Below are 70518 nucleotides of genomic sequence, written 5' to 3' on the forward strand. Positions count from 1 at the left end.
CCCCCCACCCCCCCCCCCCCCCACCCCCCCCCCCCCCCACCCCCCCCCCCCCCCACCCCCCCCCCCCCCCACCCCCCCCCCCCCCCACCCCCCCCCCCCCCCACCCCCCCCCCCCCCCACCCCCCCCCCCCCCCACCCCCCCCCCCCCCCACCCCCCCCCCCCCCCACCCCCCCCCCCCCCCACCCCCCCCCCCCCCCACCCCCCCCCCCCCCCACCCCCCCCCCCCCCCACCCCCCCCCCCCCCCACCCCCCCCCCCCCCCACCCCCCCCCCCCCCCACCCCCCCCCCCCCCCACCCCCCCCCCCCCCCACCCCCCCCCCCCCCCACCCCCCCCCCCCCCCACCCCCCCCCCCCCCCACCCCCCCCCCCCCCCACCCCCCCCCCCCCCCACCCCCCCCCCCCCCCACCCCCCCCCCCCCCCACCCCCCCCCCCCCCCACCCCCCCCCCCCCCCACCCCCCCCCCCCCCCACCCCCCCCCCCCCCCACCCCCCCCCCCCCCCACCCCCCCCCCCCCCCACCCCCCCCCCCCCCCACCCCCCCCCCCCCCCACCCCCCCCCCCCCCCACCCCCCCCCCCCCCCACCCCCCCCCCCCCCCACCCCCCCCCCCCCCCACCCCCCCCCCCCCCCACCCCCCCCCCCCCCCACCCCCCCCCCCCCCCACCCCCCCCCCCCCCCACCCCCCCCCCCCCCCACCCCCCCCCCCCCCCACCCCCCCCCCCCCCCACCCCCCCCCCCCCCCACCCCCCCCCCCCCCCACCCCCCCCCCCCCCCACCCCCCCCCCCCCCCACCCCCCCCCCCCCCCACCCCCCCCCCCCCCCACCCCCCCCCCCCCCCACCCCCCCCCCCCCCCACCCCCCCCCCCCCCCACCCCCCCCCCCCCCCACCCCCCCCCCCCCCCACCCCCCCCCCCCCCCACCCCCCCCCCCCCCCACCCCCCCCCCCCCCCACCCCCCCCCCCCCCCACCCCCCCCCCCCCCCACCCCCCCCCCCCCCCACCCCCCCCCCCCCCCACCCCCCCCCCCCCCCACCCCCCCCCCCCCCCACCCCCCCCCCCCCCCACCCCCCCCCCCCCCCACCCCCCCCCCCCCCCACCCCCCCCCCCCCCCACCCCCCCCCCCCCCCACCCCCCCCCCCCCCCACCCCCCCCCCCCCCCACCCCCCCCCCCCCCCACCCCCCCCCCCCCCCACCCCCCCCCCCCCCCACCCCCCCCCCCCCCCACCCCCCCCCCCCCCCACCCCCCCCCCCCCCCACCCCCCCCCCCCCCCACCCCCCCCCCCCCCCACCCCCCCCCCCCCCCACCCCCCCCCCCCCCCACCCCCCCCCCCCCCCACCCCCCCCCCCCCCCACCCCCCCCCCCCCCCACCCCCCCCCCCCCCCACCCCCCCCCCCCCCCACCCCCCCCCCCCCCCACCCCCCCCCCCCCCCACCCCCCCCCCCCCCCACCCCCCCCCCCCCCCACCCCCCCCCCCCCCCACCCCCCCCCCCCCCCACCCCCCCCCCCCCCCACCCCCCCCCCCCCCCACCCCCCCCCCCCCCCACCCCCCCCCCCCCCCACCCCCCCCCCCCCCCACCCCCCCCCCCCCCCACCCCCCCCCCCCCCCACCCCCCCCCCCCCCCACCCCCCCCCCCCCCCACCCCCCCCCCCCCCCACCCCCCCCCCCCCCCACCCCCCCCCCCCCCCACCCCCCCCCCCCCCCACCCCCCCCCCCCCCCACCCCCCCCCCCCCCCACCCCCCCCCCCCCCCACCCCCCCCCCCCCCCACCCCCCCCCCCCCCCACCCCCCCCCCCCCCCACCCCCCCCCCCCCCCACCCCCCCCCCCCCCCACCCCCCCCCCCCCCCACCCCCCCCCCCCCCCACCCCCCCCCCCCCCCACCCCCCCCCCCCCCCACCCCCCCCCCCCCCCACCCCCCCCCCCCCCCACCCCCCCCCCCCCCCACCCCCCCCCCCCCCCACCCCCCCCCCCCCCCACCCCCCCCCCCCCCCACCCCCCCCCCCCCCCACCCCCCCCCCCCCCCACCCCCCCCCCCCCCCACCCCCCCCCCCCCCCACCCCCCCCCCCCCCCACCCCCCCCCCCCCCCACCCCCCCCCCCCCCCACCCCCCCCCCCCCCCACCCCCCCCCCCCCCCACCCCCCCCCCCCCCCACCCCCCCCCCCCCCCACCCCCCCCCCCCCCCACCCCCCCCCCCCCCCACCCCCCCCCCCCCCCACCCCCCCCCCCCCCCACCCCCCCCCCCCCCCACCCCCCCCCCCCCCCACCCCCCCCCCCCCCCACCCCCCCCCCCCCCCACCCCCCCCCCCCCCCACCCCCCCCCCCCCCCACCCCCCCCCCCCCCCACCCCCCCCCCCCCCCACCCCCCCCCCCCCCCACCCCCCCCCCCCCCCACCCCCCCCCCCCCCCACCCCCCCCCCCCCCCACCCCCCCCCCCCCCCACCCCCCCCCCCCCCCACCCCCCCCCCCCCCCACCCCCCCCCCCCCCCACCCCCCCCCCCCCCCACCCCCCCCCCCCCCCACCCCCCCCCCCCCCCACCCCCCCCCCCCCCCACCCCCCCCCCCCCCCACCCCCCCCCCCCCCCACCCCCCCCCCCCCCCACCCCCCCCCCCCCCCACCCCCCCCCCCCCCCACCCCCCCCCCCCCCCACCCCCCCCCCCCCCCACCCCCCCCCCCCCCCACCCCCCCCCCCCCCCACCCCCCCCCCCCCCCACCCCCCCCCCCCCCCACCCCCCCCCCCCCCCACCCCCCCCCCCCCCCACCCCCCCCCCCCCCCACCCCCCCCCCCCCCCACCCCCCCCCCCCCCCACCCCCCCCCCCCCCCACCCCCCCCCCCCCCCACCCCCCCCCCCCCCCACCCCCCCCCCCCCCCACCCCCCCCCCCCCCCACCCCCCCCCCCCCCCACCCCCCCCCCCCCCCACCCCCCCCCCCCCCCACCCCCCCCCCCCCCCACCCCCCCCCCCCCCCACCCCCCCCCCCCCCCACCCCCCCCCCCCCCCACCCCCCCCCCCCCCCACCCCCCCCCCCCCCCACCCCCCCCCCCCCCCACCCCCCCCCCCCCCCACCCCCCCCCCCCCCCACCCCCCCCCCCCCCCACCCCCCCCCCCCCCCACCCCCCCCCCCCCCCACCCCCCCCCCCCCCCACCCCCCCCCCCCCCCACCCCCCCCCCCCCCCACCCCCCCCCCCCCCCACCCCCCCCCCCCCCCACCCCCCCCCCCCCCCACCCCCCCCCCCCCCCACCCCCCCCCCCCCCCACCCCCCCCCCCCCCCACCCCCCCCCCCCCCCACCCCCCCCCCCCCCCACCCCCCCCCCCCCCCACCCCCCCCCCCCCCCACCCCCCCCCCCCCCCACCCCCCCCCCCCCCCACCCCCCCCCCCCCCCACCCCCCCCCCCCCCCACCCCCCCCCCCCCCCACCCCCCCCCCCCCCCACCCCCCCCCCCCCCCACCCCCCCCCCCCCCCACCCCCCCCCCCCCCCACCCCCCCCCCCCCCCACCCCCCCCCCCCCCCACCCCCCCCCCCCCCCACCCCCCCCCCCCCCCACCCCCCCCCCCCCCCACCCCCCCCCCCCCCCACCCCCCCCCCCCCCCACCCCCCCCCCCCCCCACCCCCCCCCCCCCCCACCCCCCCCCCCCCCCACCCCCCCCCCCCCCCACCCCCCCCCCCCCCCACCCCCCCCCCCCCCCACCCCCCCCCCCCCCCACCCCCCCCCCCCCCCACCCCCCCCCCCCCCCACCCCCCCCCCCCCCCACCCCCCCCCCCCCCCACCCCCCCCCCCCCCCACCCCCCCCCCCCCCCACCCCCCCCCCCCCCCACCCCCCCCCCCCCCCACCCCCCCCCCCCCCCACCCCCCCCCCCCCCCACCCCCCCCCCCCCCCACCCCCCCCCCCCCCCACCCCCCCCCCCCCCCACCCCCCCCCCCCCCCACCCCCCCCCCCCACAAGGGTGAGTTGGCACCTAGTCCTTCCGCTGTGCACTAGGCCAACACACTAGTCAGTGTTTCAAATGTTATAAGATTCCAGTTTTTTTTAAATGTTGTGAACCAACATGGCTGCTTTGCTGGAACTGAACACTAGACTCTCATAGCAGCCAATATGGGTGGGTGTCCGATCCCCAAAAACTGAAACAAACTCTGAACACGGCCATGCAGCCCGGAAACCACACAGCACCCCACTGAAACAAACTCCATGAAGAGAACAGAGATTTATTCATGATCTTGGCTTGGAAAAGCCAAGAATGGCTTTTCCCGTGCAGTAGACAGTAATATGTTTCCACAATTCTCTCCCCCCCCCATGAGAACAGCACTGGGGAAATATGCAGACAATGAGACAGCACAACTGAAACCACTGTGCCTGACCTTAGCCAGCACCTGGCCAGACAGAGCTGAGAGAAAGAGATCCCATCCCCCACGCACCGAAAGCAAGCAGCAGCCCCAAAAGCAATCCAACCACTAGGCATCCTGACAGTGGGTAGCCAGTTGGGCAATCCATCACTGGCTCAAAGGGAAGAGACTTTTGTGAGGATTCCTCCACAGGCCTTTGCTGGGTTGAAGAAAACCCAAAGGAAAAGATGTTCCAATGATGACAGAGCCACATGAACACTGCTATTCTAAACCCATTGAAGTTAATGGTCTTAGAAGGGTGTAACTCAGCTTAAAGCCACATGGTTATGCCACAAAAAAACCCAGATGTCACACACACACACACACACACACACACACACACACACACACACACACACACACACACACTCATGCTCTGTAAAAATGCAAACCATTTCTGTGCATGGTGCAGTTTGGATCAGGGCCATGCAGAGAGGGAGGAGGATTTAACCCTTCACCCCCTCACTTAGTAATGCTAACTGAAACCAAGCTTCTGACGCTAGTGTTACAGTGCCATCCTAAAGACAGTTGCAGTAGTCACCCCTTCATAGATCCGTTGAAGCGAATGGGTTTACAAGGGTGCAACAAGGGTGCAACTCTGCTTAGGAAAGCACCTTAGAGACGAACGATTTTCAGGTTATGAAAGTTTATACCCTGAAAATCTCACTTGCTCTAAGGCATAGGTGTCAAACTCGTGGCCCTCCAGATGTTATGGACTACAGTTCCCATCATCCCCTGCCAGCATGATGGGAACTGTAGTCCATAACATCTGGAGGGCCTCAAGTTTGACACCTGTGCTCTAAGGACACAAATCAGGCTGTTCTATGGCAGACCAGCAGGGCTACCCTCTGAGATAATCCACTTAGGAAAGCAGTGCACATGTTTCATAGGAAAAAAATGTATCCCAAACCTCACAGGAGGTGAAGAGATGGGATCAACTGTCCCTGTTCTGCATGACCCCTCTTTCAGTCAGGACCGCTGACAGGTGTTATTTGCTTCTTACAGACATCTGTGATGCTCGATGTTCATGCCCTAAGATTTCCCCTTCCATCTCCCTGTTGGCTTCTGTAGTGAAAAACTCAAGATTCCAACCCAGATTAGTATCCAGGTAGTTTTGATCTGACAGTTTGTGATAATCTTATGCAGAGGACTCACGAAAAAGACTTTGTTTTTAAAACATTCCTTTTGATGTTTTCAAAGCGAATGTTCTGCAGGTTCAAATAAAGGAGAATCTTCAGAAACAAAACAGAATTTGAAAATCTTACCAGATGTCCTGGAAAAAAAAATGATGGGGAAAATGTATTGCTGAAATGTAAGAGACAAAGACTTTGATTATTTTAACAAGTCAGAAGAATTTGCAACCTGCAATTGGAACAGATCCACAAGAATTTCAGATTTCTGTAAATCCTGGGTCTTGTACCTTGCTCAGAAATGGAACAGAATTCTGGATTGGAGTCTTGAGTCTTTTCACTACGGAAGCTAATGTCAGACTCTCGAACGTGGAAATAACAGAGACCGTAGGAAATACGGTGATATGAAAAGTAACAATGTAAAGCAGGATCTGAGCTAGAGAGCTCAGATCCAGGACTTATATCCTTTAATCCCCCACATTTCGCCCCACACCAAATGTCCACTACAGTTTCTACTACAAAGACATCAAGATACTGACAGGCATGGTCCTGACAGCTAAAGGAGAGGTGGAAAGGAAAATGTGGATGGTCTCCGCACATTTTTTATACATTTAAATAAAAAAGAATGAATTGTCCATGACTTTCGGTTTTGTTATTTACAGATATTTTGGTAGCAATTATGTGCTTAAGAAGATCCAGTTAATGAACTTAAACACATTTAAACAAAAAAAGATCATTTTCTCTAGTGCTTGCATTTATATTTGTATCAAGCTTTTATATTGATAAATAGATTCAGAAAAACATTTGGAATACAATGAGCTGATTGAAAACAGATTGAACGAATCGTAGCCACTTCAGACTAAATGCCTACCAAGAAACTCCTGCTCACCAGCAGAAGCCCCAAACGAGCCACTTAGTTATTATAGCCACAACCTGTCTTAACTTACATAGTTCTTTCTTCCTAAGACAAATCCCCATGAAAGCCCTAAAGTTAACTCTGTTTTTTGGCATGCTGGCCAGCGATGACCAGAGATTGCTCTGGCAGAAGATCATTGCTCTTGAGCCTTTGATGGCAGAAAGTTGCTTTTTGAATGAGCTTGCAAGCACTGCCCATTCATCTGCTGTACAGCCGCATCAGCAGAAAAAAACAAATGATCTGATCTTGGCAGCAGGCTTGAATGAGGCGGCCACAGATACCTGTGGGTGCTTCTGGATCAGGGGTGGGACAGGAGGAGAGGAGAGACAGAGATGGCCAGGTTGCTCTACCTGCCCCACACTGTCTGGGAACACCGTCTTCTTCACGCTCATCCAACAGATTTGTCTATTAAAACCTGTCACCTGTTGGGCTCCCACTCAGAGGAGAACGATATCATCACGGCCCAGGGAAGCAGGGTGAAATCACCCTCCTTACACCTGTTCCCATCTGGAAGGAACCCTGCTGGGTTTCAATAAGCAGGTTCTGGCTATGGGGAGGGGAACACATCCGGGACCCTCCGGGACAAGGAAAGACAGGCCTCTCTTCCCCTTCTCCGTTACTCACCATGCCCAAATGCTTCCTCTGCTTGCCTTGGTCTCATCCAGTGGTCTTCTGGCCAGACTGGGAAAAGGCAAAAGTTACACACCCTTGAGGCTCTTAGCTGTGGATCATTGGAAGAAAGGGAGGACTCCCGGCTACGCGTTCTGGCGCTCCCTTCAGCTGAATTTCAGCTGCCAGGACATTTCTTGAAGCTTCCCGGCAAACAACAATTAAAAAAACATTTTTTTAAAAAAAATGACAGGAAAAGCTCAGCTTCCGAGACCCGTTGCCCCAGAGGGGAGTGAGTCACTGTGAAGGGGGAAAGAGAAGGCCCCAATTTTAGGAAGACACCAGCCAGCCTTGGAACACTTTGTGTGTGAAAAATCTCCCCAGTCCCAGTTAAGACATTCCTGCCAGATGCCTGCAGATCTGGGGCGTGGATCCTGAATGCAGAAGCACCCATTGAAGAGACAGTGATTCTTACCCTTGGGTGTGAAGGACGAGGTGTAACCCCGGGTGGCAGAGTTTGCAAACACAAAGGAACGTTGTAGAAACTCAGGCGCACACGGCAGCTGAGCTTCACAGAAGCGGTCCCACGTTTATTGTTCACAATGTGTTGTTTGCACAGACAAGTGCTCCGCCAGACAGTGCGGAGACATAAGTCACACGGAGGCAAGTACAGTTCAGTCTTATATACATTTCTCTGTCCAATCACAGTGCAGCTTCCATTAAGCCCAGAACGAGGCTGGATCATATGACAACTGTCAACTAGATTTTGCTGATCAGACACCAGTTTGACAGTGCTCTGACATTGGGCATCTCAGAAAATGAGTCCTCCTGAAAGTTCAGGTGAGCACCCTAGAACCAGCATGGCCACTTGGCTATTGGCTGCAATGCCAGCAGGGCCAGGCAGTGGGGAGGGAGGGGGCCGGGGGCCTGATTCTCAGGTTCAGACAGGCTGCAGCCTGCAAGTCCTACTGAGCACGGGCGGGACTTGCTTTTAAGTACACATGAACTGAACCAGAGGGTGGGATGGGATGGAACAAGATGGCTGGATTTTCTGCGCTCGGCAGTTGAAGGATTGCAGCATTGTTGCCAACCTCCTGGTGGGACCTGGAGACCTCCTGGAATGACAACCAAACTCAAGACTACACAGATCAGTTCCCCTGAGCCAGGGGTCTGCAACCTGTGGCTCTCCAGATGTTCATGGACTGAAATTCCCATCAGCCCCTGCCAGCATGGCCAATGGAATGGCTGCTTGGGAGGGTAGACCCTAAGACAGTGTTTCCCAACCTTTTCGAGGTCAAGGTACCCTTAACCTCACTCTTCATATCTCACGGTACCCCTGCCGCCACCCTCCACCTTCCCCTCCCATTGCCCCTGCTTGCCACACACCCCACCTTCCCCTCCCAGGGTGAAGGGAAGCACTGGGGGTGGTGGTGGCTGCTGACCTTGTGGCAGGCCCTGCCCCATGGGCCAGCTCCATATCCTTGCTGGCGCCGGTGGGAGACACCACAAAAATGAAGGGGGGCGGTAGTGTTGCCGTGGTACCCCTGGGACATGCTCACGACACCCCAGGGTACCACAGAACCCTGGTTGAGAATGGCTGCCCTAAGACATTATCATACCCCACCGAGGCTCTCTGCAAGCTTTCCCCGAACTCCATCCCACAAGTCTCCAAGAATTTCCCATTCCAGAGTTGGCAGCCATATTTAATACCCCCCCCCCCCCACTTCAAATTGTCTAACTGCCCTCATCGGCTTGAGATTGTGACCAAAGCTTTAAAGAAATTGATGCCTTCAGTAATTTGAATCTTTCCCCCTAAATATATTTCCTTTACCCCCACTGATAGATCCCAAAGGTTTCATTTCGCTTTGTATTTATACCCCGCCCCCTATCCCCGAAGGGCTCAGGGCGGCCAACAACATAACTGCCCTTCCCCAACCCTAGTCTTGCAAGGCCAGACATTCCAAAGTCTGCCTCGAAGTCTGAGCTTCCTTTGGATAAGATAAAGGAAAAGTAGAATGGCCTGGAGACCTCCCAAAATTACAACTGATCTTTAGACCACAGAGATCCGTTCCCTTGGAGAAAATGGCTGCTGTGTGTGTGTGTGTGTATTCTGTACTGTAGCCTCATACCCTGCTGATGTCCACCTCCAAGCCCCAACCGATGAAGTCCCATCCCCAAATCTCCAGGAATTTCCCAACCTGGAGTTGGCATGCTGGAGACTTCTGGTGTTTTCCTTTGTGAGATTGGTTTTATTTGCAAAAGTTTATAAGAATAATGTGTAAATGTTGCCTCTCTCAGTTATAAGTTCAGAATGAATGACTTTTAATAAAGGGAAAATTTATGGTAAGTATAATTCTCACCAGTTAAAAAGTTTAGTTAGTTATATAGTTATAGAGAAGATGGTTACCGTTTGATTCCTTTGATGGTAGAATAATTGATGACTCTTTCCCTTTCCATTTTCGAATGGAAGAAAAGGTTTGAAAGTGCATTATTCTGCATGTGCGGAATGAGCCTTAGATTCAGAGGATACTACTACTGCAGTGATGGCAAACCTTTTCGAGACCGAGTGCCCAAATTGCAACCCAAAACCCACTTATTTATTGCAAAGTGCCAACATGGCAATTTAACCTGAATATTGAGGTTTTAGTTTAGAAAAAACGGTTGGCTCAAAGTCGTGCGCTACTCGGGAGTAAGTTTGGTGAAGCAACCATGCAACGCTTTGAACAGGTCATGCCCAGTGGCCCAGGCCAGCCTATGTGTGTGTGTGTGTGTGGGGGGGGTGTTTTCCCCCTACATGATGAACTCTGTGCGCGCGTGCCCATAAAGAGGGCTCTGAGTGCCACCTCTGGCACGCGTGCCATAGGTTTGCCACCACTGTACTACTGAGTGTGGAGGTTCTATTTGGGCATCTTCGCTGGTAGCCATTCCTCCACCATCACTGCCTCACGAACCCGTGAGGTTCCTTTTTAGAGCCATAATTTATTGCAAAGTAACAAGCCTGGCAGACATTCTCCCTCGTCCACCCTGTTACTCTTTCTTACCTTGGAAATACTTGACATGGCTGTTAAACAGGTTGTTTCCAGACCGCTCTTCTTAGGGAGAAAAAGACATCGATGCTGGGCGCGCTCTCTTGGCTCCAGGTGGGGGGGCGCTGCTTATAGACGTTCAGGTGCGAGATTTCTCAAGAGACCCAGTCTCTCCGGCCCCCCTCCCCAAGTTTCCTGAACTGAACAAGATTTAACCATAAATAATGTTTCATTTTTTTCTTTGAAACCACTTCCCTTCTCTGAGTGCTCACATTTTGTCTGCTGGCCACAGCGACAAGGTAGGAAAGCCGAGCTAACAGCTTGAACAGCAACAAGAATCACGTAGCACAAAATCTTTCTCCAGAAGAGGAAACGCTCCACCTCCAAACACAGAGATGCCTGACACTGCAGGCCAGGAGCATTCGTGAGACGGAGAAGAAGAAAACACGTGTTTTGTGCAGAGCCCACTCCAATTCAGAGGGGAGCAACTCCATCCAGGCACACAGGGCTGCCAATCTTCCAGTAGGGCTTGGAGATCTTCCTTTATTACAAATGCTGTCCAGACTACATGGGTCAGTCCCCTCCAAAGTCTCTCTTTTCCCGAAACCCCACCCTGCCAAGGATCCACCCCCAATATCCTGGAATTTCCCAGACTGGATTTGGCAACGCTACGTGGCAACCATCTCAGGAAGCAGATTTTGGAAGCCCCGAAGATTGGGATGTGGACAGACTCGTGGATGCAACCCACCAAGATCTTGAGCAGCGCCCAATCATTTCAAATTTGACATTTGGGGGTGTGAAGGGAAAAGGGGCAATCCTTGTGATCTGAGTCATATGGCCTTTGCCTCCTTTTGGGGGTCAGATCCATCTTCCTGGTCCTGATAGGCTGGTTTTTAGAAGGTGGTCTTGGAAAATCTAATTCCCTCTGAGGAAGCATAAACACAGTTTTATAACTTTTCCCAGGGGCAAGGGGTCTCGTTGTTTATGACCTAGCCAGGCCACCATGTCAAAAGACCAAATGGGATGTCCTCCTTCACAGGGAGGTCTTGCTAGTGGACTGAAAACTATTGGCAAGGACACAGCAGAGATTCCACTGAAGGGCCAAAAATCACTCTAGTGAACCTAGACGAGAGACTTGGGGAACGCCAGAAACTGATTCCTGACTGGAGCCCAAAGCTCCATTCCCATCTCCATTTAGTATTTTTTTGTGGTGGGGGGGGGGGCAGACCAGCTGTGAGACTGGCCAAGCTAACTTGTGCATGGCCAAATCTGTATAAAAGAGAACGACAGCGACTAGCAAAGGACACAGTCCTGGGAACCGTCGGCTTGGATTTATTTATTATTCCAGTGATCTCTGAGCTGCTTTAAAGGATTCTAAACTGTCACGTAATTAACTCCAGGCAGAAACAGTACAATAAAAAGGGGAGACAGCAGAGTCAATCGAAACTGGATTTAATTGATTAACAAAACGGAGGAAATTAATCAACTACATGCAGAGAACAATTTATCAAAGGACGTTGTGGAGTGATCTGCCCTGGTTTGGAAGCAAAAAGGATAGAGCCGTTGAGGACCTCGTGACTTGGCTTCCAAAGGGCATCCCGCAATAAGGCCACCAGCCCGGAAGTAGCCCACTCTTCATTTCACACGTGCCAAACGCCGGTCAAAAGCAGGATGTGGTAGAGAGCTTGTGAAGCAGCTATGAAGGAGCAGCAAGGCAGATTCATATGGAGAAAGGGCTATGAACATGATGTCATTGATGCGAATGGTGATGTCAGATCTCTGCCCCAAGGAATTTACAATCTAAATTGTGTCTTAAGGGAGAAAGAGGCAATGGACGAATTTGCAGTCTGTCTCATAAGGCCCAATTCATGCACGAGAAGACAGTGAAGGGGCACAGACCTGAGGTGGAGAGCTGGCGTGGTCTAGTGCAGGGGTCTGCAACCTGCGGCTCCGGAGCCGCATGCGGCTCTTTCAGCCTTATACTGTGGCTCCACATGGCCTGGACGTTGGAGGGTAGCATGGGTGTGTCCCTCCAGAACAGCCGCCATCCCCCCTCTGCCATTCCTGCAGCTGCAATCCCCCCTTTGCCCCACAGAGCAGGCGGCTGCCTGCTCCATCGGGCAGAGGGGGTTTCCCTGCCTGGTGCCACTGCCTCCCGCAAAGCGAGGGGTGGTGGCACCGGGCAGGCCACGGCCACCATCCCCCTCTACCCCACGGAGCAGGCAGCTTCCTGCTCCGTCGGGCATGGGGGTTTCTCTACCCGGCACCTCCGCCTCCCAGCACTGGAAGGAAAGGTGAGTGGAGGGCCCGAACCAGAGGTGGCTTCATGCGGAGCCGCCTCTCCAGCTCGGTAGACCTTCGGGGCCATGGAAAACCGGTCCAAATAGCTCTTTGGGTGGAAAAGGTTGCCGCCCCCTGGTCGAGTGGATAAAGTGTTGGCCTAGGATGTGAGAGACCCGGGTTCAAAGCCCACCTTTGCCATGGATGTTTGCTGGCAACTCTGGGCCAGTTCACTCTCAGCCTCAGGGGCGCAACGAGGCAGCCCTGGGCATACTGTAGCCCTGGGCAAAACCTGAGTTGGATGCCCCCCCCCCCCCCATGGGCGGCCACTCCACCATGACCAAATTTCTTTTTGCACCAGGACATTGGTGCCTGCAGGGGGTGCATTTTTAGACATATCAGCACCATAATTTCAGCATATCATCAGGAGACTGTCCTTATGCTACTCCCCAGGTTTGGTGAAGTTTGGTTCAAGGAGTCCAAAGTTATGGACTCCCAAAGGGGGTGCCCCATCCCCATTGTTTCCAATGGGAGCTAATAGGAGATGGGGGCTACAGTTTTGAGGGTCCATAACTTTAGCCTCCCTGAACCAAACTGCACCAAACTTGGGGGATGCCATCATCTCCAGATGATACCCTGAAATTTTAGTGCCTATACATCCAAAAATGCACCCCCTGCAGGAACATCCTAGAAATTTGCCCAAGAATCTTTGTTCTGCATGGAGTTTTCTGCATTGCTGTCAATTAGGGGTTTGCACCAGGCTGCTGGGGGGGCACATTTCTGAAGGCACAGTCCCAAAACCTTCAGGGTCTCATCAGGAGACTGCCCTAATGATACCCCCCAGGTTTGGTGCAGTTTGGTTCAGGAGGACCAAAGTTATGGACCCTCAAAACTGTAGCCCCCATCTCCTATTAGCTCCCCATTGAAAACAATGGGGGATAGGGGCACCCCCTTTGGGAGTCCATAACTTTGGACTCCATGAACCAAACCTCACCAAACTTGAGGGGTAGCATAAGGACAGTCTCCTGATGGGACCCTGAAATATTGGTACCGCTAGCCTAAAAACTGCGCCCCCTGCAGGCCAAAAATGGAAAACCACTAAAATACCCCAAAACGAACCCAGCATTTTGATGCCCCCCCCCCCAAGGTGATGCCCTGGGCAGCTGCCCACCTTGCCCAATGGACATTACGCCAGTGCTCAGCCTCATCTAATTGTTGTGAAGATAAAATGGAGGCAAGGTGAATGGTGTTGCCCGCTTTGGGTGCACTCTGGGGTGAAAGACAGGGAATAAATGAACTAAATATGTGACATAAGACCTGAGACAGTCCAATTTAACTATTTAAAATAGAACTTACCCCCAATTCTGTCCACTTTCTGCCAGTCGCTGGCCACTGAATTTACTGCTTCAGGCTTAAATGATACGTTAAGAATTTCCCGTGAATTAAAAGAAAGTGCACCAGGCACAGAAGGGGGGTAGCATTCTGGTGTGTTAGATTTCGACTTGCGTTGACAGGTTTTAAAAAATGTATTTACATACAGGAACAGCCGGAGTTTGCTACCTGTAGGCTGCAATGGTTTCGTGTGTGTCCCCAGTGCTGTGTGTCTGAACCAAGCTATGCTCTGTCCCACCTAAAGATAAAAGGAGATATTTGTATATTCCTCCACCACTAACTGGGCCGTCTTTGCTGCAGAATGCTCCACCGGAGTCCAAGTGCCTACGTAATTCAGTGGAACAGAGTACAGGCCTCAAATGGAGCTTTCTACAGCTAAGAAGATCCACTTTAGTGGTGGATGAATACACAAATCTCCCTTTATGTTTTGGTAGGACAGAGTAAAGTAAGGATGGTTTGGGGGTTAAGATTTGAAGGAAGCAAGAGGGGGTGAAAAACAGAAGCTGGGTGGCGATGGTGGGTAAAGTTCCATCCCTCATACATGACCCCCAGACACACAGAGAACATCTCACCCAAAGCCAGGATTGCCTGGAGATCGGCCAGAATTACGGTTCCCCCATTTGGATTTCGGCAATAAATAAATCATTTAATTTATTACATTCCAAATTCCTTTGGAAACTAATGGGGCTCCCTAGATGTGTGCCTTATTGTGCATTGTGCATAGAGATGGGCCAAACAACTCTAGAAACCTTGGCATGGATAAGGGCCATAAAATATTAGCTGCATATACATTTTCTAGTTGGATCCAATAGCTATATTCCCTCTCTGTTATCAGATCACTTTATTTCAGAATGGTATACTTTGATCTTTAGAAAGGTTGAAGCTATTGGTTTCCCCTTTGAATCACTCCTTATGCTCACAAAGGTGGAAGCCTTCAGACTAAAGAATAGGCTCTTGGATCTTGATTTTCATAATTTGACTCGTGCTGCCAAGACAACCTGTTCTCCGACTACATTATTAATCCCACAGCTGAAGCTACGTGCAGAATTTATGGGGCAGCTTATATTCAGTTCGTCTGCTGATTAATCCCTCCCAGAGGAAGAGCCTTGGCTACTGCAAGATGTAATGTGCTGCCATCAGCTCTGCTGGAGGGAAGATTTAAGAATATGGAACGTGCTAAAAGAGTTTGTTCATGTGATATGACTATGGTTGAAACACTTGACCATTCTCTGTTTCTATGCCCTAAATACAATAAGATACGCATGAAATACATGAATTCCATTTTCTTGCAATGTTCTCAGTGGCATGAGTGTTATAAGATACCCAATCTCCTGAACAGCTCTGATGTGCTCTTTTGTGAAACTGTTGCAAATTTTATACTGGAAATTAGTAGTTTTAACAGCATTTCTTAACCTTGTTTTGTTTTAAAATTTTGTCCTGTTTTGTATGCCAATAAAGGCTTGTGTTGTGTTGTGGGATACAGCCAATTTCCAGACTACAGAGATTAGTTTCCTTGGAGAAGGTGACTGCTATGGAGGATGGACTCTATAGTATCAGAGCCCACCAAAGTCCCGCCCCCAACCCCACCCAGCCTAATCTCCACCACCAAAGCTCCAGGAATTTCTCAACCCAGAGTTGACAACCCTACATGAAGCTCCTGAATCTAGCTCCCCCTGGATCAGACTATCCAGATGTTCATGGACTACAATTCCCATCAGTCCCAATTGGCCATGCTGTCAGGGGCTGATGGGAATTGTAGTCCATGAACTTCTGGAGAGCTGCAGGTTGCAGACCCCTGCTAGAGGTTCGGCAACAGACCAATGAGGCTTTCCCCTGATATTGCTTCCTGGAACTGGGATTCAGCAGCTGATAGCCTCTGAATGTGGTCACCATGAGTGGTAGCCAGCGTGGGATAGTGGTTAAGAGCAGGTGCACTTTAATTTGGAGAATTGGAGCTGATTCCCCGCCCTGCCACTTGAGCTATGGTGAACCAGATTAGCTTGTGCACTCCAACACATGCCAGCTGGGTGACCTGGGGCTAGTCACAGTTATTTGGAGCTCTCTCAGCGCCACCTATTTAACAAGGTGTTTGTTGTGGGGTGGGGTGGGGGGAAGGGAAATGAGATTGTAAGTCCCTTTGAGTCTCCTTACAGAACAGAAAAGGGGGGATATAAATCCAAACTCATAATAATAATAATAATAATAATAATAATAATAATAATAATAATAATAATAATAATAATAATAATAATAATAATAATAGACCTCTCCTCCTCTATGAATCTGAGATGTCTTTTTCAAGTTGCCCTATGCCTGTGGCTGTCACTGCATCCTCTGGCATCAAATTCTACATTTTAATCACTTGCGCAGGTATTTCCTTTGGTCCGTACCACTGGCGTAATGCCCATTGGGCAAGGTGGGCAGCTGCCCAGGGCATCACCTTGTGGGGGGCATCAAAATGCTGGGTTCGTTTTTGGGTATTTTAGTGGTTTTCCATTTTTGGCCTGCAGGGGGCGCAGTTTTTATGCTAGCGGCACCACATTTTCAGCGTATCATCAGGAGACTGTCCTTATGCTACCTCCCATGTTTGGTGAGGTTTGGTTCAGGGAGTCCAAAGTTATGGACTCCCAAAGAGGTGCCATATCCCCCATTGTTTCCAATGGGAGCTAATAGGAGATGGGGGCTACAGTTTTGAGGGTCCATAACTTTGGCCCCCCTGAACCAAACTGCACCAAACCAGGGGGGTATCATTAGGGCAGTCTCCTTATGAGACCCTGAAAGTTTTGAGACTGTGCCTTCAGAAATGTGCCCCCCACAGCCTGCAACCCCCATTGACAGAAATGCAGAAAACTCAATGCAGAACAAAGATTCTTGGGCAAATTTCGGGATGTTCTTGCAGGGAGGGCATTCTTGGACGTATCAGCACCAAAATTTCAGGGTATCATCTGGAGACTGTCATGATGGCACCCCCAAGGTTTGGTGCAGTTTGGTTCAGGGGGTCCAAAGTTATGGACCCTCAAAACTGTAGCCCCCATCTCCTATTAGCTCCCATTGGAAACAATGGGGGATGGGGCACCCTCTTTGGGAGTCCATAACTTTGGACACCTTGAACCAAACCTCACCAAACTTGGGGAGTAGCATAAGGACAGTCTCCTGATGATATGCTGAAATTATGGTGCTGTTATGTCTAAAAGTGCACCCCCTGCAGGCACCAATGTCCTGGTGCAAAAAAAAATTTGGTCGTGGTGGAGTGGCCGCCCATGGGGTGGGTGGGGGGCATCCAACTCAGGTTTTGCCCAGGGCTACAGTTTGCCTCATTACGCCCCTGGTCCGTACTTTGGTCTGTCTACAGTCCATCAGCTTCACTGGATGTCTCAAATTCTAATTTTTTGGGAGAGGGAGAAAAGTCTTCTTGGTCAACTCGCTCCATGACCCGGAGAGCTGCCTGCCTGCCTGCCTCCTTCCAGAGATCTGAGTATCCTGAAATGGTCCCTTGTGAAGGCCTGTTATTTTTATTGGGGGGTGGGGGCAGTGTTCTTTAGATGCTGACCTCAAACAACCCCGAAGGTAGAACGCAAAGGCTCAGTTCACCTCTTCTCCCCAATACAAAATGTTGAGCTTTTTGAACCTCTGAAGGTGGGCGGCAGCAGAAAGAATCAGAATAATTGGCAGATGGACAAAAATTACAAAAACAAACATTCATGTGAGAGTTTGATACCCGGGTGTTCAAAGTACTTGCAAATCCCGGTGCAAACCAACCGCTTCTGTGGGCTGAAGTCACCAAAGGAGCAAGAAATCGGGCTGCTGAGCTGGTCAGCTCATCAAGGCAAGACTGACCCAAGCTTCTGCCTAGGGAGGCACAATGAATTAGGACAGGGCTGACGCCCCTCTGGAGTTTGGGGATTTAGGGGCGAGCTCTTTGGGTTGATGGAGCTTTGCATGCAAAGAAGCACTGGAGGTCCTTGTAGGTTAAAGAAGCTTGTTTGGCCTCCCTCTTCTCTCTGCTGCTGGGACCATCATAGCCTCTCAGCTGCCCCCGGGCACCAGCGGACTGATCGCCATTGTGTCAAAATCCACTGGAGGTCAGTGTAGGGCAGTGGTGGCGAACCTTTGGCACTCCAGATGTTATGGACTACAATTCCCATCAGCCCCTGCCAGCGTGGCCAATTGGCCATGCTGGCAGGGGCTGTAATCTGGAGGTAAGAACCAATTGCAAAGCGCGTGATGTGCATAGACATTCTAAATCACCAGCAGGAGGGGCTACTGCTTTAATCAGTCTGCCAGAAGGACCGAAAAAGATGCAGGAGCTGTCTATAAGGAAGTCCCCACTCAGCCCACTCCTCAAATAAGGTCTGCAATTTAAAAAATAATAAGACTGGCCAGAGAGCAAACTTTGCAATGGTTTTCGCTCCCACGGCCCCCCTTCCTTTCCCAAGATGCTCATGTAAAAACTTACAAAGATCTCATTACGGGGCACAGATCACCCTATAATAAGCAACCCAACATCTTAGAATTCTCACTCTGGAGTCTAATACCAGTCCCGGTTGGCAGCAGAGAGGATTTTCAACGGGCGGTTCCTCAAGGCCCAGGGAGAGAAGAAAGGGGCCTGGGATGGATCACAGCAGGTCACCCCAAGAGTAGATCACCACCCCTAGACTCTGTTCAGGGTGGATTCGACTCCAGCCTTTCCTGAGTGAAGAGACTGGCCGGCCGACGTCTTTTCTTCGGCATCAAATCCTCTTCTCATTGTGGCTGCCAGATATTTGAACAGGCTCTTGGGAGGAGAAAAAGAGAAGGCAAACTTTTACCACTCTGAGCAGCCTAGTTGGGTTCAAGAACATGGGGGCGGGGGCGGGGGGGCGGGGCGGAGGGAGACACTAACCTACTTCACAGGACTGTTGTCAGACTAGAATGGTGTGGCAGAAATCCATGTATTTTCCTCAAGCTTTACCGTATATACTCATGTATAAATCGACCCGCATAATAAGTTGAGGCACCTAATTTTACCACAAAAAACTGGGAAAACCTATTGACTCGTGTATAAGTCTAGGGTGGGAAATGCAGCAGCTACTGGTAAATTTCAAAAATAAAAATAGATACCAATAAAAATGTTTTTCAATATTTATTTCCAAGAAAAACAGTCTGGTATCAACAATCACTTTAAAAGTTCTGAAGTGGAATATATATAACTCTCACAGACAGTATCTCTTCAGAGTTTCATAGGGAAGATGCTCAACAAGATATCTTCCCCCCTTTAAAAAGTCCCTACAGGTTCTCCTTCAACACAGATAGCTTATCATTACACAGAGAAGATGCTTGCGGGGTGACGGCAGCCGCTGCCCCAAAGCAAGTCTTTTTTGCAGGTCTGCAAGCTCAGCTGGACAGAAGTCCCGCCTGCTTTCCAAAACACTGGGTGGGGGCGAGGTGCTGGCAGTGGCTGCACCCCAGGGCACTATTGTTGTGTGTGTTATTATTGAGGATTCCTGCCACCATGGGCTCCAATGGTGTGAGGATTTCCCAATGAGTATGGCTCCCTAGCATTCATGGAGCTTCCTGGCCTGAACAAAATTCTGTAACATATAAATTTAATATTTAATATTCACACTATTCACTGAATATTCACTGTGAATGAAGCTACTGGCCACCTGTGAAGATGCAGCGAAGCAACAGCCCAAGAGCTTACCTGGGAGCTGCCTTTGTGTCCACATAGCGAGGGAGCAGGTGCAGAAAACACCTTCAGCTCCCCAGCCTTTTTCCTTTCGCCACCCGTTCCCCCACCATTTCGCCACCCATTCGGCCACTGTATAAGTTGAGGGGAGCTTTTTTTCAGCACAAAAAATGTGCTGAAAAAGTAGACTTATACACGAGTATATAAGGTAATTTAAAGAAATAACGCAGCCTGGCTTCCCTAAGGGAAGATGTTCCTACCCCTCCAGGCTTGCCAATTTCCAGGTAGGGCACGGAGTTCTCCCCCAAGTTTCAAATGATTGTGAGACAACAGAGATCAGTTCACCTGGGGGCAGTGGCTGCTTTAGAGGCTGGAGGGTGGGTTTCAGGACCCCTCCCCAGACCCCAACCTTCCCAGACTACCGCAGAATCTCCTGGAATGTCCCAACTCACAGTTGGCAACCCTAAGTGATCTCCAGACTACAGAAATAAGTTCCATTGAGGAAATGGCAGCTTTGGGGTGGGGGTGGGGGGTAGACCCTGTGGGATCACATCCACTCTGAGCACTGTCCCCTCCCCAGACTTTGCCCACCCAGGTTTGCCCCCCAAATTTCCCCTGCCTCAGGAGAATAGGGAGGGTCCAACTCTTTCTTAACACTCCAAGAGCTGTTGTTGCTGCAAGGAAGGAATGGAACCCAATTTTTTGAGGCCCGCATTTTATTCCAGCTCTCACCACTGCTTCTTGGGGAAAGGAGTCCCCACTTTAGGCTGGCCTGTGAGTGGGACAAAAACATGTCCTTTCGTTGGGGGTTGTCGAAAGCCAGCATGTGGAGTGCTTGAGGGGATCTCCTGGATCAGTTCCTCTTCGGGAAATGAGGTGGTCACATGGGAGGAATTGGAAACCCTACAAGGCAGGGGAGTCCAACTCTGGTGGCTTCAGGAATGCTCAGATGTGTCAGGCCTGGAGCGCTGCAAGAGGCACTGTGAGGAGGCTTTCTTCTCTGCAAGGTGTCCCAGCTATCGCCTCTCCACTGTCCATAAGCAGCCTCGGAGCCAGGAAGGAAGCAGCTAAACATCAAAGCATGAACTATTCCCAGCCTTCAAAGCGGAACAAAGGGTGTGCTAAAGTGCAAGATGGCAGGGAGATATGCAGAAGCTGAATGTGAATTCTGATAGCATCTGTCTTCTACCCAAGAGGAGGTGAGGGAACATTCACACACCTGAAGCCAAAGAAGCTTGCTTAGGAGGCTAACTGAATCGAGGCTTAGACGAAGATAGTGGTGGGAACAAGGAAGAGAGATTCTTGGCAGCCATTGATAAACTAAAAATGTTACCACTTAATCCACTGGCCCAGATTGCATTCACCCAATCTGAGTTCTTAAAGAGCTCAAGCATGAAATTGGTGATCTTCTCTCACTTTTAATATGCAGCTTATCCCTGGAATCAGGCTCCATCCAGGTCTGAAGAAGACTGGAAGATGGCTGCAATGTCACACCAATCTTTAGAAAGGATCTAGGGGGGGGGACCTCGAAAGTACAGACTTGATCAGTTTGACTATCTGTTCCTGGTAAATTAGTAGAATCTATCATTAAAGATAACATTATAAAAACATGTAGAAAAGCAAGACTCTGCTGAGAAAGAGTCAAGCATGGCTTTTGCAGAAACAAAATCCATGTCTTACAAACTTACTAGAGTTCTTTGAGGGTGTAAGCAGGCATGTGGACAGGGGTGAACCGGTGGACATTGTCTACTTGGATTTCAAAAGGCTTTTGAGCAATGAGTTCCTCACCAGAGACTGGTTGAGAAGAACTCAAGCAATGAAGGAATAAGAGGGGAGATCCTCCTATGGATTAAAAAAACTGGTTGAGAAACAGGAAACAAAGAGTGGGTGCCTAAATGGGAAGTTCTCACAATGGAGAGATGTCGGGAAGGTGTCCCCCCAAGGATACGCTTTGGGGACCAGTGCTCTTTCAACACTATTCATAAATGACCTGGAAGTAGAGGGTGGGCAAGGTAGCGTGGTGGCCAAGTTTGCAGATGATGCAAATTATGTAGGGTGGTGAGAACCACAAAGGATTGGTAGAAGACCAAGCGGACCTTGATAAATTGGGTGAGTGGGCTCAGAAATGGCAAATGCAGGTTCAATGTAGCAAAATGTAAAGTGAAATTGCACACAGGGGCAAAAAATCCAAACTTCACATACACGCTACAGGAGGTCAGTGCTATCAGTCACAGGACCAAGGAAAAGGGACAGGAGTCTTAGTTAAAATAGTTCCATTGGGAATGTCAACTCAATGCATAACAGCTGTGAAAAAAGGCAAACTCTATGCTGGGGATCATTAGGAAAGGAATTGATAATAAAACTGCAAAGATTGTCATGCTCCTTATATAGTAAAGCTAAGTGAAGTCGCGACGCGCATTCTGGGAGAGTACTGTGTCCATGGATTCTGGTAGCGACATCTCTAAGGATATTGAGGGAGGAGATAGAAAAAAAAAGTGCAGAGAAAGACAATGCAAGGATGATTGAGGGGACTGGAGCACCTTCCCCTATGAGGAGAGCTGCAGCCGTTTGGGACTCTTTTTTTTTTAGTTTGAGAAGAGGCTGACTGGGGGGATGATGATTGAAGTCTATAAAATTATGCATGGGGTAGAAAATGGTGTTGGCAGAGAGAAATTTTTCTTCTCTTCTGGCTCTAGAACCAGGGGCATTCATTAGAAAATGCTGGGGGAAAAATTAGGACTCAATAAAAGGAGGAAACACTTCTTCGCGCATAGCGTGTGATTGGTGTTTGGAATATGCTGCCACAGGAGGTGGTGATGGCCACTAACCTGGAGGTAAGCTTTAAAAGGGGCTTGGACAGATTTATGGAGGAGAAATTAGATTTATGTATACCTACAATCTTGATCCCTCTTTGATCTAGGAGATTGCAAATGCTTATAACGAACCAGGTGATCCGAGGAGCAACAACTAGCGAGAGGCCCATTCGCGTTCACATCCTACATGTATGAGAGCTCCCAAAAGGCACCTGGTGGAGCCCACTCTTGGTAACAGAAGCTGAGACCTAGATGGACTTTGGTCTGATCCAGCTGGCTTGTTCTTATGTTCTTATGTTCTTGTGCTTTGTTGTTCTACAGGGGTAAAAGCAGAAACGCGTTTGGCTAAGGGGGGGTGGGTGGGTGGGTGGGTGGGGAGAAGTTAGTGGATATAGGCAAGAGTGTTTGCGCGGGTTCTTCAGCATCGTCTTTGCTGATGCTTACCTTCAGGTGCCAAATAAAGACTACCGGTATAGACCAAATCTACAGTTTCTCTTATTTTCGGATCCTGGGTTTGACATCATGGACTACAACTTCTGGCAGGAGCTGATGGGAATTGTAGTCCATGAACATCTGAAGCGCCAGAGTTGGACACCCCTGCTCTAAGGCCATATACCCCATTGTACTCTCTGCCCTCCCCAAACCCCAGCCTCCCTAAACTCCACCCCCCAAATCTCCAGGAATTTCCTAGCACAGAGTTGGCAACCCTACCCCTTATGGGTCTGCTTACTTCCCAGGCCTTCTCAACCTCTGGGGTCCATTCTTCTTTCAGAATAGGCTGGACAACTTGGATGAACTGAGTTCCGAGGTACTGGAAAATGAAGCAAAGTGGGGGTTGCGTGATGCCCGAAGAACAAGTCCCGCCCACAGTTACCGCCCCCGTCCAGTCCCTAAGAAGAATGGCCGTTGCCAGCCTCCAGATGGGGACTAGGAATCTCAGGGAATTACAATTGATCTCCAGACAACAGAGGGGCTTTCCCCACTATAGAAAGGAGCTAAGGTTGACTCGGTTCCCTTCAGTGGAGGGTGATTCCAGGCTGTCCCCACAGCAACTGAGTTGACCCCTAAGGGACTGAGCTAAGTGGGTAGGGATGGATCATTGGTGCCTGTTTAGAAGCTCCTTTGATCCCATGATTGGAGCTTGTGTTGCGACGGGAAACAGGAGGCGTTCTTTTTTTTTTTTTTTAGTTTTTTACAGTTTACAGTTTACAGTTACATGCGCTTTCTGCCTGCCATGACTCTCCCGTTCTGCGCATGCCACAAAAGCAGATCGTGATTGGTTGAACGGATGAGGTGTCATTTCGATGCTTCCCCACTTCAAAGCTTTGAAGCGGTATCGACCTTGTTCTGGCAGAAAAGTGTAGTTCACAACTGCAACAAAGATGTCGCAGTTCTGGGGGGGGGGGGGGAACTGAGACAAAACAATGTTGAGCTCGGTGGCAGTGGGGATTCACTGAGGTGAACCTAGGTAGAAACCAGTACAACTCTGTCAGTGGGGAAAGCCCCAGAGAACAGTCCCCCTGGAGAACAGGGCAGCATTGTAGGGTAGACTATGACCTTCTGGCGGGCTGAGGTTCCTCCCCTCTAACCCAAGACCCAACCCTCCCAAATCTCCAGGAATTTCCCAGCTTGGGAGCTGGCAACCCTACCTGGCTATCCATCCAGTGCCCAACAAAGTACCACCTCAGCTAGCACCAAGCAGAAGAAGAAGAAGAGTTTGGATTTATATCCCCCCTTTCTCTCCTGCAGGAGACTCAAAGAGGCTTACAATCTCCTTGCCCTTCCCCCCCTCACAACAAACACGTTATTGAGGGTGGGTGGAGACTGAGAGAGGCATCGAGCTGTGACTGGCAAGGTCACCCAGCTGGCATGTGTGGGAGTGTACAGGCTAATCTGAATTCCCCAGATAAGCCTCCACAGCTCAGGTGGCAGAGCTGGGAATCAAACCCAGTTCCTCCAGATTAGATACACGAGCTCTTAACCTCCTATGCCACTGCTGCACAATAATATCCATCAACACTGGTATCTCTGGAGGTGTCTACCTGTGTCCTCCTCACCTCATAGTACTTGGGAGGTGCTTGATATCGGCAGTGGCTCCTGCCCAGCTCAAAGGCCAGATGTTCCAGCTTGTCTGTCTGGTCCAGCCTCCCCACGCTTTTCTCGATGAATGACATCACCCTGGCAGCAGGGAGTAGGTATGGAAGAAGAGAGAGACAAGAGGGCACAGCTGGGACCAGAACCACCAATGATGTACCTACCGTAGGCGTGCCAACATTCAGGTGGCCCCTGGAAATCTCCCACTACTACAACTACAACTGATTTTCCAGACAACCTGAGAACATGGCTCCTTTGGAGAGTGGACTCTATGGCATTATGCCCATAACCCATACCCTCCCCAGGTTCCACCCCAAAATCTCCAGGTATTTCCCAACCCAGTGGTGGCGAACCTTTGGCACTCCAGATGTTATGGACTGGCTATCAGATGTTATGGACTACAATTCCCCATCCAGCCCCTTCAGCATGGCCAAGGTGGCTGGTGGGAATTGTGAATCATAACATCTGGAAGTATCAAAGGTACCTCCTACTGATCTAACAAAAGCTGGCAACTCTAATGTCCAATGAGCCATCTTCAGATTTGGACAGTTGACAGTGGTGGGAAGCAAGAGACCATCAGCAGACCCTCTTAATCAGCAAAGGGGGGGGGTCTGCACATTAAGAGAATCCTGGGCGGGGGAGGCTTTGGAGCAATGCCATCATCAACTGGTGCCCACACCCTCTTGCCCTAAGCAGCATTATCAAGATCTAACAAGGCTGCCAATTCTGCCTTGAGGAATTCCCAGAGACCTCAGTGGCAGGGCCGGAGTGTCCATGGGGACATGTGGGGTCACATGTCCCCGGGCATATGCCATCCTGCCACATGGGGGCGCAAAATTGCCCCCACACCCCTCCTTCCCCTAATCGCTGACTCGAGCTTCCTGGGTGGCCACTACCGGGGAGAGAAGAGGAGGAATTGATGTCGTACAGCATCTGAAGGAGGGTTTTAGCGTTTTCTCGATCAAGGAGTTGGCATGGGGGGGGAGGGGGGGGGGGATTAGCCCATGGGGGGGGGACAAGAATTGAAGGCTAGGCTGCCCCGAGAGCAATTTCCTTCCGCTACACCTCTGCTCAGCGGGGTGCACTGTCCTCAGAGCAGCGATTTCTCCCAGGGGGACTCAACTCTGTCATCCGCAGATGAGTTGTAATTCCACAAGATCTCCAGGCTGGACTATTGTAACTCGCTCTACGCGGGCCTTCCCTTGCGGCTGATCCGGAAATTGAAGCTGGTCCAGAATGCTGCGGCCCGTCTTCTCACGGGTGGTTCAGTTAGAGGTCATATCACCCCCATGTTGTGCTGCCTGCACTGGCTCCCAGTGGTGTTCTGGATTGTCTTCAAGGTGTTGGTATTGACCTTTAAGGCCCTTTACGGCCTGGGGCCCTCATACCTGTGGGACCGCCTTACCCCATATATCCCGGGTCGACCTCTCCGTTCGGCAGAGGCGAATTTACTGGTGGTCCCTTGTCCCTCCATGATGCGGCTGGCCTCTACCCGGGCCAGGGCTTTTACGGCCCTGGCCATTTCACCTGGTGGAATGCTCTTCCCTCCATCTGTCTCAGGGGGCCCTCTCGCGGGACCTTCAGGGGAGTTCCGCCTTGGGAGCCTGTAAAACCGAGTTGTTCCACCCGGAGCCTTTGGGTGAGGCTACAGCCGCTGGAGTCCGCCCTTCTAGCCGTTGCTCCTTACAGCTTTGTGTCATCCTCACTGCTGACTGAATATCGGCCAGTCCCCTCCTGGGGGGTTAATGCCAGACATCATCTACTTATTTTAATTGTGGAAGATCGCTGCTGCTAGTGTTTTAATGTTTAATTTATTTATTGTTTTAACTGAAACTATTTGTTGTATTCAAATGTTGATTGTTTTGTGAACCGCCCTAAGCCCTTCGGGGGTAGGGCGGTCTATTAAATTTTAACAACAACAACAACAACAACAACAACAACAACAGCTCAGGCGGCAGAGCTGGGAATCAAACCCGGTTCCTCCAGATTAATCATCATCATCATCATCATCATCATCATCATCATCATCATCATCATCATCATCATCTGCCCTAATCTGAAGCCTGGAACATGACTGGTGAAGGAGCAGTAGGGTTGCCAACTCTGGGTTGGGAGATTCCTGGAGATTTGGGTGTTGTCCCTCAGGTAGGGAACCTGGCCTCCTCCCATGAAGAACTCCCTTTCACACGGGACGGGTCCTGCTTTGTACTCCAGGCTACATTTCCAAAGTCCACATGGATGTCAGAGGTGGACCCCAGAGTTCAAAGCTGGGCCCAGACAGGCTGAATCTTCAACTGAACCCTGGGCTCGACCAGGCTACAGGGGAGGGGGGTTTCCAGTGCTTGAACTGGGGTCTGTATTCCACAGATATATATATATATATAAACCTTTATTAGGCATAGAATCCATATAACGGCCATACATGAGAACCATCGCAGGTAATCATTTCAAAATTTCCATAAGGAACCTAGCTACAAAAGTTAAAATCTCGGAGGCGGAATTGTTTAGTAGAAACGTAATCTTCCCCACAGTAGAAGAAGAAGAAGAAGAGTTTGGATTTATATCCCCCCTTTCTCTCCTGCAGGAGACTCAAAGGGGCTTACAATCTCCTTGCCCTTCCCCCCCTCACAACAAACACCCTGTGAGGTAGGTGGGGCTGAGAGAGCTCCGAGAAGCTGTGACTAGCCCAAGGTCACCCAGCTGGCATGTGTGGGAGTGCACAGGCTAATCTGAATTCCCCAGAGAAGCCTCCACAGCTCAGGCGGCAGAGCTGGGAATCAAACCTGGTTCCTCCAGATTAGATACACGAGCTCTTAACCTCCTACGCCAAAGAGCAGGACAAAGAGCAAAAAGTCTGGTCCTAGATCCCTCATATTGTATTCCACAGGTGCACCCCTGGGTGCTGGAGCCTGGGGAAGGACCTTGGGGGTGGGGTACAATACCACAGAGTCCGCCCTTCAAAGCAGCCATTTGCTTTGAGGGAATTGGGTCTCTGTAGTCTGGCGATCAGTTGTCTTTCTAGGGGATCTCCAGGCCCCACTTGGAAATTGTTGACCTCTTTGGGGGAAACTGTAGGCAGGCTGCAAGATCCTGGCAACAGTATGCTTGTAAATGCTTATGCTGTCAGCACCATTCACTTTCTTGGAACAGATGCTTTCCTTGATCGTGATCAATCAATCAAAGAAAATCTACTGCAGTTGTTAGTAGTGATGGGGCCCCTTTTTGAAACACAGCTGAAATCTGCAATTCCTTCCTCCACTGTCGAAAGAAGGATTGCACCAAGAAATTCTAAACAGAATTAAAAAAAAAATAACTAAGGCAGAGTATGTTTGAAATATAAACTTTCCACGATTTAAAAGAAGTCAGAATTTGCCAGAGGCGAACCTCGAAGTAGGAGTCCCACCTGCGTTCATTATGAATAAAGCAGGACCCATTTTTCTCCCTCTCACTCCCCAAGAATCCCCAGGAACTCAAGTAGATCCAGCAGAAGCTGATGGAATGTCGATTTGAGATGGACAAAAGGAAATACTTGTTTATACAGCAAGTTATTAAAATGTGGAATTTGTTGAAAGGGGATGTAGGGACAGCCACAGGCACAGACAGCTTTAGAAAGAGATGAGACAGATTTATGGATAGATTTAGCCTTGGTAAATAATTAGCCATGGTCAGAAGCAGGCAAAGGCGAATCTAGGGAAAATGTAGCCCTGGGCCAAAAAAACCACCAGTTTTATTCCCCCACCCCTCTGTATGGGTGGCCGCCTTCCCCCACCATGACCAAACAACTTTTTTTGCACAAGGTCAGTGCATGGACCCAGGGCAGGGGCGTAATGCCCATTGGGCAAGGTGGGCAGCTGCCCTGGGCACCACCTTGTGGGGGGCATCAAAATGCAGGGTTCGTTTTTGGGTATTTTTAGTGGTTTTCCATTTTTAGCCTGCAGGGGGCGCAGTTTTTTAGGCTAATGGCACCACAATTTCCGAAGCGATATTATCCAAGGAGAGATTGTGTCCATATGCTACCCCCCAAGTTTGGTGAGGTTTGGTTCAGGGAATCCAAAGTTATGGACTCCCAAAGGGAGCAAAGAATGGGGGATGGGGCACCCCTTTGAGGGTCCATAACTTTGGACCCCTAAACCAAACTACACACCAAACCCTGGGGGGGTCACACATCAGGAACCCAGGTTTCCAGATGATACTCTAAGAAATTTTTTGAGTGCGATAAAATCAAAATGCTGCCCTACAGGGCACCAGCCATGTCCATGGTGCAAAAAAAAAATTTGATCGTGGTGGAGTGGCCGCCCATGGGGGGGATACTCAGGTTTTGCCCAGGGCTACAGTTTGCCTCGTTACGTCCCTGACCCAGGGGGAAGGAAGAGCGGTGTGGGGGGAGATTTTCCATCCCCCACGTGACTAAATGGACACCGTCCGGGGACATTTGACCTCATATGCTCTCCTGGGTGGCACGTCCGTGGAAGCAGGCAACCTCTGATCTTGATGGACTCTTCTGATGTTGATACCAGAAGAAAGCCTCGGCCTCTATGCCTTGGTGTTGAACTTTCAGAGTAAGGTGACCAGATGGTCACCTTGTGAACCCGGGACGGGGGTAGGCGGCTGCGCGACTCGTGTGCAGCATTAATGTAGCAGAACACACTGCCTTCTGGGGAAGCTGCGTTTCCGCCAAAGCGGCAGCGCCCCAGAAGGCAGTACTCGAACCTGAGGCCACGCTGCAGTGTGTAATGCGCCAACGCCAGGAGGCTTACTGCCTTCTGGGAGGCTGCCGTTTTGAGAGCGGCGAAACGACAGCGCCCAGAAGGCCGATGCTTTCCCTAACACTGACCATGTGTCTTGCAGGAGGCTGCTGCACTGCCTTGCACCCCAGAAGGCAGTGCGGCAGCCTCCCAAAAATCGGGACAATGGAAGGAACCCTTGGGACGCTTGGAACAAATTAATCTGAATCTTGGCGGGACTGTCCCATAAAAGCGGAAGGACAACTTGGTCAGTCTATTTTAGAGACAGGATGGTGGAATGGATGGGCCCACAATGGTTAATCCAGCAGGGCTTTTCTGATGTTAAGTTGCAAATGGTTCCTGGTGGCCTCATGAAACTCCACTTCCTGTGGATTTTAAGTCAGAGGTGGTCTGCTGTTGCCTTCCTCTGCAGAGCAACGCTGGTCTTGCTTGGTGGTCTCCCATCCAAATACAGACCATCCTTCTTGGCGCCTGGGCCCGTACAAGAATGAGCTAGACTTGGTGATAAAATTTGGGTCTCTGCCCAGAATTAGAACATCTCTCTTCATGATCTTAAAGTGCCCCAAACAGGGTGCCCACAAGTCACTCTCTTGCTGGATTTTGACGGGTCTTCTCACTATCTGGATCAGGAGATGAAGATCAAATGGCCCCTGCTCTTTCAAAGAGATGCAGAAATATTGGGCAGCTCAGATTCAGACATCTGGAAGGCTCAGATTAAACACGAAATTCAGAAGAATTGACAAAGGCTCCAGCCAAGCCAAACAGGATCTAGAAAGACTAACTTTGGACTTTTTCAAATGTCAACACAGAGTAAATCTCTGTGTGAATATAAACAGCTGCTAAGGGGGAGGGGAATTGCCCCTTTAAAACAAACACAGAATTAGGGATGGTTACGGGCCTCAGTGAGGTCGAATGCTGCTGCAGTCCACCCTTCAAAGCAGCCTTTTCTTCCAGAGAAACTGATCCCTGTCATCTGGAGAGCCACTGAAATCCCAGGAGAACTTCAGGCCCCACCTGGAGATTGGCAACCCTGTTTGGAATATTCTCACAGTTTCTAGCATGCAGGACGAAGGCAGGAAACACTTCCAAAATAAATATTTCCAAAAAGTTCAGTGAAAGGAACAAACCAGCCGCTGATTTGCGTGTTGAGATAAATCATTACCAGATACAACAACATTCCAATTTTGTTTCTTAAAACAATTTAACAAGGGAAAAAGCCTCCACTCTGACATTGGCTTGAGATTATCTCAGTGGTAGTCATAACTGAGCATCCATTTTTGCAATGCAGATCTCAAACAATTATGGAAAGTTTTCCCCAAATAATTTTTACTATTAGTTTGATGCTTCCAAACATTCTTCCTGGTTCTCACTAAACAAACATAGAAGACCAGGCTGTTCCAAACAATGGATGATACTAGGCAGGTTTTTTGCTGTTGTCATGGAATGTTTATGTTAGCAATTTGGTCCAATAATCTGTGGCTTTGATTTTCTTATATTCCTTCTGTAGGGAAGGTTCGGCTTCCCATCTCCCTGTCTTACATGATACAGAAATTTAACTCTCCAAGGAAATCCCACAAAATGCCTTTCAGAATCTACTAGCTTTTCCACCTGGATTACCTACAACAGTAGTTCCAAACAGTACTCCACAAAGAGGTTGGAATAAATGTAACAAGATTTCAAAATTCTGAACAATAAAACTTGAAATAAAACTTGATGCTTAACATGGCCAAATGCTTAAAAATACTTCCATAGTCAACAGTGTTGTCATTTGGTTTAGTACCTGTGCAGGTGAAAACATAGTCACCCTCATGCTAGAGACACATATGTGCAAAACAGATATTTTGGGAAGACAATATTTAAAGTTCCAATCTTTCAATGGGAAAAGGTTTAGATCAACATTTAAGCTATTTATGGTCCAGTCCAGAAAGCGGTCGGTGTGTGTGTGTGAGAGAGAGCGAGAGCAAGAGAGCGAGAGAGAGCGAGAGAGCGAGAGAGTGAGAGAGCGAGCGCGAGAGAGACGCAGAGCGTTGTGCTGGCGTCTTTGCCCCCTTTGCCAGTGTAAGGGGCATCCCCCCAGCAGTGAGGGTGCTGCACAATTCTTTGGAGGTTGGTGCAGCCATAGAGCTACTTTCCATTGGGTAGCCCATGACAGATTATGACTGAATGTTATCCCGAGATATTTAAATTGCTTTACCTATTTGATTGGATTATCTTGTATTTTCCACTTGAAGACTTTTAATTTTTTGGCAAATACTAGGACTTTAGATTTCTCAAAATTGATCTTTAATTGATTAGCTTCGCAGTAGATGGCACAAGCATTCATTAGGTAGGATACTCCAATTCTAGAGCGGGACAATAAAACTGCATCATCCGCATATAATAGTATGGGAATGTGGAAGGGACCTAGTCTGGGACTATGACCATTAACTTCTGAGGACGTCAATGGTAAATCATATAAAAATATGTTGAACAAGAAAAGGGCAAAAATACAGCCCTGTTTGACGCCTTGTTGACAAGGATGTTACTTGTGAGGAGGCCCTCTGGTGAACATTTTACTTGGCATCTTGTAATGGAATATAGCTGCCTGATTAAGAATAACAATCTAGGGTCAATATTCCAAGAAGTAAGCTTTTCCGATAGCAGATCTATCGAGATTGAATAAAAAGGCCCCTTTCAAATCAATGAAAGCAACAAAAAGTTTGTTCGAGCCATGACTTGCGTATCTATTCGCTAAATGAGACAAAACTAGGCCGTGATCCAAAGTAGATTTGCCTTTGCAGAAACCCACCTGCTCAGGGCCTAAGATCTTAATTTTTATTTATATAGTTTGTTCGTAAGAATTTGCTTGTGGTTTTTTAGAATATTTTTGTATAAACATGTTTGGAGCTAGGCCAGAGAGAGGATTCTCTGGGCTTTAGAGCAATTCCTGAATCGGAGGGTCAAGATAACAAACAGAAGTGGGACAATTTACAGGAAAAGGAAATGCAGAGTGGAATATTTATAAGGCTTTTCGTATTAACTCCAACTTTGCTAAACAGAGAAAAGTTACTGAGAAACTGTCTAGTTCAGTTTAGTTCCAGATCCCTGAGAGACCACATACTACAGGCACACGATGCAAACAACTTGATGGAAACAATTTTTATTTATATAGTTTGTTTGTAAGAATTTGCTTGTGGTTTTTTAGAATATTTTTGTATATTGAAAATTTATTGAAAATTTATTGAAATTTTTCTATATTGAAAATTTTTCTATATTGAAAATTTTTCTATATTGAAAATTTAGAATATTTTTGTATTTGAAAATTGATGGAAAACAAATTATAATATTAAAGGAGATCCCATTCAGAGAGATTACAGATTTTTGACTGACAGTTTGAAAAAAAAATGGTGTGCCATTTGGATGGGAGTTCCCAGAGGGAGTGTCATGCTCTTACAAAGACACAGGATTCCTGAAACATTAAAGCCTGAGGAATTCCTTCGCAAATATAGAAAAGACTTTGAAACAACACACAACAATTAAACATGATGGATTATAAAGAATTATCTTGGAATGTTAAAGGGCTAAATGTATTAGTAAAAAAGAGAAAGATTTTCCATTTTCTAAAAGAACATGCTCACAAGGGACACATATAAGAAGACAAGACAGGAAATATTTGACAAACCTTTATGGTTTGTCATCATAAGAAAAAGAGAGGAGTGGTCTTTTATGTAAAACCACAATATAAACTAACATTGATATTTAAAGACGACTTGGTCAGGCTCTTGACTGTGGAAATTACTGTTGCAGGATCTAAAATTGTTTTAGTGGGCCTTTATGCCCCAAATGACCAGAAACTAAAACATAATGCAGAATTAGAGCAAAAACTAGTGGAACTTGCATATGAAAACAATAATATTAATAGATTTGAATGGAGTGCTCTCTGCAAGCCCTTGCATTTGAAACAGGCATCTTCTTTTGTTTACTACCCATTTGTCATGTTTATGTAGCTCCAAAATTCCAGCTAAACAGAATTAATTGGTTGATATAACCCAAGGGCCCTCTCCAAGATGCAAACTAGCCTGACCTCTTCAGGTCACAGAAGCTAAAGCAGGGCTAGCGCTGGTTAGAATTTGGATGAACAACCACCAAGGAAATCCAGAGTTGTGACGCAGAGGCAGGCAATGGGTTACCATCAGTCAGCTGTGTGTTGACGGAGTGTCAGCTGTGTGTTGACGGAGTGCCATACACACTAAGTGAAAAGAAAAGGTGGGGCAGGATTTGGCCAGCCCTGGGCTGCTTTTCCAGCCAAGTCATCTAAGTACTGCACAAAGTGTGTGTGTGCGTGTGCGTGCGTGCGCGCGCGCGCGCGGTGGGGGATTGATATCCCACGGGACCGCATTACCCCATATGTCCCAACTCGACCTCTGCGCTCAGCAGAGGCCAATTTACTGGAGGTCCCCGGCCCCTCAATGATGTGGTTGGCCTCCACTGGAGCCAGGGCCTTCACGGCTCTGGCCCCTGCCTGGTGGAACACTCTCCCTCCAGCTGTCCGGGCCCTGCAGGACCTTGGGGATTTCCGCAGGGCCTGTAAGACTGAGTTGTTCCACCGGGCCTTTGGAGAGATCGGCCCCTGAGGATGCCCCTGCCCCCTCCTCTTTACCCCCGTGGGCCCTAACACCATCAGGACCCATTATTTCGCATTAGGAGGGTTTCGTAAGGGTGCGGGCGATGTTCTAAGATACGACTGTTGTTTTAATTATATGTATGTTTTTAGCTGATGTTTTATCTGTACACCGCCCTGAGCCCTTCGGGGATAGGGCGGTATACTAAATTTAATAAATAATAATAATAACAACAACAACAACATGGTGCCTCGGCTCAGATCTGGCCAAGGGCAGCCCAGAAGCCGTCTTGGCTGTACTTGGCTTGGAGGTAGGGATACCAATCTCAAGGTGTGACCTGGAGAAGTCCTGGGATTACAACTGACCTTCAGTCTACAAAGACCAGTTCTACTGGAGAAAAATGCCTGCTGTGGAGAGTGGCCTCTGTGGCCTTGTGCCCTGCTGAAATCCCTCCCCACCTGCCCCCCCTCGAATCTCCAAGGATTTCTCAACCTTGATTTGGCAACAAAACACCTCAAACTGGCTTCCACAAAGCCCCATCCCCGTCACCCTCTGGCCACGTCAGCCGAACAGGGACAGAACCAGCGGCAGGCTGCAGAGAATGGTGCCCGGAGCAAATACTGAAATCGCACCCTCCCTCCAAAATTGTGCGGAGGGAAAGGGTGCCCTCAACCTCTTGCCTACCTATGGAAGGGCAGCAGCTGGGCGAGACCAGCCATGGCAGTGCCAACTTGAGCAGAGCCTTCCCCACCAGCCAGGGAGCATGCTGGCCGGGGAAGAGGCACCTTGGCAAGAGGGTGGCAGCAGCCCAAGGTGGTGGGTGGGCAGAGGCTGGTGGGTGGGAGCACAGGAGGGGCAGTGGCAGCGGTGGCAGCAAGCAGTGCAAAGCAGCTCTCATGGGGGGAAGGGGTGACTGAATGCGCCCCCCACGGGACACTCTCCAGTAGTGCCTGGGGCATTTGCCTCCTTTGTCTCCTCCTAGCTACGCCACTAGACAGAACACCCTTACAAGCAAAAGCAGCCCAGCAGCCCCCTCAGCTGCCAACAGGGGTGGGGAGGATACAGTTGCCAACTCCAGACTGTAGAAGGGGAGATTCAGGGGTGGAGTCTGGGGAGGACAGGGACCTCAGTGCCATAAGCCCACCCTCCAAAGCACCTGTTTTCTCCAGAGAAACTGATCTCTGTAGTCTAGAGATGAAGCATCATTTCAGGGGATTCTCAGGTCTCCCTGGAAGCTGGCGTCTCTTCCCAGCACAGCCTAACAGCCTAGATCCAAACTCCTGGGCAGGGCTGCCAGCTCTCGGTTGGGAAGTACCTGGGGACTTGGGGGTTGGAGCCTGAGGAGGGTGGGGTTTGGGAAGGGGGATTTCAGTGGGATATAATGCCACAGAGTCCACCTGCCACCTTCTCCAGGTGAGCTGATCCCAGGAGATCTTCAGTGACCACCTGGTGGTTGGCATCCCAGTAACCCGCAGAGAAGACAGGTTGGCCGGCTCCCTTTGCCGAAGGCAGCCCTCCCATGAGGTCAGCTGCCATTGTGTAGCCCAGTGGGAAGCAGGCGTGTCTGTGGGACGGGGTGGAGGCTCCCCAGAGAGATCCTCCAGCACATTCCAAGGGGGCTTGTCCTGGCCAGCATTTGGAGGACATGCTCAGTTTTCCAGTGGCCTCTCAGGTACTGGCTCTCCAGGTGGAAACTGGAACCGAAGGCAAGCAGGAGGTCTACCTGAGGCCATGAGCCTGCAGCTCTTTGCTCATCTTCAGTTGCTGGAAATCGTCGATGTTGCGGAAGAGGAAAAAGGCATCCTTGCATTCTGGGTGGGTCTCAAAGAGTCTGGAGGAGAGACGAGAGAGAAGGCAGTCAAGACACTGTGTTGGATCCCATGTTCCCTCAAGAAATTGTTTATAGATATGGAATTGTATTCACCACCTCTGTCCGTTTGGATACACTTGGGTTTTCTATTGAACTTATTAGATACCATGGCAACATAGTCTCTTAGTTTCTGTTCAGTCTGCGACTTTTCTCTTAGCAAATAACACACAGTGTATCTCGAGTAGTCATCAATGAAAGACAACAGATAGGTGTTATTACCAGTTGATGCTGGTGTGATAGGTCCACATAGATCAGAGTGAATTAAGTCAGGAGGCTGCTTACAGCATCTTTGGCTTTGCTTTGGGAATGAAGGCCTAGTTGGCTGCTCCAAGTGGTGACTTGGGCAGGGCCAGCATCAGCAGGCTGTGTGATTCCGATTCGCTAGCGTGCCGCTGTGCCCCCAGCTGCTGCATGCATTGTCCACGAGCCCCGGGGGAAGGGTGCAGGAGGGAGTGTGGGCAGCAGTAGGGCTGCTCATGAACAGGCAGGTGAGGGTGGGGGTGGAAGGAGGGTCTGTGTGGGAGCCTGTGGTGGGTAGAAGGGGGCGCCTGGGAACTCTCTGCCTGGAGCTGGCCCTGATCCTCAGAACCATAAAAAGGAGATCCCTCCAGCGGTACAAAACAGTCCCTTGAACAACTGGACTACTATGTCAGGAAACCGGTTTAAGGCAGTCTGGTTCTTTGTGCCTCTCAGCATCAGGGATGTTGGTGTGAACCTAAGTTTTGCTCACATTTACTCTCCGGAAACTAATTTTGCTGAGGGGGTTCCTTGCTTGCTCTGTCTCAGTTGACTTCTCCCTGTTTTTAGAAGAAGAAGAGTTTGGATTTATATCCCCCCTTTCTCTCCTGCAGGAGACTCAAAGGGGCTGACAATCTCCTTGCCCTTCCCCCCTCACAACAAACACCCTGTGAGGTAGGTGGGGCTGAGAGAGCTCCGAGAAGCTGTGACTAGCCCAAGGTCACCCAGCAGGCGTGTGTGGGAGTGCACAGGCTAATCTGAATTCCCCAGAGAAGCCTCCACAGCTCAAGCGGCAGAGCTGGGAATCAAACCTGGTTCCTCCAGATTAGATACACGAGCTCTTAACCTCCTACGCCACTGCTGCTTTATTCACTCAAAGGCAATTTTAGTAAAAAAAAAAAGAAAAGAAAAAGAAAAATTTCACCGTCTCTAGAAGATGCACGGACACAGACTTGGGTGAGTTTTCAGGGAATTCTAAAGCTGAACAGCAGCCACCTTTGTGACCCTAACTGACTAGCATCACCAACCTGGAGATCTAAAATTACAATGGATCTCAGCCGCAGCAGAAAACACGCTGCTCCAGAGAAATGCCAGCTGACAGGTAGACCCTATAAGGGTGCAGGGAATCGCTGATTATCAGCTTCGCCAGCATGGCCAATTGGCCATGCTGGAAGGGGCTGATGGGAATTGTAGTCCATAACATCTGGAGTGGCCAAGGTTTGCCACCATGGCTCTATGGCTTCATATCCCACGGAAGTCCCTCCCCTCCCCCAATCCTAGCCTCCTCAGGTTCTATCACAAGGGTGGCCAAATATCTGGTCCCCTTTAACAAAGGCTGAACGGGATGTGATTTACAAGACGTTGCGATTTACCTCCTTGCCACGAAAAGCTTCAACTGCCCATTTTTGCACATTGAGTCTCCCTCTTCCTCCCTCCCAGCTGGCAACCCCGCCCACCACCCAGATCTCCAGGAGATTCTGAATTGTTGACCCTGGGCTGGACACAGCCTGAATTCCTCTTCACCCATTCCAGTGAACGCAGGTCCACCCCCCATGTAAGTGTATCCAGCTGCAAGAAAGAGATGATGTGTGTTTACTTTGCTGTTTGATACCAGGGCCCTACTGGGATAAATGCGCAGTTTGTGTCGCACATTCAGCTGAGCATGCATCAAATGCAATATGAGAATCCCCCAATATATTTTTTAAACAGAAATCAAGAGCACACGGATTGTCTGTGCATTCACTATAACTTGTAACCTGGGACAGAGAATGCTTTTGGAGAAAGTCGTAGGCGACAACCTTGTTAATTAGATTCGTTACTGGACTACAATTCCCATCAGCCCCTGCCAGCACGGCCAATTGTCCATGCTGGCAAGGGCTGATGGGAATTGTAGTCCATAACATCTGGAGTGCCAAAGGTTCACCACCACTGCTTTGGAGGATTCTTCCCATCAATCTTTAAGTGACGAGAATTCTCATCCCAATGTCAATGTTGCTAAATTTTGTACAGCTGCTATTAGAATTCGTAACAGAACGGGAGGGTGAAACAAACCAATGTTTCTATAATACTTTTTAAATACCTTTTTAAAACGGAATTTCGTACGGCAAAAGTTTTCACTTCACTTTTGACATCGTTTAAGGTCGCTAGTTTCTTCTTGGTTCAGGTACTTTTTTTATATTATGTTTTATGTAAATGTTTATCTGTTTATAACTCTGTTTTGGTCTAAAAGACAGCTTAAATTCATATAGTCTTCTGGCTTATTTAAAGCTCAGGCGCTGAGGTCCCTTCCATGGAGGGATGGCTTATCAAGAATTCCTGGAAAGGAACATGATGTCAGGTCCAAGCCTGTCAATGCCCAGACTTCTTGCTGTGTAAGAATTGCAAATGTTTCCTGTAAACGCTTTCCTGTTTCCCTCTCCCGTCCCTGGCAATTCCCTGGCGCCAGCCCTCCTGCGGGAAGGGGCGAACGTTCCCAGGTTTCTTGAAGCTCTGTAGTGCAAATGTTATACACTTTGTGAAACACATTTGGCACGGTGGGAGATCGGAAATGGGGGGGTTTTGAAGGATATAGAAATCTCACCTGGATCTAGGCGCGGGGAGATTAGATTCAGTTTCTCTGTTACTTCTTAATATCTGGTGGTGGCGGGCAACTCTTTGCACTCCAGGATGTTATTAGGACTATAATTCCCACAGCTGCCGCTGGCAGTGGCTGATGGGAATTGTAGTCCATAACATCTGGAGTGCCATAGGTTCGCCACCACGGCTCTACACGCTGTAGAAATAAACTGCTTTAGGACTTTCCTACGATCTCTGTTATTTCCACGTTCGAGAGCCTGACACATGAAACTCCTGAAATGAAGTGCATGCTCCTTTTCGGGGACGTCAGTTGTGTGTAATTGCAACTGAAGAGAATCATTTCAGTTTAAACCACACTTCCAACCTGAACTGCACTTAATCTTTTCCTGGAAGGAAGGTGGAAGCATCAGCCAGCCAAGATGGCTTTTAATGCCTTTTATACCATCTGGATTTTCTTTCCGGCTCTTTTTGTTCAGAAATAAACCAACAATTTTGCTGCTGGGTTGGGAGAAGGATGCTGACAGTCCCGAGGCAGCCCACGAGAGGGCGCATCTGAGCACGTGCGCAGGCAGCTCCAGCTTGTACATCATTTCCCACTGTGTAAGTCAATTCGACTGATGGGGTGGAGGACTGAACAAATTGCTGGTGCCGAGAAAGAAGCCAAAAAGAGGGCCAATGAAGGGAATGGCACCTGAGGGTGCTTATTGTCCCTGGGTAACCCAGGGCGAATTCTACAAAGACCCCAGGCTATTTACGCACTAACAATCCCCCTCCCATTCTTTCATTCCGCAGCTTCTCTCCCCCCCCGCCCCCCGTCTTCTGGGATCAGTTACTCACTCCCCTTTCCCTGCTTTTCATGTGTTTGTACGTAGTGCTCCTTGCAGAAGTATCCCGCTTATTAGCAGGGGACCCAACAGTTCAAAGCACCCCAGAAGCCGCTGTGGGCATCAAACAAGCCATACAGCAGCTCCCACCCACCTTCGTGCCTCTTCGAAGGAATAGCTGCGGGGTTTCACTGCTGATCTCATCCCAAGCTAGATTTCTAGATTTGCACATAGGGGCAAAAAATCCAAACTTCACATACACGCTACAGGGGTCAGTGCTATCAGTCACAGACCAGGAAAAGGATTTGGGAGTCTTAGTTGATAGTTCCATGGGAATGTCAACTCAATGCATGGCAGCTGTGAAAAAGGCAAACTCTATGCTGGGGATAATTAGGAAAGGAGTTGATAATAAAACTGCAAGGATTGTCATGCCCTTATAGCAAGCAATGCACGACCTGCCACCGGAGTACTGTGTTCAGCAGTTCTGGCCGCCGCCATCTCAAAAAGGATATCGAAGAGATAGAAAAAGTGCAGAGAAGGGCAACGAGGATGATTGAAGGATTGGAGCACCTTCCTTATGAGGAGAGGCTGCAGCTACGCTTGGGGACTCCCTTTTTTTTTTTTTTAGTTTGGAGAGGAAGACGCCTGAGGGGGATATGATTGAAGTCTACATATAAAATTATGCATGGGGTAGAGAATGTTGACAGAGAGAAATTTTCTCTCTTTCACAAATGCTAGAACCAGGGGGCATTCATTGAAAATGCTGGGGGGAAGAATTAGGACTAATAAAAGGAAACACTTCTTCATACAACGTGTGATTGGTGTTTGGAATATGCTGCCACAGGAGGTGGTGATGGCCACTAACCTGGATAGCTTTAAAAGGGGCTTGGACAGATTTCATGGAGGAGAAGTCGATTTTATGGCTACCAATCTTGATCCCTTCTTTGATCTGGAGATTGTGCAAATGCCTTAGCGAAGACCAGGTGCTTTCGAGGCAGCAGCAGCAGCAACGGCCATTGCTTTCACCTCCTGCCTGTGAGCTCCCAAAGGCACCTGGTGGGCCACTGCGAGTAGCAGAGTGCTGGACTAGATGGACTCTGGTCTGATCCAGCTGGCTTGTTCTTATGTTCTTATGTTCTTTTCACTCTCCTTCCTTTGGGAGTGACATTCTCAGTGGATTCTGAGAAAGATCGTACTGTTATGTTGGACTGCAGGATATAGCAACACAGATGTTGAGACTTCAGGGTTTTTGGAAGCAAGTGACCAGTCGCTATGGCTGCACTCAGAAACCTGCAGCCGTTGCCTGGAGTTTCAGATCCGCAGGGATAGGGAACACGCACCACTCACCCCCCTGACACAATTATCGGTAAGCTCCATTTGAAATTCTCTGCCCCCACCCCCTGTCGTTTGTAAAATTCCCATCCAAGCAAAGGTGAGAGCAAAGCAAACCACAGGTCTCCTCCTGTATTTTATATATTGCAGTTTATTCACTCAGACTTATAATTCAGGCAGATAAAGCTCTTTTCATTTCCACAGGTCTGTCCCAACTGCCCTAGCACCAGTTTCTGATCGAGGCTCAGAAACCCTGGCCAGGGGCAAACCGCCCACGGGGACGGGTGTGTGTGTGTCAAATGACCCCCGGGTGCACCAGTGGTGTGTGTGTGTGTGTGCAAAAATGCGCCTCTCCGCCTCTTCTGTGCTCTTCTTCCTCGAGCCGTGGTTGGCGCAGGGAGGCACCCGGCACAGACATAACCAGCTCCATCGCCACGCGATCACCCACGCCTGAGTTGCGTCAACTCCTTCCCCAGGCCTTCGCGGAGCTTAGGGGACGCTTCTGAACGGGCACCATGGCAGCAGGCCAGCTCCTAGGCCACCTGCCTTGCCACCCTGCCACCCTGCCTCTCTGTAGGCCAGCTTCTCCCCAACCCAGGGCCTGGGGAGGGCAGATGGCAGCCTGCAGGGAGGCGGTGTGTGTGTGGCTCCGGATGGGCGCTGTGGCAGTCTGGAGCCACTCCCTCATCTCGAGCCCCCCCACCCCCTCGGTGCCGCCAGGGGGCACGAGGCACAGGGCTGGGAGCAGGTGGGGTACTCCTGGGCACCATCCCCCACACCTCTCTGGCTCTGGAGCCACCTGGAGAAAGGGATGCCGGAGGGTCACGGTTCTCGAGGGGCTGCAAAGGCTGCCCAGCTGCCTTCGCCCCCCGGCAAGTTTATCACACCAGGAAACTTAACAAAACCGAACTCCTGTGTTCAGCTGCTCCAGGTTATCCCCCACCCTGCAGCTGGGGAGATTTGAACTGGAAATGCTGGGCCCAGCTGGTTCTTCAGACATTCAAAAGCATGTGTTTTGAATGCTTCCCTGGCTGGGAATCAAACCAAGGGTGCTGCAGAAGCTGCTGCCTGGGTGCTGGACCAGCAAGAGAAGAGGGGGGCTAATCTCTTGGCCTTCACTTGAACCCCTTTTTCTGAGCCAAGCCCTAGACCAGTGGTGGCTTAACCCATAAGTAATCGGTGCCAGAGGTGGCACTCAGAAGCCCTCTCTGTATGCCAAGCGTAGCTGCAAGCAGAATCAAACCTCCTAATAATATCTAAAGGCTGGCCTGGGCCGCTGGGCTCGATTATTAGCATTAAATAATAATAATTATTACCACCTACCTCACAGGATGTTTGTTGTAGGGGAAAAAGGGAAAGGAGATTGTAAGCCCCTTTGAGTCTCCTACAGGAGAGAAAAGGGGGATATAAATCCAAACTCCTCTTCTTCTTCTTCTTCTTCTTCTAAACCTAAGACCTAGTTTTGGGGAGGCAGTGTAGGTATCCCCGTTAAGCGCTGTTAAACCCCACTGATTTTCATGAGAAGAACTAAAGCACGGTATCCTTACCTGGCAATGGGGGTTGCTTCTGAGTAAACCCTCCTAGGGTCATGATTCTTTGTTCAAAGCTGCTGCATGGTTGCTTCACCAAGCTTATCAAGTAACACGCCGGAGCCAACCGTTTTTCTAGTAAACCAAAACCTCAGTATTCAGGTTAAATTCAGTCGTGTTGGCACTTTGCAAATAAGTGGGTTTTGTTGCAATTTGGCACTCGATCTCGAAAAGGTTCGCCATCGCTGCCCTAGAGTTCAGATGTTGACTGTTACCTCTTACCAGCCCCTGCCAGCATGTTCAATTATCATGCTAGGCTGATGGGGAATTGTAGTCCATAACATCTGGAGTGCCAAAGGTTCGCCATCTCTGCCTTAGACTCTGCCCAGGGTCACGTCAGGCTTCCAGGGAGAAGATTTCGCTTCCAGTTGCTTGCAAGAGGCTCTTGCCTTATGTGAGAATTTCTGAGAACAGAACACTGCTGATTTCCACGAACACAAACAAAGACGCCGGAATGTGGCCCCCCCTCTGTCCAGAAGAGGACGGATTCAGTGGTGGGATTCCGCCTATTCGCACCTATTCAGTAGAACCAGTAGCTATTTTTTTGTCTACTTCAGAGAACTGGTTGTAATCTCACCACTGAGTCCTTTCGGAACCGGTTGTTAAATTATTTGAATCCCACCACTGGACGGATTCCCTCGAGCTCCTCTGCCTGCAGCTGCTGGCCTCTGGATATTGCAACCACTGGATATTGCAACCACCATGAATCACCATGAATCAAACCATATCACACACACACCAGAGCATGTGAGGTAACTAGCTTCTTCTACAAGCTAGCAATTTACGCAGGCCAAGATCTGTGGGCAAGATAAAAGCAAAATGTCACCCTGGAGAAGTCTCAAGAATTGAGGCCTGATTCCTTTGCCAAAGAGAATGGCAGCGCATTCTCTGGGATTTGAGATAGAAAAGCACTCCTACACTGTGCATTTGCTGCACGCCTGCTTGCCTACCCCGCTTGTCTGGGGCTTGAAGGAAGTGGGTTTGGGAGTGCGCAGAGAGTGCGCAGAGACATTTCTTGTTCAGAATTTGAAAGTATTTGCATTTGCCAGGTGAAACGGAGGATGGTCCGTGTGGGCCCTGCTCAGAAGAGAGCACAGCATTCATGTTATAATGCTCATGGGCCAACTGCCCGCCGATGACCCTGACTGGCCCCTGCCGTAAGGTTGGGGAGCTGGTGCTTTGAAAGCCCCGCAGAAGCTGTTGCCTTGACTGCTACTTCTGCGGGCTTTCAGCCTCCCGCCTGGGTCTCGCCTCCACAATATTTCTGTTTCTATGCGGCCCCATGGAAAAAAATAATAATTGCTTCAATTCTGCTCTAGCAGAAGGAGCCTTCCTCTTAACATCCGGGGTTACAGCTTGGGAAGAGTCTTCCGTGGTGAACATGATGTCCCTACGGGCCAGGCAGCTTGCAACCGAGAGTTAAGTGTGTGTGTTTTTAAAATTTAACACCAAACTGAAATAGCAAACCCTGCATCTCTCCTTCCAGGGGAGGAGAATTCCTCCATGCTAGCAGGACATTTTGGGATCCAGCCTGTATTTTTATAAATCTGAGCTGCAGTTCTGGTAATCCACATGCTGAAATGCAAAAAAATGACCTTGATGATTGAGCCAGTAATGTAAAAATGAGGCCGCTCAGGAAAGAGACGAGGGTCACTCCCCACAAAGAGATGGGCAGCTATAAAGATGCCGGTTAAGCGGTATATGCCCTCCCACCAATGTGGTATTTGATATCTTTTTCAGAGGCAGCCAAGGGGTCAAAAGAAATGTCCGTACCCCAAGCAGCGAAGCCTCCCCCCAGCTCTCTTAAGGACCATCGTCCATTGGCTGAACATTTGCCTCCTGCCAAATCAGACCTCCAGCCTCTCAAAATCAGCAACGCCTCCTTTGACGGGCAGCGGCTTTCTGGGTGTTTCTCACATCACCTCCTCACTGACGATGCTGGGGATCGAACTTGGGACTTTCTGCAAGTGAAGCAGATGTTCCTGAGTCAAGACCACCCCCTCCTCAGCAAGGCTGAAACTGCGGATTCAGATGCACTGGGCGGGTGGAGGGCGTCACTTCTCCAGTTTGGAAGGAGACACCAACCCAAGAAATCATTTGACAAGATTCAGCCTCAGAGCGGGCTGAATAAGCTGCAAAGTCATAAGAACATAAGAACAAGCCAGCTGGATCAGACCAGAGTCCATCTAGTCCAGCTCTCTGCTACTCGCAGTGGCCCGCCAGGTGCTCTTGGGAGCTCACCACCTGCAGGAGGTGAAAGCAATGGCCTTTAAGAACATAAGGTTAAGAACAAGCCTGGATCAGACCAGGTCCATTCGAAGTCCAGCATTCCTGCTCCTCGCAGTGGCCCACCAGGGTGCCTTGCTTCTCGCTGCAAGGAGGTGAGCTGGCCTTCTCTGTGGCTACATGTCTGCCACCTGGACTGTTAAGGCATTTGCAATTCCCATCAAAGTAGGATCACATTGGTAGCCATAAATCGACTTTCCTCCATAAATCTTGTCCAAGCCCCTTTTAAAGTTATCCAGGTTAGTGGGGCCATCACTCACCTCCTGTGGCAGCATATTCTCAAACACTAACTACATGCTGTGTGAAGAAGTAGTTTCCTTTTATTAGTCCCAATTTTTCCCCCCCCAGCATTTTCAATGGATGCCCTGGTTCTAGAGCTAGAGAAAGAGAGAAAAAATTTCTCTGTCAACGCCACCCCCCCATGCATAATTTTATAGACTTCATCATATCCCTCAGATGTTCCCTTCCAAAACCAAAGAGTCCCAAACGCTGCAGCCTCTCCTCATAAGGAAGGTGCTCCAGTCCCTCAATCATCCTCGTTGCCCTTCTCTGCACTTTTTCTATCTCCTCAATATCCTTCCCACATCCTATCTCTTCAAAGTCCCTCCCACAGCTGCCCAAGTCTTTTGTTTTAAAGCTCTTCTGCCTCTGGAGGGCCAGACCTAAGCGGAGGGATGAGCAGGCTCCCTGGCTCTCCCGTGCCGGCCCCGAGGCACCCCAGAACTTGGGAATCGATCCCCCGGCTTCCTGAGCAGCAACCGCAAAAGCCCACTTTCTGCTGGAACTGATCTTTCTAAGCCAAAAAGGGACTAGGGATGTTGGGGAGGGTGGAAATCATGTCACCAGAGGATGCGGGCCAAGGAGGCCTTCCCCTCGTTCTCAGAAGCGGTGGACCTCCAACACAGGCAGGCAGGCTGTGTGGACAGACTCCCAGGAGGTTATCACAATTCCATCTATGGAGAGACCAGCTCACGCTGGCGCTGAGCAGAGGGGTCTGCAGAAAGAGGCCAGATCCCTCAGACCGGCAATGCAGACAGACCCCCCTCTCTCTTCCAAGTGGCCGTCAGGATCCTCCTGGGTAGGGTTGCCAACTGGAAACTCAGTTTGGTGTAACTCCATACAGTCCACCCTCCAAAGGAGCAATTTCCTCCAGGGAAACGGATCTCTGTCGCCTGGAGATCTCAAAGTCCCATTTGCAGGGTGTCCTGTGTGACGAAGGGCGGTCCTTGGGATGCGTGGAAGAAGCTGCTATGCCTGTGGGACCTCTTTGCACCCCGAGGCTCTGGAACTCCAAACTCTGAATCAAAACCCTTTCATAGAATCATAGAGTTGGGAGAGACCCCCAAGGGCCATCAAGGCCAGCCCCCTGCCATGCAGGAACACACAATCAAAACACTCCTGACTGATGGCCATCCAGCCTCTGTTTAAAAACCTCCAAAGGAGGAGACTCCACCACTCTCCAAGGGAGTGCATCCCACTGTCGAACAGGAAGTTTTTCCTGATGTTTAGGTGGAATCTCTTTTCCTTCACCTTGAACCCATCACTCCTGGTCCTAGTCTCTGGAGTAGAAAACAAGCTTGCTCCCTCGCCAACATGACATCCCTTCAAATATCTAAACATGGCTATCATGTCACCTCTTAACCTTCTCTTCTCCACACTAAACATCCCCAGCTCCCTAAGTCTCCTCGTAGGGTGTGGATTCCAGACCTTTGACCATTTAAGCTGTTCCTCCTGACCCGCTCCAGCTTGTCAATATCCTTTGAATTGCTATTTTCCCACACAATATTCCAGGTGAGGTCTAACCAATGCAGAATAGAGAGAGGTACACCACATCCCTCGATCTAGACACTACACTCTTACTGATACAACCCAAAATCACACTGGTTTTCTTCACTGCCGCATCACACTGCTGACTCATGTTCAGTTTGTGGTCTACTAAGACTCCCAGCTCCCTTTCACATGTACTGTTGTCAAGCCAGGTGTCGCCCATCCTTTCCTTACCTGATGAAGACAATCACTCCCACTCTGGCAATGTCTTTGTGCAGGATTTCCCAGGAGGTCCGGATCAGCTCCTTCTGAGCCTCTGAAAGCACAAAGGATTCTTGCAGCTCCTCATCAACCCTGCACTGCAGATCTGATGTCAAATCCAGAACATCTTCCAGCGACGGGCTCACCTTCTCTTCAGAGACCGCTAAATCTGGATTGACATTTGGGCTGGATAAGGTGCACCCCATGTCTCTCGTGCATCCAGGAATCTTCCTTTTCCTTCACACCAGCTAGAAGAGGAGGAGGAGGAGGAAAAGGAGGAGGAGGAGGAGGAGGAGGAGAAGAAGAAGAAGAAGAAGAAGAAGAAGAAGAAGAAGAAGAAGAAGAAGAAGAAGAAGAGTTTGGATGTATATCCCCCCTTTCTCTCCTGCAGGAGACTCAAAGGGGCTGACAATCTCCTTGCCCTTCCCCCCTCACAACAAACACCCTGTGAGGTGGGTGGGGCTGAGAGAGCTCCGAGAAGTTGTAAAATTAGCCTCAGTGTCACCTAGAAGGATGGTGTGGGAGTGTCCAGGCTAATCTTGAATTCCCCAGAGAAGTTCTCCATAGCCAGGGCGTAGAGCTGGGAATCAAACCCGGTTCCTCCAGATTAGATACACGAGCTCTTAACCTCCTACGCCACTGCTGTGTTAGATGTGTGGCGTGGGAACAGACCCCCTTACACCAGAGAGGACCCCCAGGTCACGTATCGCACCAGGGAGAAAAAAGGGAACATGGCCCATTCTTCACACTTAAACATGGGCAAATGTAAAACTGCACCACCACAAATCGCTTGAAAAGCAGCAGTGGGCTCAGGAACTCAGCACCTCCTTGGGCTGTCTCTGAGCCCCCCGGATCAATCCCTGCCAAACTCTCAGGTGATGCAAGCGATGAGACGAGAAACATTTTTTTTTGCATGCTGGGCTGCTGCCAGTCAGAGCAGACAACCCAGAGCTAGCTAAGCTGAAGGTCTGACTCAGCATACAGCAGAACCTTCAAGCTCACCCTCCAGAAACCTATTCCACATATCCAAAATGGCACCACTGGAAAAAAATCCCCATGCAAGCAGAGCAAAGGTTAAAGAAACTTGGGGCGGAGGGGTTGAAATCTGGCAGGAAGGGGAAGAAGACGTGGTTGGAGCAGCAGTGGCGTTGGAGGCTAAGAGCTCGTGTATCTAATCTGGAGGAACCGGGTTTGATTCCCCGCTCTGCCGCCTGAGCTGTGGAGGCTTGTCGGGGGAACTAGGTTTAGCCTGTCCACCCCCACACATGCCAGCTGGGTGACCTGGCTAGCTCACAGCCGGAGCTCTCTCTCAGCTCCCTACCTACCTCACAGGGTGTTTGTTGTGAGGGGGGAAGGGCAAGGAGATTGTAAGCCTCTTTGAGTCTCCTACAGGAGAGAAAGGGGGGATATAAATCCAAACTCTTCTTGGCTTTCTGTGCTGCTACCCACATCCTCTGCCACTAAGGCACAGTGAGAGGTTTCACTGTGGGCTGCAAGGAACGCTTTGTCTCCAGCAGGAGGGAACTCTTGCTCTCCGTGGCTCACGTGGTCTCCCCAGGTGTCAGAATCCCAAAAACTGAAACAAACTCATGTAAAAGAACAGTAGTTTATTGAGTATTGAGATCTTCTCTGGTCAATGCCAGAACTAAGGTTTGCCTGCGCAAAACCCAATAGTTAAAGCAGGGTGCACCCCCCCAGCATGGGAAAGCGCGCCCAAAAGGAACTGCAAATGAGATAACGGTGAATACAGCCAGGCACTGACCTTGGGCAGCACCTGGTACAGCATAACATCATACAGAAGACAGAGGAAAGTCAGTTAGAAATGCAATTAACCCATTCCTCCACCCTCAGCATACAGAAAAGCAGCAAAAGCAAAATCTTCTTAATAACAGGCCTCTTGACACCAGATGCCGCCGAGTGGGGAGCAGAAGCTGGTGGAGATCCCTGGAGCACCAGTCATGCAGTGCTGGGCTGCAGAGAGTTCATTCCTAGCCCTGAAGATCTCAAGGCATGAATTTGTTGGACAGAAACAAAAGTGGGAGGGAGGTCTCCACGGCTGGGGTCTCCACAGTGTGGGGTCTCCACGGCTGGGAAGAAATTGCAGGGAAGGAAGGACTGCAGGATGATGGGGAGGGTATTCCAGAAAGTGGCACGGGTAATTAATTTTGCACGATGAAAATGCTTCTAAGCTACCACTCTTTGCTTCTTTGTGGTAAGGTTCCCTGCAGATGTTTCTGTTAACACAGGGATTAAAGATCCTCTGAAGATGCCAGCCAAAGATGCAGGTGAAACATCAGGAGAAAATGCTGCTGGAACACGGCCATACAACCCGGAAAACCCACAACATCCTAGTGGGAGACCCTGCTGTTGTGTGGTTTGGGGAGGTGTAGTGGAGCAAGAAAACCTCCTGAAGGCAAGTGATCTCCTTCACTTTCCCGGTGAAGGGAGAGGAAAAAATCATACTGGGTTTCAAAAACTGTGGAGATACTCTGACCTGAGAACAGGTGACCGCCAAAGAGGGAAAAACGTCTGCATAACTGAGAATCAAACCCGAAGGGAATGTACACCCAATGCAAAGGGGTGTACAAGTGTGTAAATGGCCAGTTCGATAGATAGATAGTTTAATACGGCCAAAGGCCAGCAAAGACAAAACAAAACAACAGCACACATTCACAACAGCAAATTACAACAATTATTACAGCTAACCATTTACATGAATGTTTGGCTTTCAGCTCATCCCTGATTGGCAGGTTCCTGCGTTTTTTTTATACGCCAATGCACAGAACTTTGCTACCTGCTGGGAGATGGTATATGGCCAGTTAAGTCTCATGGCGGCTGAGACGGCCAAGCTCCAGGGAGTGGCAAGAGATCTCCAGGAATGACCATTGATTTCTGTTAGAATATGTGGCATTCCTAGTGATTCTTTCAGCAAGTCCTTGCAGGAGTAAGATAGCTGCATTTACTTGGTTGTTTCTGTTAATGCAGGGCAAGTACAGTGCTGATAGGTTAAGTGGGGGGTCACCTTCCTTCTTGCATATAATGGTGCAGTTTTGTACACCTCCTCCCTTAAACGCATCTTTTCCTCCTCGCTGCTCTTTTTTTCCCAGGCAGTGGCGAGGAGGTTAAGAGCTCGCGGTATCTAATCTGAGGAAACCGGGTTTGATTCTCGCTTCCACGCTTCTGAGCTGTGGAGGTTTATCTGGGGAATTTCAGATTACCTGTGCACTCCCACTGCCAGCTGGGTGACCTTTGGGCTAGTCACAGCCGAGTTTCCTTCAGCCCCACCCACCTCACAGGGTGTTTGTTGGGAGGGGGGAAGGGCAAGGAGATTGTCAGCCCCTTTGAGTCTCCTGTAGGAGAGATAAATCCAAACTCTTCTTCTTCTTATGGTGTGTTGTTGATCCTGTTTTGCTGTTTGTTACGATGTAAGCTTGTTTGCCTGCTTGTGCATTTTTGCACATGATTATTTTTTGTCTTCCTCCTTTTGTTGTATATATTTTGCAACCTAATTTTTTAGAACTGGAATCCTAATAAAGGATAATTCCCTTTTAAACTCTGTTGTGTTTTTACTTTGCTAAGAACTGGGTAATTTCAGTTCTCCTATCAATTTCCTGGTTACATATATTAGTTCCCCTGGAGGAAATGGGTGCTTTGGAAAGGGGACTTTGTGGTGCTGTGTCCTGCTAAAGCCCCCCCCCCCTCTGCAAGCCCCCATCCTACCCACGTCCCAAGCACAAAATCTCCAGGAATCCCCCAAAACAGAGTTGGCAACCCTAACTGGCACATAAACCAACTTCCAGCTATTCTTTCAGTTCTGCCCTTATTCATCTTTAAGACTGGAGTGACCCACATTCAGATAATATTTCTAACCATGGTTTGTTTCATTAAACCTGGATTTTGTTCCGTGTCTCAACCAAACTGTTACTTAGTGCACCTTTCGTACCCAGCGCTCATTTGATTTCCAGGGTGGCCAATAGCTAAATGCACTAAATTGCAGCAATAAATTAAAAATTAATTAGCAAAACAGAATCACTTTTAACAGAAAACGAAATCAAGGCTGGTTTAAAACTGGTCAAGGCAGAACCACAACAAAGTGCAGAGTTTGCATAAAATCAGTACAAGAGAGATTGATATAAAAAACATAAATGGGGCTTGCTGCTAGACTCGAGCAGTGGTTCTCAACCTTACTAATGCCGCGACCCTTTAATACAGTCCCTCATGTTGTGGTGACCCCCATCCAGTGGTGGGATCCAAAATTTCAATGGAATAGTATTCTGGATGGTGGTGGATTCAAACAGTGGTAGCGTTAAGACACACGCATCTCCAGCCCTATTATTGGGCAGGAGGTTAAGCTATAACTCCTTCTCGGCACTCAGAAAAAATTAGTAACCACTTCTAGAGAAGTGGTGAGAACTGGTTAGATCCCACCTCTGCCCCCATCCCCCAGTTCCTCATGTTGTGGTGACCCCCAACCCATTTTACAGATGGAGGACACTGATGCAGAGAGTCTTAGGTGACCCCTGTGACAGGGTTGTTCGACCCCCAAAGAGGTCGCGACCCACAGGTTGAGTCTTTGCCAACAGCTGCCTGCACAAGACTGGGGTAGTATTGTGAGGAAGTGGCCTACACAACCTGGCACTCCAAGCCTAGTGTGGCTTCATATAAACCATTTGCCTTTTGAGCAAATGGACGGTCACGAAAAGGCCATTCAAGAGGACCTGGCGCTCCATCGGCTGGTGCAGACCAAACAGTTTAAGGGGTAATTTATTTATTTATTTTAAAAAAACAACAACCATGTCAGTTGGTTCAATCCTTTCAACTCACTGACCAAGAAGCTCTCCTGGTGGCTGCTCGCCCTGGCAGGTGCTCTTCCCTCTCCGAGAGCCGAGCCAAGCAGCTGCCAATCTGGCCCTGCAACCTGCCCTCTCAGCCTCTACCAAGTGTTCCACATGGCCTGGAGGTTGGAGGGTAGTGTGGGCGTGTCCCTCCAGCCCTCCAAAGCAGTGCTGGAAGGAAAGGTGAGTCGAGGTGAGCCCACTCACCTTCCAGAGCTGCTCTGGGGGCAGCCCGCTACCCTCCAACCCCAGAGGTCGGGAGGGTAGCATGCTGGGCGCAGTCCCTTCCAGAGGCCGCCATCCTCCTTCTGCTACCCCGCAGCCGCCATCCCCCCTTCTGCCCTCTGCCCCACATGGGCAGGCGACTGCCTGCTCTGCCTGTGAGGCTCCCTGCCTGCCTCTGCCTCCCAGCTGGAAAGAAGGTGAGTGGAGGGGCTGAACCGGGCGTCTGCAGAAGTTCTCGGGGCTGTGGAAAAGGGGTCCAGTGGTTTCTTGGGTGGTGGCCTCCCAACCCCAACGGCTGGCCCCTGAGGCGAGCCTTGCCTAGAGGATTTGCAACCTGTTTCACAGAAGACAACATTTTGTCTTGTGGGGGGAGAGGGCTGAATGAGGAGCAGGGGAGAAGGGGAAGAGGAGCCCAAGCACAAGGGTCAAATAGTCCAAGAGAGACTCCGCCCTGTTTTAGGGTCTCCCAAACAGGGCAGAGTCCATAGTTGCTTGCTCTGTAAAGTCCCACGCATGCTGTTCCTAGGGTTCCCAATTGCCAGGTGAGGCCTGGAGGTCTCATGGAATTGCAACTGATGTCCAGACTACAGAGATCAGGTCTTCTGGAGAAAATGGCTGCTTGGGGGTGGGGGGCGGGAATTATGGAATTAAACCCCTGCTCAGATCCCATACCTTCTCAAACCCTAGGCTCCCCAGGCCCCACTCCCTAAAGCTGAAGGATTTTCCCACCTCAATGGACCACCGCACCTCCTTCCCAAAGGGAAGGACTGTTTGCAAGCAGAGGAAAAAAATGGTCTTTTTTTCATTTATGTTGGAGGAACCCACTTGTATCCTGGACACACACGGCGGCGGCCACCCGTGAGAGCAAGATTGAAGTCCTCCAGACTGCTTTCAGGAATAAAACCCCGTTCATCTTGGAGGTGGCCCCCTTGCCCCAGCAAGAGGTGCCTGCGGCAGCTGCCTTGTGAGAGAATCCCCTGCAAGCCCCCTTTTCAAGACCACCCCCTCCTCCTCCTAGCTCAGGGGCGCATAAGAGTGTGGGGGGGGGGAGGGGGTCTTCAGAACGCCCCACCCGCAGTCTAGGTCCTGAACATTCCCAGCACAGCTGGGCTTCACCAAGGTGGCTGCTCCCCACCCCCCGCTGCCAGAGCTGCAGCTGCCATCTCCTCGGGGCAGGGACCTCGCTCCCCTCTTCCTCCGTGGCTGTTCAGCAGAGAACTCTCGGAGAGGCGCTGCCCGCCTTCTCAGCCCCCAGCAGCCGCCCCTGCCAGCCCCTGCCCCAAAGGGCCGGCGAGCCCCCCAGCCAGCCACTCACCTCTGCCGGGGGGTGGGGGGGAAGAAGCGCACGCAAAGTTCCTCCGGCGGACTCTCTCCGCGCCGCCCTCCCTCTCGCTGGAAGCTCTTCGGAGCAGGTGGAGGGTCCCCCAGGGAGGCAGCGGCGGAGCCCTTGGGCGTCCGCGGGGTCCTAGAGCCGGCCCCTCCGCCGGCCACCTTCGCTCGCTGCCCGAGGAAACCCCCACTCCGTTCCTCTCTCCGGCTTCCCTGCGGTTGTTTTCCCATTTAAATACAAACGCATCTCCTTCCTGTTCATCCGCCTGGCAGATGAAAGCTCTCAGCACATTAGGGCGGGGGGGGGGGGCGACGGGGGGAGTCAGAGGGAGTCAGGAGGGAGGGAGGGAGAGGGGAGAGGGGAGGGGAAGTTGGCGAGCGGCTGAGCTTGTTCTTTTTTCACTCCTTTTGGGGAGATTTCTTGTTTTTTTGCTCCCTTTTGAGAAATATTCAGAACAGAGTTGCGAGTTCCAGAGTGTAAAAGTCTTGGAAATTGGTGGACCGGGGGGGGGGGGGGGAATCCTGAGACTTGGCCCAGGGAGGAACCTCCGAGTGGTAGAAATGCCACAGAATCCACCCCACAACTCAGCCATTTTCTCCAGGGGAACGGATCTCTGACGATTGGAGCTGGGTTCCAATTCTGGGAGGGCTCCGGGTGCTTCCTGGAGGTTGGCAACTTTAGCAGAGAACAGCTTCAGCATAACCAGAAACAGGAATCGTAGCGCCCAACGTGTGCCAGAAACTGGGGGTTCCCAGGCCTTTCTCTGGAGAGACAGGAATCTGGGGGACTCCTTGGCTTCCTGCGCTTGGAGAACCAGGAGGGAAAGTGGGCCAGTTGTTCTGGGCTGGATCTTGGAAGCGGGCGGAGGCAGGTTGTGGTGGGGAACAGGTGCCAGGCTCCAGGTGGGACCTGGAGATCCCCCCAGAATTTCCAGACTACAGTGAAGAGAAGAAGAAGAAGAAGAAGGAGGAGGAGGAGGAGGAGTTTGGATTTATATCCCCCCTTTCTCTCCTGCAGGAGACTCAAAGGGGCTGACAATCTCCTTGCCCTTCCCCCCTCACAACAAACACCCTGTGAGGCTGAGAGAGCTCCGAGAAGCGGTGACTAGCCCAAGGTCACCCAGCTGGTGTGTGTTGGAGTGCACAGGCTAATCTGAATTCCCCAGATAAGCCTCCACAGCAGGGGCGTACCTAGGCAAACCGGCGCCAGGGGACAAAACCTGAGTTTGGCGCCCCCCTCCCCACCCGGCATATGGGCTGCCACCCCCCCCCACCATGACCAAACAATGATTTTTTGTACCAGCTCACAAAACACCTCCCACTCCCATCAAAACATACATGGCTCTCTCCCCACCAACTCTTTTCCTAATTTCCTAATCACAACAACCCTATGAGGTAGGTTGTTAGCCTGAGAAACAATTCCAAGCCAGTGCAAGTGGGTATTAAGCATGTAAATCTCTCACAAATCAATTCCTTCAGCAAACAACAGTTACCAAAACAAATGTCAGCATAATCTCTCACAAAACAACGCCAGCAGAATCCACCCCCAAACAGCATTACTTTCAATGGTGTTTAAACTAGGGAGCTCAGATTCTTCTTTTAAACCTACCTTAGGGAGAAACTGGGGTCCCCGGTTAAAACAAACAGCATCACTTTTGAGGGTTGGAGATTCAGATGAAACAAATAGCAGATTCGGCTGGAATCTGGGCAAATTTGGGCACATTTGGACAAAAATTGTCCGATTATGTCTTGCCCAAATATGAACAAATGCGAAGGCAAGGTATTTGGGGGTTTTGGGGGTATTTTTGGTGTTTTTTCAGCCTGCAGGGAGTGCATTTTTAAAGCTAGCAGCACCATGATTTCAGGGCATCATCCAGAGAATGCCCTGATGATACCACCTGAGTTTGGCGATGTTTGGTTCAGGGGCAGCAAAGTTATGGACGCCCAAATGGAATACCCCCATCCCCATTGTTTTCAATGGGAGCTAACCTGAGATGGGGGCTACCCATTTGAGGGACCATAACTTTGGTCCCTCTGGACATAACTTCACCAAACTTGGGTAGCATCATAAGAATAGTTAACAGATGATACCCTGAAATTTTGGTGTCACTAGCTTTAAAAAATACACTGCTTCCAGGCACCCCAAGAAATTTGCCCAAGATTCTTTGTTCTGCAGTGACTTTGCTCCATTGTAGCTAATGAGGAATTTCTGAGGCAGGCTGCACATTTTTGAAGATAGAGGCACCAGACTTTCAAGGTGGCTCCAGGAGGGTCTCCTGGTAATAGCATCCAAGCTTGGTGAGCTTTGCTTCTGGAGTGGTGGGGGGCGAGTTGAGAGAGTTCTGAGAGAACTCAGCCCACAGGCTTTCATGTGCAGGAGTGGGGAAACAAAATAAGCCTTTTGGGGGCCCATAAAATTGAACCCCCAGAAGCAAAGGTCTCCAAACCTGGATACTATTACCAGGAGGCCCTCCTGGAGCCACCCTGAAAGTCTGGTGCCTCTATCTTCAAAAATGTGCAGCCTGCCTACACACTCAGAAATTCCCCATTGGCTACAATGGAGCAAAGTCACTGCAAAACAAAGAATCTTGGGCAATTTTTAGGGTGCCTGGAAGGGGTGTATTTTTAAAGCTAGTGACACCAAAATTTCAGGGTATCATCTGTTAACTATTCTTATGATGCTACCCAGGTTTGGTGAAGTTATGTTCAGGGGGACCAAAGTTATGGTCCCTCAAATGGATAGCCCCCATCTCAGGTTAGCTCCCATTGAAAACAATGGGGTTGGGGGCACCCTCTTTGGGGGTCCATAACTTTGCTGCCCCTAAACCAATCATCACCAAATTTGGTTGGTATCATCAGGACAGTCTCTGGATGGTACCTTGAAATTTTTGTGTTGCTAGCCTTAAAAATGCACCCCCTGCAGGCCAGAATGTGAAAAAACACTGGAAAATTTAAAAAAACCACAAACGACCCTGAAATGTTGGCGCCCCCCACGTGACCAAATGGGGGGCGCCCAGGGACATAGGGTACCCCCTGTCCCTAGGCAGGAACGCCACTGCTCCACAGTTCAGGGGGCAGACCGGGGAATCAAACCCGGTTCCTCCAGATTAGATACACCAGGTCTTAACCTTCTATGCCACTGCTGCTCCAAAAAGGGCTGTTTTGTGTGTGTGTGTGTGTGGACTCCATGACATTATACCCAACTGAAGTCCCGCCCCTCCGTAGGCTCTATCACGAAATGTCCAGTAGTTACCCAATCTGGACCTGGCAAGCCCCTCATCCCTACTTGTGGCCAGGGGGGACCCGGCAGCCCTAGTTGGAGGGACTGTCACCCCGTGTCAAATCTTCACTGGGGGGAAGGTGGCATAGGAACATCCTTAGGGAGCTGGGTAGAAATGCCACAGAATCCACCCCACAACTCAGCCATTTTCTCCAGGGGAACGGATCTCTGACGATTGGAGCTGGGTTCCAATTCTGGGAATGAGGCGAGCCTTGCCTAGAGGCTTCCGGGAGGTTGGCAATTTTAGCAGAGAACAGCTTCAGCATAACCAGAAACAGGCATCGTAGCACCCAAAGTGTGCCAGAAACTGGGGGTTCCCAGGCCTTTCTCTGGAGACACAGGAATCTGGGGGGCTTCCTGCGCTTAAAGAACCAGGGGGGGAAAGTGGGTCAGTTGTTCTGGGCTGCATCTTGGAAGCCGGCGGAGGCAGCTTGTGGTGGGGAACAGGTGCCAGGCTCCAGGTGGGACCTGGAGATCCTCCCAGAATTTCCATACTATAGAGAAGAAGAAGGTGGAGGAAAAGAGATTCCACCTAAACATCAGGAAAAACCTCCTGACTGTCAGGGCTGTTTGACAGTAGAATGCATTACCTTGGAGTGTGGTGGAGTCTCCTTCTTTGGAGGTTTTTAAAGAGAGGCTGGATGGCCACCTGTCAGGAGTGTTTTGATTGTGTGTTCCTGAAGGGCAGGGGGTTGGCCTTGATGGCCCTGGGGGTCTCTTCCAACTTTAGGATTCTAAACAATCGCATCATGTCCATGATTAGTTGCCTCTGCTGGCCTTTGTGTTGGTCCTCCTGCCCCTCACTTTTCCTTACAGGCTGAAAACTTCCCATCATTGGTAGTTGTTGAGTATATGTCCTCCCCCCCCCCCCGCCCCCCGCCGCCCCTTTGAGAAAATCTGCACTATGTGAAGGACCATCTCCTTCCACCTCTCCCTGAGTACCAGCCGGAGTCTTCAGGAAGCCTTCTGCTGGCCCTCCCACCACTCAGGGATACCACTCTGGCTTCCTGCCGAGCCCCGGGCTTTTCCCATCATGGCCCTGACTCATGCAAGGGACTTCCTGCAGAGGTTGGGTGGGCCTGCTCCTTAGAGACTTTTAGAAGGCTCCGCAAGACCTGCCTGTTTGCTTAGGTAGTTCAAAGAAGTTTGGATGGCAGGCATCAGTTAAGGGGGGGGGGGGGGGTTTGGGGTTTACTCCAATGGTGGGATTCAAATAATTTAACTGGTTGTTTACAAGCACCATTTTAACAACCGGTTCTGCCGAAGTGGTGCGAACCGGCTGAATCCCACCACTGGTTTACTCTTTTAGATTTTGTTGTGACACTGAACATTTAACTATTATTGCAAGCTGCCTTGAACCATAAGGGCAGGGATACAAATGTTTTAATAAATAAACGAAAGGCTAACATTTGGGGGATAATGTAGCTGTTGGGGTAGAGAGCCAATGTAGTTAAGAGCAGGTGCACACTACTCTGGAGAATCGAGTTTGATTCCCCGCTCTGCCCCTTGAGCTGTGGAAGCTTATTGGGTGAACTAGATTAGCCTGTGCACTCCCACACACGCCAGCTGGTTGACCTTGGGCTAGTCACAGCTTCTCGGAGCTCTCTCAGCCCCACCCACCTCACAGGGTGTTCGTTGTGGGTGGGGGGGAGGGAAAGGAGCTTGTAATCCCCTTTGAATCTCCTTACGGGAGAGAAAGGGGTGATATAAATCCAAACTCTTCTTCTTCTGTTGGGGTAAGATGCGACAGAAATGAAAAAAAGACTTGCAAACGACAGGATGCCTCTTTTGCAGAGGAGATTTGGCAAACAGACGAGACAAGGTGATGATTAATCAAAAAGTTCACGTTTATTTGTTCTTGGATTTCCCCCCTTCCCTTTCAAAAAACGTCTCTTTAAAAAAGAGAGAGCGACAGCACCAAATCATTTTACCAATTTGTTTTAAGTACAGGATGCAACCAGGGGAAACAATTGAAAAGACAGGCTCAGATACAAAAGGAGTGTGCAAAAATATTTACAAAGGTGAGGAGGGGGACATTACCCCTTCCTGAAGTACCTTTTCCAGCCCCCCACATGGCGATTAAATTAAGAAGGGCCTGTGCTGCTATAAATAGACACATAAAACACAATGGTCCCTTTGGTGACGGTGCTTTCCTTGCCAACACAGCCTGCCCATGGAACCAAAGTGCGTACATTCATTTTCAGGAGGGGACGATTCAACAGAAGCAGCTCACCAGCCTTCCAGACAGAAGTGGTTCCCAGAGTTCTTTATCATGGCAAAGAGTTTTGTGAAATTAAAAACTCCTCTGACCTAAATTGGCCAAAGGGTGCTCACCACTGGCTCATCTTCTTCCTGGAAAGAAGTGACTAGTGTAATGCCACAGGGTTCTGTCCTTGGCCCAGTGCTATTCCAATATTTTTTATCAGTGGCTTGGATGATGGAACAGACCAAATCTGCAGATGACCCCAAATTAGGAGGGGTAGCGAATACCCCAGAAGACAGAGTCAGAATTCAAAATGACCTGGACAGATCAGAGAGCTGGGCCAAAACTAACAAAATGAATTTCAACAGAGATAAATGTAAGAAACTGTACTTAGGCAGAAAAAAATGAAATGCAGATATAGGATGGGCGACACCTGGCTTGACAACAGTACATGTGAAAGGGATCTGGGAGTCTTAGTAGATCACAAACTGCACATGAGTCAGCAGTGTGATGCAGCAGCCAAGACAGCCAATGCAATTCTGGGCTGCATCAACAGGAGTATCCTGTCTAAATCAACATGGCTACCCTCTAAAACACAGGTGTCAAATTCGCGGTCCTCCAGATGTTATGGACTACAGTTCCCACCATCCCCTGCCAGCATCATGCTGGCAGGGGATGATGGGAACTGTAGTCCATAACATCTGGAGGGCCTCGAATTTGACACCTATGCTCTAAAACTATCTGAAATGAATGGAAGCTGCAGGACAGTACTGGGTTGCTTGGCTCATTTTTTCACAAGTTTCTAGTCCTCTTGGCTGAATCTTGAAAAGAAGTAGGGTGTTTCTTAATCCATCCCTAGCTAGCAGAATAAATTGCAAGCACGTATGAATAATTCACCTGGAATGTCACTGGGTTTTCTTATGCTCAAGATGACCTTATCCAACACAGATAACACCGTTAACAACTGAATCCAGTGACACCAGTTGAATGCACATAACTGCTTCACGCCAGGGGTTGGGCCAACTCGGCTAATAGGGTCGATATGTCAGTGAGACAGTTGCTCTCCAAAGTCTCAAGTACAAGCTCCTCCCCCCCCCCCACTTTTGTGCTGGAATATTCAGCATAAACACATGAAGCTGCTGAATCAGACGACGTCCATCCATCAAAGTTACCTGGATCTCAGGTAGAGCATTCACATCACTTGTTCCTGATTTAGCCAGCTCTCCCTAACTCGTCCTCTTGTTTTCCCAGGACAGAACTACATCCTATCAGGCACGTTTCCAACATGTCTGCCGAGCTAACAAGAAGTGGGCAAAGTTGGGTGGGCTGAAAAGGAGCCACGAGTTGCCCTTTTCTCCCCAGATCAGGACCCTCCAACCCAAACATCTGCTACAATATGAACTATGGAAACTCGAAATGTCAGAGCAACAGCGTCTTTCCTCTTTATGGAAGAAGTGGGGGGGGGGGGAAAGGAGGGATGGCATTATCCGGGGCTTGTCTCCGAGGGTTGGGGTGGGGGGAGCCTCAGAGAAAGTTTTCATTTTAAAATCTCATTAAGCAATCCAGAGCTACATGCGGAAAAGGAAACTTAAATAATTTAGAAATATAAACCACAACTATTTCCACAGATTCTTAATGGCTTTTATTATGCTTCTCTGAGAGCATTAACAGCTCCCAACAGCACACCTGCGGGTGAGAGAGAGAGAAATTATAAACACCAGTCCAGCCAAAAGGTTGTGCTCGGCCTCAGAATTGCCGGTAGGGCCATTAAAAAAGGGAGGTTTATTTCAAGGGGGGTGGGCAGCATAAATAAAGGGGGTGAGATAAACTATACCTGGATTTAGAGCTGGGATTTGACCCACAGAGAAGACCAATTTATCATATTTCAATACCACTTTTCAGCCAAGTAAATGAAGGTGTTGGTACACGGTTGGCTCTTCTTCTTCATGCCAAATGTTCAGGAAGAGGGTCCAAGAAACGCTCTTCCTGAACATTTGGCACGAAGAAGAACAGACAACCACGTACTGACACCTGGCTAGAGAAATTCCTTTTTTTCCTGGATTTTGGGGCTTGCCTGTTCTTCTGCTATAACTCTATAGCTCCCCCTGAAGCTGTACATTTTAAAACAGATATATACCTTTTTAAAAAGATGCCTTTAGTTTCTGTGATTCTCTCTCAAGAAAACCTGAACACTGGGATAATTTTTTTTCAAAAAAAATTCCTGATTGTTCACTTGCTTCTCTTAGCAGCCCACCCCCGGGCCCTGCACCCCCACCCCCAACAAGCCAAGATCCCCTGCAAGTAGGAGTGCCTGGGTGTAAGTAGGGTTGCCAGCTACAGCTAGGGAAATACCTGGAGATTGTGGGTGTGGGGCTGGTGTTGGGGAGGGGAGAGACCTCAGCAGCCCACCCTCCAATGTAGCCATGTTCTCTGGAGGAATGGCTCTCTGTCGTCTGGAGCTCTGCTGTGATGCTGGTCGATCTTCAGGCCTGACCTGGAGGCTGGCAACCCCTACTACTAAGTCACTCTCAATTGCAAACAAGGCAGAACGAGGCTGTGTTTTAGTGGGACCAAAAGAAGAAACGGTCTTTCCCGTGGCAACAAGTTCTCGGCCCCTCTCTCTTTGCTGTATCCTCATTGACAGGGCTCGCTGGCCAAGTACCAACCCAGTTGGCCTTGCGCGCTTCACCTCCCGCGATCTCTCCCACCCCTGCTCACTCCCAGCCTTCTTGGAGCACAGTGGTAAGTTTGGTCCTAGAACATCCAAACGCTGCCTTGAGCCACGGCAGCCTCAAACTCATGTTTTCTGCGGAGCCTCCAAGGCATTTACGTTGACCTTCCTGACGCTTGGCTGCTCCGGGGTGGCCAGAAGCGGGTGGGTCAAACTGACCTGGGCATTGCTGAAGGAGGCTATCCTACCACTGCCACCAATCTGGATGTTGACCGTCGTGGAATAGCTGGCCTTTTGGTGGCTCTTCTCTGCACACTGAGCCACTTCCGTGGTCGTAGGGGGGTCCAATTTGAGACAACCACCCCCCTCGGGTTCCTTCTCATGAGAGCTCGGCCTGCATTCGGTGCTCCCGTACTTCGAACACAGACCCGGCACATTTGGCCACTTGATGCTGCCGAATTCATGAGAGCTGAGATGAGCCCCAGGCGTCGGGCCAGGGCTGTGGCAGGTCGGCCCCACGGCACACCACGGCAAGGCCCGGTCCCCGTTGGCAGCCGCTCTCTCGATCAGCCCGCTGCTGGGTAGGCTGTTCCCTTGAGGCCTCCCACCGCCACACTGTGGCCAGTCAGTTGGCCATGGAGCAGGGCTCGGGGTCTGTGGCACCGGGGAGGCAACGTGGGAAGGCAGCTGCCCAGGGGGGTGGGCACAGAGAGGGAGGGAGGTGAGCGATGCACTCCTGGGGGGGCCTGCGCAAAGCTGGGGCGGGGAGCAAGACCCAGCCCCAAACCCCAGCAGTGGGAGGGCGACTGGACCCGGGAGTTGGGCTCTGAAGCAGAAGAGAACCGAGGGCACTGCTCGGGGGCCTGGCCTGCCACTGACCAGGCCCGCTGGCGAGCGGGCGACGGAGGACGCGCACCGAAGCAGCGGGGGGTGCACCCGACCTGAGAAGTGTCCCGTGAAGACCGGGCCTTTGCCAAGTTGCTGGGGGCTTTGGGTGCCCCTTTGGGGAGCAGAGCCAGAGGATCTGTTGCGTATCTTGGAAGGGCCTGGCTGGCCGGGAGAGGCCTACAAGGAGCCTGCAGCTCCTCAGCCTGAGGGGCGCCGTTTTTCCTAGCCAGGCTCTGACTGATGCAGGAAGCGGCGAGGTACCGGGAGATGGCAGCGGCGCTGGAAGAAAGGCACCGGCGGACCGGGGAAGAGGGGAGCAGCGTTGGGAGAGGCGTGATGGGCGGACGCTGCTCTGCGGCGGAGACTGGGGGCTCTACCACAGCCTGGGGGAAGCCGTGCGTTGGGGGAGGGGGCTCCTGGATGGGGGCTGCCAGTCTGGCAGGTGACAGGACTGAGACGCTACTGAGCAACGCTGCCTCTGCGCTTTCAGGGGAGGGAAGCGGGAGGGGAACTGTGGCTCTCGAAGCCTGGGGGAGAGGGGAGGGGCTTGGGGTTTCCTGGGTGCAGTGTCCTGGCAGGGCTTTGGCCCCTTTGTCACCCGGGCCCAACATCTGTCCGTCTGTTTCTTTGTGCTCAGCCATCTCCAGGGAAGCGCTGGGTGCCCTTTCCACTGCTCCAAAAAAGGATTTTGGGGACGGCCCTTGCCTCGGAAGCAACTGCTCCAGCAGAGAGGCGACCTGTCTCTCCCTGCGGGTGAAGTGAGACTGAGGAGATCCAGACTTGGCGTGGGCTTCAGTTCCTCTGTGGGGCCAGAGGAGACGGCCAGATCTTCTGCCTTTAAGGCACTGCGGCTCTGCTGGGACTCCAGGGCATGGCTGGCCTTTGCAGTTTCCCCGGGCTGGATCTCAGGAGCCCCAAAGGGATGTTTGGCCCCCTTCCTCTCCCTGCCTGGCTTGGAGATCCCTTCCGAGTCCTCTGCATTTGCGCCCACAAGGGCTGCCTCGTCCAAGGATCTGGGGCGCGCAGGAGGCCCCCCCACATCACGGTCCTCCTTGTTGGGGTCTGCTGGGATCCCAGATTCCACGCTGCATGCAGGAGAAGAAGACCGTGCTGCTGGGCATCCTCTGTCTTCGGCAGCAGCAGCAGCAGCAGGAGGAATCTCGTCGCTGCCAAAGTGCAGCAAAGCATTTGACACAATGCACCGGTTCTGGGAATCGGGGCCCTGCGAGGCCTGCCACAGTGGCCCCAGGAGAGCCGGAGAAAGGCGTGGGTGGGGCTTCTCACTGTGCAGGTCAAGAGCGGTCCCCCGGGTGGCAGCCACGAGAGGGATGTTCTCCTGGACACCAATCATGTGCTGGAGAGACTCGTGGATGAGGACGTGGCCATAGATTCGTGGCTCGCCTGCGGGGAGAGAGACAGAGACAGAGTCAAGAGGACGCAAGTAAACCCCACTGCCTTCCAAGGAGGAAAAATCTTGACCATCAGTCTGTTTCATTGGTAGGTTAAACCACAGGTGTCAAACTCGCGGCCCTCCAGATGTTCATGAACTACAATTCCCATCAGCCCTTGCCAGTATAGCCAATGCTCATGTTGGGAGGGACTGATGGGAAATGTAGTTCATGAACATCTGGAGGGCTGCGAGTTTGACACCCCTGGGTTAAACCATTAAGGCTTCAGTGCACTGATTGGTTGGGGCCTCTTTGGGTGTTGGGGCTGCTTGTTCAGGGAGATCCAGGTTTACTGTTTGGAAACTCTTTGTAGTTGTGATGGAACACCTTCACAATGAAGAGGAAAGGGGGGAAACCTGTCCTTTCGCAGATTCTGTTGTAAGCTGGTCTTCAGGAGCCGAAAAAAGAACTTCAGCCATGCCGCTGCGCATATAGGTTCAATCAATTAATCCAGTAAACGGCAGCTGGCTAATCAATTAAAACCGAAGACTCCCTCTGTGGAATCATCCCTGTCTGATAACCGCCCCCCCCCCCCTTTATCAAACCTGGCCCCTCTTCTGATAGATCCAATGGGACTGAATCCACCTAAAAGCCATCCATGCCCATCTGAAATCTCTCTCCACGTGCCTGAGCTGTTTATTCACGGTTTCCCCTCCTCTCAGGCTAGCTTCTGCCGTTGAGACTGCCAGCGGTGTTGAGATTATTATTTCAATTATTTCCCATCCTTTACGACAGATGCTCTCCATTTACCAAGAAGTGAATCTAGATGCCCTCAAGGAAGTGAGCCAAACTACTTACGGCAAAAGGGCAGCAAATCCTCTCAGTCGCTAGCCCCGTGGTGGCGAACCTTTGGTACTCCAGATGTTATGGACTACAATTCCCATCAGCCCCTGCCAGCATGGCCAATTGGGGCTGATGGGAATTGTAGTCCAATTGGGGCTGATGGGAATTGTAGTCCATAACATCTGGAGTGCCAAAGCTAGCCAATCTGACCTGACACCAACATCCTTCGAAGCATGAGCAAAAACCTAGATTCTGAGAATGGCCTTTACTCATCGCGGATCTGACCAGTCAGGGTGATTTCCAGGATCTAAGAGTTTTGTGTTTCTCTTCCTGGGGCCCCAGTGACTGCCTGAGCATGTGCAGATAGCATTTCCTCCATCCCTGAGTGGACTTACACCTTGATAATAGGAAGGGAGAGAAAACAATGCAAAGCCAGGTGTGGTGTAGCGGCTAGAGCTGGGCTACAATCTGGGAGAACCCGGTTCAAATTCTCATTCTGCCGGGGAAGCTTGCCAGGTAACCACTTTCAGCCTGGCCTACCTTGCAGGGTTGTTGTGAGGATAAGACGGAGGGGGTGACAATGATGTAAGCCACCCTGGGTCCACATTGGGGGGAAAGGTGGGGTATAAATGAAGTAAACAAGTTGTGGGAGGGAACTCTGACGAAGGAGCAAAAGGTGTGCTAAAAGATGACAGCCTCATGGACAGTGGGATTCGCACTCTGGACAGTTCCATTGTGGAATGAAAAGGGTTACCTTATACTAAAAAAACAAGACAGCACCATAAAACGATGTGAATTGAAAAGGGAAAGAGGGATTCCATTTGACCACCCCAAAAGGCTATGCTGCGGATCATTGGTCCTGCATGGACATCTGTGTGGGTTGCGGACTATGATGAGAAGGACAATTGCCACAGCAACACATAGCCGGGCCTGCTAGTACCCTTATATAAAGCCGTGTTGCGACCGCACTTGGAGTACTGTGTCCAGTTCTGGTCGCCACATCTCAAAAAGGATATTGAAGAGATAGAAAAAGTGCAGAGAAGGGCAACGAGGATGATTGAAGGATTGGAGCACCTTCCTTATGAGGAGAGGCTGCAGCGTTTGGGTCTCTTTAGTTGGGAGAGGAGACATCTGAGGGGGGATATGATTGAAGTCTATAAAATTATGCATGGGGTAGAAAATGTTGACAGAGAGAAATTTTTCTCTCTTTCTCACAATACTAGAACCAGGGGGCATTCATTGAAAATGCTGGGGGGAAGAATTAGGACTAATAAAAGGAAACACTTCTTCACGCAACGTGTGATTGGTGTTTGGAATAGGCTGCCACAGGAGGTGGTGATGGCCACGAACCTGGATAGCTTTAAAAGGGCTTGGACAGATTTATGGAGAAGTCGATCTATGGCTACCAATCTTGATCCTCCTTGATCTCAGATTGCAGATGCCTTAGCAGACCAGGTGCTCAGGAGCAGCAGCAGCCGCAGAAGGCCATTGCTTTCACCTCCTGCATGTGAGCTCCCAAAGGCACCTGGTGGGCCACTGCGAGTAGCAGAGTGCTGGACTAGATGGACTCTGGTCTGATCCAGCAGGCTAGTTTTTATGTTCTTATGTTCTTAAAGTTTGCTTTGCTCTTTGGAAACTCTCCCCTCACAGGCTCCTGTTGGGAAAGTTGTAAAGTTGAAGCGAAGGGGAAAGAACGCAGCAGGATTTCTGTTTTGCAGATGTTCCTGACACAGCTGCCTGGTGGGGGAGGGAGAAGGTCAGCAGAGCAGAGGAGGCCGGGGGCACGCTCCATCCCCCTCCCTTCCCTTTGCAAACACCAGGCGCCGTCCCCTGCTGGATTCAAATCCGTCTCCTCCTACTCAGCCGAACAGGATGGGAGGAAGACGGGGCAAGATGGAGTTTTGTTTCTTGACAAATGAAAGGATTTCTACAACATTGTTCATTGGCTGGCTTCAGGATCTATCCAGGCGAGAGATCAGGGAAGTTCAGGAGGGGATCTCTTCCCCTTTTCTCAGCAGCTGTGCCAGGCCGCAGTTCAGGACTGTTTGGGAATGCCGGGTGCCTACGAAGGACTCACTCTTCCAGCCCTGCACAGACTTGTCAGTCAAAATCTCAAGGACAGCATTCTTAGCCTTAGAAAGGGATAGATGGTTCTCTCAGCATCTTATTTCATCTGAGAATTAAACGGTTCTGTTGGTTAAGCTGGCAGGGACCAGCGGATGGGAAACCATGAGGAAGAAGCAGGGCGCACAGCAAATCCGGAGATGCCCTCTGAGCGGAGACTGGCAGTGGGAAATGCCAACCAGTCAGAGCTGACATGGTGCCCCTGCTCTTCAAGGCAAGTCTCCCTAACATTCGGGCCTTCCTCAGCGGTCTCCCATCTCAGTACTAGTAAGGGTTGGCCCTCCTAGGAGCAGCAGTGGCGTAGGAGGTTAAGAGCTCGTGTATCTAATCTGGAGGAACCGGGTTTGACTCCCAGCTCTGCCGCCTTAGCTGTGAAGGCTGATCTGGGGGATTCAGATTCGCCTGTGCACTCCCACACACGCCAGCTGGGTGACCTTGGGCTAGTCACAGCTTCTCGGAGCTCTCTCAGCCCCACTCACCTCACGGGGTGTTTGTTGTGAGGGGGGAAGGGCAAGGAGATTGTAAGCCCCTTTGAGTCTCCTACAGGAGAGAAAGGGGGGATATAAATCCAAACTCTTCTTCTTCTCTCCTTTGCTTCTAAGATCTGACGAGATCAGGCTATTGGGCTATTCAGAGACAGTCAGGGGTGGTTAGCCATGACTTGCCTCTGTGCAGTAGCCCGGGACTCCCTTGGTGGTTCTCTACCCACCTACTAACCAGGGACAGTCCTACTTAGCTTCTGCAACCCGATGAGACTCGGCTCGCCTGAGTCATTCAGGCTAAGCCAGTGGTGGCGAACCTTTGGCACTCCAGATGTTATGGACTACAATTCCCATCAGCCCCTGCCAGCATGGCCAGTTGGCCATGCTGGCGAAACTGATAAGAATGTAATCCTACATCTAATTATAAGGTCACTCCCCTCCCTAGCCCAGCGTGAACACAGAACTGACGGATACAATTAAAGAAGTCATCTGACTTTGACTGACAGCCGCTGTTCTGCTCCCTGACTTGGGGCCTAACTACAGGTTCACTTAGGCAGCTCATTCACATCACTGTGACTTGCAATGGAGACTCTCCCGGAGGGCTGCAGCCTGCGTTGGTTTCCCCCTTCCCCTTCCCCCGTCCCTGGTGCTGCCTCAACTGGCCGTGCAGCGGGGTTGCTCCTGATTCTAAAGGCGGGCGAGGCAAGAGCTCGTGCTGGATCCCGGGTGCCAGCTGCCCCACCGAGATCAAGGCAGTTCTGAAGCTGAGTGCAAAGTCAGAGAGGAAATGGATCTTTCACCCAGGAGAGGAAACAGGAAAACTTGCCAGCCAACCGCAAAGAATATTTTCCAAGGTTCAGCGCTCGAGCAATTCCTCCTGCCTCTGCCGCTGCTGCCCACTCCTATCCCCGTGCAGTCCTGCATCTTAATTACTGTCTCGCTTTAATAAGCGCACGTGGTGCTTAATTGTGTTAGGGAACCAGCTGCGCTGACTCCAGCCGAGTCTGGCGCCTGGGCACCTGGGATGCGTCTCCCATCCTGGGAACAGGGCTCTCTTCCGACGCTACCTGGAAACACAGGCGCGCTGGGGGTGAGGGCCCCTGGCACCAAGCCAGCCTCCGGCCACTGCAAATGCAGACGGCAGTCCTCCTCCGCTTGCTGCTCCCCAGAAGTGGGGTGAATTGGGATAGGCCATTGAGCAGAGGAGGCAGGAAAAATATTTTGCCAGGTCAAAATTCAGTCCCCCCTCCCCCTTTTAGGAGTTCATTTGTTTGTTCGTTCCTATTATTCAAACTCTGAACTCTCCAAAGATTCCTTTTTCTCTCTCTGCTTCTTCAAAATATGTATAGTGTAAACAGAAAGCAGCAGTGGTGTAGTGGTTAAGAGCAGGTGCATTCTAATCTGGAGGAACCGGGTTTGATTCCCTGCTCTGCCACCTGAGCTGTGGAGGCTTATCTGGGGAATTCAGATTAGCCTGTGCACTCCCATACACACCAGATGGGTGACCTTGGGCTAGGCACAGTTCTTCTGAGCTCTCTCAGCCCCACCTACCTTGCAGGGTGTTTGTCTGGGGGGGGGGGGCAAGGAGATTGTAAGCCCTTTTGAGTCTCCTTACAGGAGAGAAAGGGGGGATATAAATCCAAACTATTCCTCTCTTCTTCTTCTAAAGCCAGCCTCCAGATTCCCTTGGGGAAACGGCAGGGCTGTAACTTGCACACACAAGCAGTTCTCAAGCACAGAACGAGAGTGAGAAACGAGGGATCCTACGCTCACGCATGACCTCAGCTGGGTTCCCTGCGGGGGGGGGGGGGGGGCTGATGTTTCCCCATCGGAAGAAGGAGTCTGCATTCCCTTCCCACAAACCTTCTCTTGCCCAGGGCAAGAGCAAAGCGAGTGGTCGCTGTTCCCCCTCTTCCCTCTTGGTCCCCAGCCTCACCCAGAAGCAACTAGGGGACGTGTTACCAACGGCTGCCAGCCGGAATATTTTCTCTGAGCACCACAGAAAAAACCCCAGCTGCCTGGCCATAGAGTGTGATTTCCCAGACAGGAAGGAGCGGGCACAGGTTGGACAGAAGAGACCCCAAACGCGTGTCTGTCCCGAGCCCGCAGGTTCACTCACAGTGGGGGATGCTGGCTGCCATCCTCCTGGCCTGAATCCCGACCAAGCTCCTGCCAGCAGCCCTCCTCGAGGAAGCCCCGGGCTGCTCTCTCGGCCTCTCCAGCCCCCTCTTGGGCACTTTCAGCCGGTTAATCTTCTCGCTGTACATCTTAGCCAAGGCGTGGACTTTACTGATGATCCGCTCCGAGTTCTCTAGGAGGCACGGGCCTCCGTTCTCGCACAGGTCCAGCGAGGGGAGGTAGCTGGAATATCCATTGGCCACTGCAGTCAGTGGCCTCCTCCCTGCCATGTGGCTTTGTGGTCTGTGCTCTATATTGCTGTTTGGAACAGATGGGGAATCCTCCAGGTCTGAATCCTCTACAATGCACAGAGGCTCTGCGTACCCTGCGGTCTCTGGGGTGCAACACGGCTCCCTCCTGCCTGTTTTGACCCCTTTCTTTGGGGTGTCCAGGACAGTCCGCTCCTTCTCCTGCCAGGCTTTTCGGATCTCCGCGCAGGATTTGAACTCAGATTCTGCAGGTTCCATTGTTCTGTCGAGGCAACATTCCCTTTCAGACCTCTGACAGCCCCTTTCTTGGTCAGCGTCACTTTGTGTGTTATTCGACTGGATGCCCACAAATGAGCTCTGCCCCTTCTCAGAAGCCGGACAGCTGGGGTGCAACCACTGGGCTTCTCCACCACAGGGAAGCTCCAATCTCTCTGGAGATTGGGCGCCATCGGACTGGCTCCTCCCCCTCTTGGAGTGTTCCCGGCTTGGGGCCAACACAGGCCACCCTTCCTTGGAAGCCTCGTGGCAGGAGGGCGATTCGGCACGACCCGACTGGCTCCGGCTTCTGCAGGGATGATTGTGGCGGGAGATGCTGGGAGGCGGCCGCAGCTTCCTGGACTTGGCTCCGCCCACTGCCCCATCTTGGGCGTCATTTTGCCGTAAGATGCTATTGAACCGAAGAATGGACTCCCGCACCACACCGATGGGCACCGAGGGGGCATACTCCTTCTTGCTCAGCCCGGGCCCCTTGGCCGGAGCCTCCGTTCCCTCATAATAACCCTTTATCTTCTCTATCAGCAGGCAGTCATCGTTGCTGAACGATGAGGCCCACTTGGACCCCTTCTCCGCTTTATCCAAGCCAGCCATTGAGCCTTGGGGCCCTGGGGCTGGCTGCTCGGCCCAGTCTCCATCCCCCCGCGGTGGGCTCTCCTTGTCGGCTGCCTCCCTCTCCGAGTCGACGAGACCACCGGCATCTTCTGCCTTGCTGCAGACTTCATCCGAGGCCAACTCCTCCAAGACGTGAAGAGGAGACGGGACGCTCGCCTCTTCCTGTGGCTGCTCTTCTCCTTCCGAGGAGTCACTGGCAAAAGAGAGGCCACGCAACAGGGGGGTCCGTTCCTGGGGGGAGCTGCTTTGGGAAAATCCTTGAGGGGGCTCAAAGGGCGTGTCCTCCTGAAAGCGCAGCTCCACTTTCTCCTCCTCCAGTTCTCCCGGGGCATAGTTTTGTAGGGGTTGATCCTGTGCAAAGGCAAGAAAGCAAAGACTGCATTCAAACATCCCATGAAGCCATGTTTATTTTAACCAGGGACAGTTTGCGAACCTCAGATTTGGCTCGCAGATGATGGTGCAAATCCCCTTTTGCCTCAACGAATGTTGGAGCCATCGCTTTTGCATTTCCCCCCACCTCCTTTGAAAAGACTCTGTCGGCATCCCAGCCGGCAATGCAGCGAAGGCTGAATTAAAC

At 52.4% G+C, this 70518-nt stretch overlaps 2 protein-coding genes and 1 long non-coding RNA gene across 3 annotated transcripts in view; all 3 read right to left on the reverse strand.

Moving 5' to 3' along the window:
• Window positions 1-11497: 11497 nt before the first annotated feature.
• On the reverse strand, window positions 11498-12664 carry LOC125435752. Its single transcript, XR_007244912.1, has 2 exons — window positions 12323-12664; window positions 11498-12201 (listed from the first exon to the last, which is right to left on the reverse strand). It is a non-coding gene; the product is annotated as an uncharacterized LOC125435752 (long non-coding RNA).
• Window positions 12665-17956: 5292 nt separating this feature from the next.
• Window positions 17957-52860, reverse strand: LOC125435745 (neuroglobin-like). Its single transcript, XM_048502112.1, has 6 exons — window positions 52774-52860; window positions 46372-46646; window positions 35379-35486; window positions 24273-24393; window positions 22946-23026; window positions 17957-18508 (listed from the first exon to the last, which is right to left on the reverse strand). Exons 2-6 carry the CDS (start codon window positions 46602-46604, stop codon window positions 18386-18388), a joined length of 666 nt encoding a protein of 221 aa, XP_048358069.1. The 5' UTR covers window positions 46605-46646; window positions 52774-52860; the 3' UTR covers window positions 17957-18385.
• Window positions 52861-59889: 7029 nt separating this feature from the next.
• Window positions 59890-70518, reverse strand: part of PLEKHG2 (pleckstrin homology and RhoGEF domain containing G2) — a 64200-nt gene continuing 53571 nt past the window's right edge. The window contains 4 exon segments of the mRNA XM_048501760.1: window positions 59890-61910; window positions 61913-62209; window positions 62212-63230; window positions 68786-70292. Of these exon segments, the coding sequence (XP_048357717.1) occupies window positions 61068-61910; window positions 61913-62209; window positions 62212-63230; window positions 68786-70292 (3666 nt within the window). The 3' untranslated portion in view covers window positions 59890-61067.

The sequence above is a fragment of the Sphaerodactylus townsendi genome, linkage group LG06, assembly GCF_021028975.2.
Source record: "Sphaerodactylus townsendi isolate TG3544 linkage group LG06, MPM_Stown_v2.3, whole genome shotgun sequence".
NCBI lineage: Eukaryota > Metazoa > Chordata > Lepidosauria > Squamata > Sphaerodactylidae > Sphaerodactylus > Sphaerodactylus townsendi.

Excerpts from the sequence above, each read along its gene's own strand:
- LOC125435745 (XM_048502112.1), bottom strand. The coding sequence starts at position 46,604 with ATGGGGTGCACCTTATCCAGCCCAAATGTCAATCCAGATTTAGCGGTC. Across the intron at positions 35,487-46,371 it reads GGAGTGATTGTCTTCATCAG|ACTCTTTGAGACCCACCCAG; the intron begins GTAAGGAAAGGA and ends TCTCTCCTCCAG. Across the intron at positions 18,509-22,945 it reads AGGTTGAGAAGGCCTGGGAA|AGCCTGTTCAAATATCTGGC; the intron begins GTAAGCAGACCC and ends TCTCCTCCCAAG.